Genomic DNA, 72,089 nt, shown 5'->3' with positions numbered 1-72,089 from the left:
TTTGAAACCTCAAGGTCTTTCTAAGAGCTGTTAGAACACAAAAGGCTCATATTCTTAGCTGGGAAGTCCATCTGGAATCTTCTTCTCCATCCAGTGCCAAATTCTTCAAATAGCTTATTCTCTTTAGAGTAAGAAATTAATACCATCAAGCAATCCTGTTTTAGTGTTTATAGAGCTCAAGAAATTGCCTTGCTTTCTGACCTTAGTTTAATTTTTTTAAAGCTAAAAATGGAAAATATAGGTGTAAGTTTCATTAGAATATGACTGAATAATGGACATGTACAGGAATGACCCTGATATTTAAAAAAGCTAATGGCATTATCCGCTGGACAGAAAGAAAAATAGAATTATGAAAGGGGTTGCATAAGAATATTACCTGTGTTTAAGAAATCTTCTACGAGGTTAGGATTTAATTGTACTATCATCAATGTAGATGACAAATGATGATATAGCTGATGTATATTTAATGAGTGGTTTTTGTAAGCAATAAAAATTAGAAATACTAAATTTACCTAAATCTGAGTTAAGACTGCTTATGAAAAAAAAAAATGAGTGTCTAAAGCAAATAAGATAGAACAAAAAGGTAAACTTAAGAGAGTCTTTATTTGGAATATTCTTAATTTTTGTTACCAGCACTAGGCTGGCTACTTTATTCTTCTTGGTAGTAATAGAAGCAGAAACAAACTTTTAAGTATAAACACATATAACAAGCTCTAGCAGGCCTTGTCTCCCAGGATGCTTTCATGAAACATTTCCATAATAAATAATGGTAACAGTAAGCTAATGTCAGTGGCTGCTTTTAAATTTTTTAATCAAATGTTTAGTGAATATCCTAGAAAAAGTAATTAGTTTTAGTTGCTAGTAACTAGTTAGATGCTGGTGCATGATTTGTCAGGCAGCAGCATTCATCAGAGCTATGCAATAGATAAGATGAAGGCACCAGAAACTACAAGCTCTGTCGGACTCCTTGCTGTTACCATCTCAACTGTACTTTCCACACACCATATCCTGACTCCAGGCATTACTGACAGCCTCTCACTCCTCAGATTTTTGACTTTCTTTTTGGCACAAAAGAAAATCCTTCAAGCAAAACCCTTGACTGTTTGCTTCCTAGCCTAGGAGATGAAAGGTGTCATAGTTTCCAGCCAAGCATTCCCAGAAGGGTTATTAGCTAATGTCCATCTCTATTATAACCTCCAGCGCTCCAAACCCTCCAAGAGGGAGGAAACCTCTTTCTGACTGATATCATGCAGCCTCTCGAGTCCTCATAAGAATACCCCTGTTATTGATATTTTCTATAGAAAGGTGTTTTCAGCCATACTTTTTCTAAGTAGCTGAACAGGCCAGGCTTCTGGTGTGGGTATTTTTTCTTGAGGGAAATGTTACTGTCTATGCTCCTGTGAGGATCCCCCTGCATTCTCCAAGTGGGGATGCAGAGAGAAACAGAAAAGAGGCTAGAAAGGTATCAGCCAAGAACTGAAGTGTTCTGAGATGTGTTACCATCCTGCACATCCTACTCTCTTTTTCTTTTTGATTGGGACTTAAAGGCATAGTAGTCATTTTGTAGAGCCTCTGCATGGCGACTGGCAAAATGTTTCTTGGATGAGGATGTCCTTTTTCTTTGATGCAGGTATTCTCAGAGGTAAGCAAAGCTGCAGTGTGAAGCAGTATAGCCATGTGTGTAGGAGCTCTTGGAGTGGGGTTTAGGATGAGGTTGGGCCTTCAAACAGAATTACAGCAAAAGGCAGGCACACACTCCTAATTTTCCTAGTTTTGGGAGACACAGAACTTTACAAGTACTGATGGGTATATTGGCTAGGGACTAAACAGATACAAATGCAATGGTCTTAAATGGCATTGTATCATATTGTACACATAAGAGTGACTAAGGACTTCTTAGAACATCTTAGCAACAATTTTTGTAGTGGAGCAGAAACGAAGAAAAAAATTACTGAGCTGGTGACAAAAAGAGATTTCAACCTGTAGATACGATCTCCTTTCCTTACCGCCCCCTCCCCCCCCCGCCTTTACTTTGATCTACTTGATATTTCACAAATATGGAGGGTTGTTTTGTAAGTGGAGAGGTAATGGAAGAATCTTTCTCTGTCAGCACCAGTTCTCCCTGTGTTTTTGTTCAGGAAAGAGCACCAGGCTTTGACTCCCAGTGGGGGGATATGATTCTCTGTGGCTGTAAGCAAGGGTTTTGTGTCAAGAGCTGATTCTCTCCCTTGTGTACTGGAGTCTACTGAAGAGGATCCAGACACATAAATCCTTTTATGGATTTGACCTTAACCTTGTCAAGATCTGCATCTTAGTTTTTGTCAGCTCCCAGACAGAGGACATGTTCAGATGTGTTTATTCTCTTAATATCTGTTTTCTATGTAAGGTTTCTGTTCTAAATCAGACAATTTTGGAGATGATTACTTTATGCTGACTGACATTTCCTGGCTAGGTTCTTGCTTACCTGATCCTGGACTTGCTGAGTTGTCAAACTGAATAGAAAGATCCAAAGTACTTAGCAATTTTTGTCATTAGTCCGCAGAGAGGAGACCAGAGCTGTCCAGGGCAAGAATGCTGGTCCCCAGAAGCTTGATGGCCAGGTGTCTGAGACTGATTGGAAAAACCTTACTGCAATCAAAAACAAGGCCAAAGGTGCAATTAACTCAGAAACTGCTGTAATTTGTATTTCATTATAAGTTGTAAATCAATACAAATAGTCTTGCCAGACACAGTCAATTGCATTTTTAATAAAATAAAATTAGTAATGAAAGAGAATGCAGAATGTGTGACAAATATATGTTAGGGAAATTTTTCATAGTATCTCATGAAACCTTAGCCTGACAGGATTTAGAGAAAAATAAAATGAAAGTCTTTCCTTACCTTTTCTATACTTAGATAAAGTGGAGCTTCCATACCAATAACTGATGCGTATAGTGACAAGTATAGTTTAATTTTAACAAGGTATTCCTAGTGTGCATTGGACTTTGTGAACATCTGGAGTAGAAAAGAGTCTGTACTGAGAACAGTAATTAATGAAAGATCCCAGTAGAGTCACATCAATGCAGGGATCTCCCAAACTCATGAACTACACACTGAGTAAGAAGAAAGAAAAGGTAAGCAGCTGGAGGGACCATCCATTTAGACTCTGTTGGATTTCTTGGATCAGAAGCTCAATGCACAGGAATGAGAGGGAACTTTTTCTTATGCGTTGTAAGCAATCATTTTAGCCAAAAATCTGCTGGTATTCAACCAAAAAAATACTCATAACATTAGATTTTAAATTTCCTTTATACGAAGTAGTCTTAGATAAAGTATTTCTTCTCATAAATTGTCCTGTAATTTTATGTTTTTAAAATAGCCTTTTAAAAATTAAATAAAATAGCTAAACATTTCAATCACTTTTAAAGTCTTTTTAATATCAATCTCTATCACTACAGTAGAGCATTACTTCAGGAGGCTGCTATAGCTGTAACATAGCCCAAGGCAGGATGGAGGTAAGAGTGTCCCTCTGATGAAGCATCTGCAGCTGGGATTTGTGACACAGAGGGAGAACAGTCCCATTGACTGGAAGGAGCCTTGATGTCTGCCCTGTGTAAGCTGTCCAATATAAGTACTAGAAACACCCAGGACAAGGAACATATACATACTGTGGATGACAAAAACAAGTTAAGAGATGAAATAGTAGAAGAGCCTGAGCAATGAAGCAGCTGTGGATGTTCTGGAAGGAGCCCAGACAGTGTTAAAGCAATTCAGAAGCACCCCTTAGTGTTCCAAAATTACAGAAGATATTTTGTTCTTCTATCCCTCGAGGTCTGCATGCATAAAAGTAATTAAAAATCACATTTACCTTTCTTTATCCTTCTCTACCTTAGTCATTCCAAGAGATTTTTTCCCCTTTTTTAGTATAGAAGTGTAAATTTCTGCAGGGTTGAAATAAGTTTATGAATACAGTGCTAATGTTCATAAACATTGAAAAACCACCCAGAGTTTGTTACTGCCATTGTGAAAGATGTCTCACTCTACTATTATCTTAGCTTTATGATATCATGTTTTGTGTGGGATGAGACTTTGCGCATATATTAAAGAAACAAAGACAATAATTATTGAATCGGCACACCAAGAGCAAGAGTGGTTCTTTAATCACACTCTATTCCATGAATACTGAGTGGAATACTACAGTAAAAAACCTTGATATTTTGACTGAGACATAGCAGAGCTTTAGTGCTCATAATACTCTACTTTTATGGGGTCATATTTCTGTCTCAGATATATTAGTAGATTGTGCCAAGATTTAGGCTGTGCAGCTGCAGGAACTTGAAAAGTTGCCTCTAGTGTATCAGATACAAAACACGCAACATTAAATTTTGTGAACTATAGCAGTTAGCTAAGTGTATGATGTCTCTTTAAGGAAAGAGATTCAAATCAGGTTTCATCTAGAGCGCACTGAAACAAATGTGGATTTTGGTTGGTGTCCTGGGGTGACTTGTACATTTTAAAATGAACAGAATTTCAGGTCTGTACCAGAAGAATGAGAAGAAAGAGAGAAATAATTTGATATTAATTTCCAGTTGTTCCATGGAAGAAGACATTACCATGGAAAAGATGACCTCTGTCCAAAGAGATTTAACGAGATAGAAGCCTATTAAGATTTTAGATATCGGCTGTTGATATAAATTCTGTGCCATATAGTAAGAGGGATTATTAAGGAAAGAAAAAAAAGGATTATTTGGTGTTTTAATGGGATATTCTTAAAAGCTGATTTAACTCAACTTCATATTTGTAGTTTTATTCTGATATCTGTTGATAGCTAATAGGATACCCAACTGGCAGAGATAGGCTATAATTCAGAATTTAAAATGCCCATGTACACAGTGTGCTTGTTTTCTTATAAATTGAGGTCAAAGAGTTTAGAAATTATCTGGAGATGCTGTAGGCAGTCATACAAGAATAGAATCATTTGGGTTGAGAAAAGACTTCACAGATCATCATGTCCAGCTGTAAACCTAATATTGCCAAATCCACCAGAGCTGTGTCCCTACACACATCATCTACACATCTTTTAAATACCTGCAAGGATGGTCTCTCAGCCACTTCCCTGGGCAGCTTGTTCCAATGCTTGACAACTCTTTTAATTAAGAAATTTTTCCTAATATCCAGTCTAAACGTCCCCTGCTGAAGCTTGAGTCTATTCCCTCTCAAGCTATCACTCACTACATGGGAAAAGAGTAATTCCACTAATTTAAGGTTTTACTAATAGCATGCATTACTGCTTTTTGTGAATATGACAGCTGCATATTTGAAAGAAATAAAGAAAGAAATTTTCAGTTGCAAAAAAAGTGTACGGAAGGTAAGTAACCATGTTCCAGTGATATTTTAAGACCACATCTCCTTAAGCTGTTTTTAAAGTAGGCACCTAGAATCTTGTACAAATTGTTAAACATGTTACAAATAACATGTTCCAATACCCAGGGCCAAATATTTTCAGTCCATTTTGCTTGTGGAGTTTGTTAATTCCTTTTGCCTAGATCACTTAGAGGAAGCCTTCCTCTTGCATCCATAGTTTGCAGTGGATATGAGCACATAACATTTCATTATCCATGGTTTTACTGAGTGTGATACCCAGGAAATTACAGAAGCCAAAAAATCCTGAGGAGTGGAGTAAAAACCTAAGAAACAGGACAAGATACAAAATGTTTGATCAGTTAATAGGATGTTATGTGGGGGAATAATAAGTCATTTGGTCTAAATGCAACTGGGTTTTCTGGAAAGAGATACTAAAATACTCAATGAAAAGTGGAGATATGGAGATATATGGAGATAAGGAGAACAGATCATAGGTGAAGATTGCCTTTTTGTGCTGTTTTTGGGTAGATTCTAACAACTTCTACAGATTCTTTCCAACTTTACAGTGTAGAAGATGCTAATTGCACAGAATAAATTCAAAGAGCTGTCAATATCATTTAGAAAGAGGCAAACGTCCAACATCAGGTGGAATATATATTGGTTGTAAATAACAGGATCAATATTTTAAAGTCCTGATTCTTCAGCTCAGTTTCATTTCTTATACAACAAACAGTTCACATACCTTCACATTTGGCTAACTCTTCTTGTCATAAGCAGATAAAATGGTTGAGAACATACTAACACAATCATAGTATGCTCCAGAGAACAGTGGTATCTCTGAATGTGGTAAATAATGCAGAAAGGGTGCAAGATGCAGAGAGGAGATAAATATTTAGTTTGAGATTGTCAAAGCATGAGGGAATTAGAACCCTAAATCCTAATAAAATTTAACAGAAGTTGGAGACCTTAATTCCCTTAGGTGCCTTTGAAAATCTTATTTGTATTTTCATTTAAGGCTAGAACACTGATTCTACGTAATATCAGTTTCACTAAGAAGACACCAGCCTATTTTCCACACATTTAATTTCAAAAAGTATGATTTTCAGCATTGTAAACATACCAAATCCAGCTGGTCATTGAGTCAAAATTTGACTCGAAGGGTCGGTATATTTCCTGTACTGATCCTGTGAATAGCCACACTGTTTTTTACTTTGCTTTTGTTACCTAGCTGTATTTAGACTATTCCCCTGATGTTTCCTACTCAGTCACTTTAATTATGAGATAAGGACTTACTATTTCCTGCTTTGATAGGAATTGCTCACCTCTGAACTAAGTTAGAGTTAACGATGTTTTTCTCTATTTTTACATTAATAGTCTTCCTTTATTAATTCCTTGGTTTAGTGCATTTCAGTGCATTGAGAAAAAATAAAATCAAGTTAGGTAAAAAGAGCTATACTGTACTGTACCAAAACCAAAAATCCTCACTGTTATGTAGCAAGTCCATAATTATTTCTATCCCTGAAACTTATTTACTTATTTAGTATAGTGTAGTGTACTTATTTTTCTGTTCAAATCTTTTACTTTTCTGATTTATAATGTAGAAATCATTGCATTAGTTAAAAATTTTAATACCAGTTCATGTAAAAAGGAGAATTAGGTCTTTTCTGTTCCCCCTCCCACGTTTGCTTTGCAGTTTCCTGGGTTGTTTCACTCAACAGTGTGTTGGCTTTTCCCCCAAACTGGGAAACCAGTAGTTTAAACTTAGTTGGCCTTGGTGGATAATCCATCCCTCTGGCTCTTAGCTTCTTTCTGTATGTTTTCACACATGGCTACAGGAAAAACCCAATTCTATTAGACAATACTTTTGGGGATGCAGCTGTGTACTAATTACCTTTCCAGCTTACCAGCATTAAAATGAAAGCAAAATAGTGTAGTTGATTAATTTTACAAACATTGGGGCAGATCTTCAACTGATGTAAGTGGACGTATCTGATGGATTTACTCCTGCTGAGGATAATGCTTCCTTTATTGACTTTTCAAGGCATTTCCAGATTTCAGGCCAAGCAGTGCAGTACAGTTTGATTAATTTCTCTTAGCCTGTGTAGATCTTGCCCATCTTGTCTGTTGTGGAGATTATACTCATCCTGTATCTGAAGTGCAAAGTTCCTATTGTGTTTTATTTGCTGTGTTCTGTAAAGCTCCTCACTGATTTTTAATCCATGGATCATTCTTATTTAGCATTACAAGTAGATTTGCAGGATCTTAACACAATAACTCCAAAAATAATGAACTGCTGTCAGCTGCAAGCTTTTCAGTTTAATAGTAAAATAATTCTGTATTATTTTTATTTCAAACAACACTGGATAGCCTTAGATTTTGTTATGATGGAAAGCATGCTATTCTTTTTAATGTCATTTTGGTGACTGCTGAGAATATTGAACAGTTCTTGGACACATTCAAACCTTTTCTTTTTCCTATTCTCTTTCCCTTGGCTGTAATGAGCTAATCTCTGTACACTAAGGGCTGAATGCAAAGTATGAGAAGGAAGGTTTGCAGAAAGAAAAGGAATATTATTCATTGTTGATGTTTGCTAATTTGTAGCTGCATGAAATCTGTAGCTTGGAAGTACTTTTTAAATAGTGTTAAATTGAGTATGTTTCTCAGAAAGAAAGTGAAATTAAAAGGAACCCAGACCAGCAGGGATACTGCCTTGTGAAAAAGTATTTGATAACCCCATCCTGAAAAAGCTCTGTAGTGAAATCCAAGGGCAACGTTTCTCATCCACATGGTGCCACAAAATCACCAGAATCCAACCTGAGTTCAGAAAAGAGGAATGAGGCATTTTGTTTCAAGCCACATGCAGGATAATCTAGAAGAGGCAGTGGCAAGCTGAAGCACCATGGCAGCTGCTACCCGTGACTGTCCACAACACTTTCTGCTCTGAAATGAAGATGATCCATAAAGAGGATTCACGTGAAAGAGTGCCAGAAAAATCATATGAATCCTTCCAAAACTGGCCCCAAAGGCATGTCCTTAATTGAGCAGCATAGGCAACTATCTCACCTGGCCTAAAGAGCAGCCTGGAAAAAAGGTGGTAGAAACACTTTGATGAAGGAAGCTAGGAGGCAGCAAAAGAAGCATAAAATAGGTACTTCATTATTAAAAAAAAAAAAATCTCCTATTTCATGTCCCAAGAATGGAAGAATAGGAGAATTTTTTGTACCTGTAAATTTAATAGAAATGGCAAAACTTATTTCTTAGATTGTTCTTTAAAAATAAGAAAAAAAAAAGAGGAGATTCATTCAAACAGATAATGTATATTAAATACTCATGGAAATCCAAAACAAATGCACTGCCTAACCAAGATAAAAGACCAAGAATACTTCTGATGTTTTAATCTGAAAAATAAACAGTTCAGTATATTGATAGGGCTTAATTATGTCCTTTCTTACTTAAATGACTTTCTGTATTAAAACTGTAGATATTAAATTATGCTAAAGTAAAATATTCTTTATCATAATTTAAATTTATTTTATACTTGTGAAACTTTTGTGAGGTTAGTTCATAAATCTACATCAAGCATTTTAATACAAAGAATGTTGACTTAAACTCATCATCTGCTTAATCAACAGTTTTAGTTTATTATCAGAAAGCATCAGTAACCTTGATGCACTTTATCTTAATTTATGCTTTCATCAAATAGAGAGAGAACTAAATAATAAGTGATCACATTAGAAATGCATTGGAAAATGTACACCAGGAAAAGAATTCAAGAACATTTGGCATCAATTACTATCTTCATGCAACTAAACACTGGCAATATAGTAACACATTCCTTATCAGAGCCTTCTTCTGTGCAGGTCTTGAAACATATATTCCATCTCAAGTTATGACTATAATTCATACATACTGGCAATACCACTAGGTTATATTTGACTACCAAAGTCAGTACTATCATTCTGAGGCATCTTTTCTTGAAGATACCCTTCCCAGATTCTTCTCTGAGTCCTTGTATATAATGACTATGAGGCAGTTTTTGAAGCGCTCTACAGCACATCAATCAGATGACCTTGAAGGCAAATTCAAATTTATATTGGCTTGGCTCAAGAAAACACCCTTGTGCTAGCAGTGGGCAAGTGCTGAAGGCAAAATATGAGGTCTACCCTACTAGCATGCTCTCATGGAAAAAAGAATTATTAAGTGGGGTTTGTTTGTGGTATTTCTTTTTTATTTGCACTCTTTCCAAACACTTCTGGAAGGTTTAGAAGGGAAAACTGAAGCAGGCATTTGCATAATGTCTTCTTAAAGATGCCTCCTTTACAGTTAAAAACATCCAAAGCACTGAATTAACTGTGAGAAGCGTGGGCTTCTTTTACCCACATAACTACACACAACAGAAACACAGGGGACCATTAGCTTACATGGTAACTTGTTTGTCTACTTTAAACCCACTATTCATCCTTATAAAATATTCAACGTACCAAAACCCAGGGGATGTTATAACAAGCACCGCACTGGTTTTCTGTTCTCTCTCAGACACAGTTGTAACAGGAGAAAATCCTGGGGGCATGGGTTGTATTTGAGGAGTCTCAGCCACCTTGCATGTTTTGAAAGCCAGTTCTCATAAATGTGGTTCAAAAACTCATGTATTTCAAAGAAAACATTAAAAATGTACATAGTCATTGCATCCCCCGTTGTCAAGAATGCATCATGGAATGAGATGGCAATTATTTCCAAGGAAAAATATATGAAGAAAAGGTGTATTTTTCCAGAAGCATCAGACATTAACCAATTCTTCCAAGGCTGGACATTTTCTAGAACTCACAACTTTTTTTCTGGCATTCTTTAGTTGGCTAGAATTCTGCATCACTATCAGTGGATAATGTCATTAGTTTTGTCATTCTGCTTTCATTTTCCCTACTCTGTTGGTATTTTCCTTTATCAGTTTCCCTGATGAAAAAAGAGTCATTTACTACAAATAAAGTTTGAAAAATCATTAAAATTATTACAGAAAATAAAAGGTATAAATTCATGGAAGGTTTAAACTAGATTTAGTTGTACCAAAACTCAAAATAGATAGAAAAGTCAGGTGACATTCTGGACTCAAGGAAGATAGAGACTCAAATCTGATGTTTACTTTGAGTAAAACCAATTTCCAGGCACAGAAATGTCAAACAGCCCAATTGTTTTCAGCCAGAATTGGGTTTCTCGAGACTCATTTGGTAAAACTGCTCATTGGGGACCTTCACTTATTCATGTAAGTGAAAATTGTTTGTATGTAATGTTAATTCATACTATCATTACATGGAGATAAATAATTAGATGTTTTCATGATCCTTCCACAAAGGCTGCTTATGCTTTTTATAGAATAAAAGCCAAATGAAGAATTCAGCCAAAAAAATGCAGTAGATTGCAATTTACCCATGTTCAAGCCTTACAAAACCCCAGCCAAAGGCTGGAAGAAACAAATGGAAACAAACATATAGGCTGAACATTGGATGTCCAGCTCTTTTAGAAGTCAGATGCTTCTGTTTTGAATTAAACTCAAGCCAAAAAGCTGATTATCTTCTGCTGTGAAGTCAATTGTATGGTCTCTTCATGCCTGTGATATTTGCTTAGTGTAGTCTTTGCCTTTACAATACCTTTTACACTCTTGGATAGTGAGCTCTGTGGCTTTGAACAGATTATTAACTTTTTTGTGCCATTCCCAAAAGAATAAAGTATTGGTCTTGGGTTTTGTGTGTTGTACTTGATGAATGTGTTTTTCTCCATGTTATTATCTTTTGCACTGAGAACATTTTCAGTAAAAATCTTGTTTAGGAACCACATGAAACTGACACAAAGCATATGCATCCACAGATTTATTTGTCTTTTTGCAAAGTGAGTTTCTATTACCATGTGTACCCTTTTAAAAGCTGCTGGAGTATAAAAGCTTTTACCATTTGGTGAGCAGTTATTTTGCATTACTACTATATGGAGTCACATCATAATCCATCAAACTCCCCTTTATAATTATTAGTGAATTCTAAATGACAGAGTTCATTCCTCAACACCTTGTATGACAGTGAAAAATAAGGTTTTTCATGTAAGTTCCTTGCAATATAGACTAATTGGCATACTAATTGACTTTTACTATAATTTAAGTTTATTGTTTATTGCTTTTAGATTGTTAGCTGACATTCATTTTCCTACTAGAACACAGTAGATATTGTTTTTGTAAAGGCAAATATGCTTTAATTGTACTATACCAGAGAGATGTTTGGCTTTTCATTTTGAACTACCTGTGTACCTAGGACAATTTTCTTCCATGGGTTTTGTCTCCAGTAAAGAACAAATTGTATTTTTGTCTGGTATGTGGCCAACAGAGTCTACTGTCATTATACAGGTAAAGAAATTAGTATAGACCAGATTTTGCCTTCCTGTTGAATATCCGTTCTAACTTGAGCTAGCATTATTCAACTGCCAGGAGCTTTTACATTCCAAGTATTAGAAGTCATCATCATTAGCATGTGTGCTAATGTGTGTGTATGGTTACAGTCCTTCAGATCATGTTGATCACTCTGATTAGATTTGGTAAATACAAACGTGAGTTTAAGTAACGTTAAGGATCTGTTCTAGGCCAAGAAACAGGAAAAGAAGTATGAATCAAGCTTGGAGCAGTCCTTTGTAGACATATGCAGATGAGAAAAAGACTTGATAGCATGACATAGAAACAGTCTTAGGTTTACGTCTATGTTTCTAGATTTTAAAATGCTGACATAGATCACTGGCTGCATTTTATTAAAAGCTACTTAATAGTTATAATTTATACATATACAGTGCCAAGGGACCTAGTTGATGCATTCAAATTCCTATAAAAAGTACACAGATTTCTGTATGACATACTAAATTTCAGGATGTACTTGCTGACCATTGCCTGGGTTCTATTTAGATTTTTCATCAAGAAAGAAAGTCTTACATTTCTTTGACACCATCAGTAAAATTAGCCTATTTCATTTAAAGCATGTTTTATTCTGTGGTTTACACAAATATTACATCATCTTTATTTTTAAAGATCTATTTTACAATAATGTTGTTACCCGTAATAAGTTTCATGCTGATAGCACTGACAGCACTGAAAATTGTCCTTTCCCCATGTACACAGACAAGCAAAGTTAATTTTCTCAAAATTCAGTCTAATTTTAGTGTCATGCAGATAGCAACCACGATCTGAACCACATTTATACATGTATGTCTAGGTGTCCAACACAGTAAATTACAGTGATTACAGATATAGTAATAGGGAGATGTTTCTTGATTGTTCCAGGAACAAAAATTTCATCATTTTAGGTGAACAACATGTAGTTTTCACAAATGTTTCAACAACTTGCAGAGGATTTAAGTGTGATGAAAAAAATGTAAATTTAACTTCAGAACATGACAAATAAGAAAAAGGGTAAGTTCCCTGTTTAGATTTTGAATATTTAAGCAAGAAACATTCATTCCAACTTGGGAACATATATCTTGCTATTCATTTTTTTAAGCACTAACATTCAAAATTTTTAAAATGGAAAAAGAGTCAAAGCATAGATGGACAGAGTACTTTTAGAAATGTTAAATGGAACCTCACTTAAGAAATGATGGACATTGAAATAGAAATTTGATGCCCAGAACTAGACATTTTATCTTCTAGTTAAACCTGGGAAAGACAGAGTTGCCAAGGAAATGCTGAAAACTAGTTATAAGACTTCCTGTAAAATTCCCCAAAGTTTCAGTAAAAGAAGGAACCAGAAGAAAACTCAGAAAAAAATGTAAGTCTTACGACATGGCTGCTGAAGTACTACATGACTTTAGAGGACAAAGTCCTGTGTATTGTCACATTAAGCAGGATAAAATCTGTGACTGGAGAAACTATGAGAGAATAAAGATATGAACAGTTAATTTAATAAAACAAATCCTTAACAAAGCGAAGTCTGAGCAAAACAGAAGACAGAAATATGTCTGGCAAGTGTCAAGTATCTGCCACAGCAAGCATGCCATCGTGCCTAAGCAGCTGGTAAAACAGGGAGCAGCTTACTAAAAGAGGTGAACCATCTGAACTGTTTTGAGAGGGAATTTCAGTTTCATAAGTACTCCAGTTGGAAAAAGATATACACCAAAATAATTGCTGTAACAGGGCTGGAGGCCTCCCACTGTGGCTGGGTTCAGTGGACTGTCTTTCAAAAAGACATTTTATATTACAGTGAAGTTACTCAGATAAGTCAACCTTTTAATTTAACTGATTAGTCAATGAATTGGGGTCACTTTTGAAACTGCACAGAGCAGAAACAAATCTTTTGGTCTATGCTACTACAAATTAGAAAAATTGTTCTGTCTTGTAATCAAAGATATGTGGACCTTCAAATATTCTAAAGACACGGAGGCATTATAATCAACAACTTTTCTGTTCCTTCAAAACATACAGTATCAGAGAAAGAATAGTTTAGTAAAACATATATTTTTTACTATCTGCATATCTGAGTCACTCTTTTACCCTCTAAAGTTTGATATTTTACTGTGAAATCCTTAATTCTCACCCCAGGATAAATAGTTTTCCCACCACAGTGTAGAATAGGAGCAGCCTGGCCTAGGAGGTAGGGTATGGAGTTGCTGAGCTACAGAAGGTTGCCAGCAGGCAGAAACAGCTCTTAGTTCTCTGTGACACATCAGCTCCTGGGAGCCCCAGTGAGTAGGAGAGGCAGCGATAAACTGCACAGGTGAAGTACCTGCTGGCAGTGAGGAAACTATAGAAAGCAGAGGGGCAGCTGCTGCACCTTGTCAGATGTCAGTGAGGCAGATCTGATGTGGAGGACAACTCCAGGCAGGAGGTTACAGGCAAGGAAGTCCCACTGAGGGAGAAGCAGTGGGACCAGAAAGCATGAAGACAGAGAAAGACTTTCCAAAGAGGAGAGGAGAAGAGCTCCAGAGTCCTGGCAGACAAAGTTATGGAAGTGGGTGGATGGTGATCCAGTGGAAGGGCACAGGAAGAGATGAGAGTCAGCTCCACAGGACTTCAGGGACATGGCACACAGAGGCTTCAGAATGATTAAAATGAAAGCCAGAAGTGCTGAACAGCAGGAAGGGAGTATAATATGAGTGAAGCTGGGATTCATGATGACTTTTTAGGACCAAGAAAAATATTTGGGAAGAAAAGATTGTCTCCCTTTCAGGAGGAAGGATGAGTTAAAAGGCTTGGGGGTCAGAGGGGACACGAGCAGATAGAGAATTCTAAGGAAGGAAAGAATGTTGAATGTACAAAAAGTGATGCATGAGGGACTTCTGAGAGCGGAATTCTTCAGGGCAAACGGGTAAGGTATAAGTGAGTGAAGAAATATGTTGATGGGGAAGATATATCTTGTCTCCCTTCACATATCACAGACTACATAAATATCTCTCTTCTGTTCAAATAAATAGAAAATTACCCATTGGCTTCAGCAAGGAAATAGGTTCAGCTGTAAGGATGTGGATTCTGAGTAAAATATCGACCTAGGGAAAATGAAGAGTGCTAGGTATTTTTCAAACAATTATGTTCTATTTGGACATACTCTAAGTTTATGAAGGTAACTTGCTTAGGGAGAGTGGGATGTGTGTGTGTGACTGATTATTCCTTACAATCCGAATTTGCCCCATTACAGAAGTCTGTGTCAGGATTTAAGATTCACCTCTTAAAAATTCATTTTGGTCTAACAAAATATATCTTGTTAATGTTAATTGAAGCTTGCTATCTGAATCCTTGGAAAACCAGTTTAGATTTTGTTCTCAGTGTTCAGTCCTGACTTACCATTAAACTCACAGTTAAAGATACCTCTGGTTGTCAAGCAAATACTCTTTCTAATTAATTAAACCTTAAAACTTCTTTTTTCTTATATAACCAGAGGCATACTTATTTAGCAAAGTGTCCCACTTTGTCTATAGGATATATGAATCATTGAGTATCAGCTACAGAGTAGTTCCACTCTTAAGATACCATTCATGAGTGGTCTATGTGTCTACTTGCCTTTATTAAACTTTTATTAACCTTTTACCATTCATCTTCAAATTTCCAGTATCACATCAGTTTTCTGGACTAATTAATAGTTCCTCCTGCCCTGGGACACAAATAAAAAACAAGTTTCCTTCTGTTTAGATCACATGTATTTGCTTATGATGACAACAGAAATCCTTTGAGAACTTCTGTGTATCTTTGAAATTAATTCTTCCTCCAAACATAACACTTGAATACTTTATTGAGGTTTTTGGTGTGAATTCTAGTTCCCTCAAGCACAGGCTCAGTGTCTATAACTTCTATGCACTTGCAGTGTGGAATATTTAAAAATTCTTCTGACTTTGGATAATTTTTTTGCTATAATTTTTCATCTAGCTTGTACAATTCCACTCATATTAATGTCTTTAATCCTACTTTTGCTATCTCTAATTTTAGATTTTTCAGTCCTTTTTACCCTCAACACCCTTGGCATTGAATGAAGTTCTTCCAGGCTTTAGGGAAGACTCTATTGTCAGCTGAAAGACTTCTCTGAATTGCCAGGTACCGACAATTTCAAAAATTGGTTTTAAATTTATTTTTGCTGCCTTTATGTTTGCCCTCATTAGTCATAGCTCAGGATTTTCATGTTCTCTCTTTTGAGCTGCAATCTCCTCTCTGACATCCTCTCTGTCTGATTTCTGAATCATCTCCATTGTTCTTAAATTTTTTTGCTCTTTTGTCCTAACCATGCTTCTTAAAAAACCAATTACTTAGCTGGGACAAGTTCTGCTGTAGAGGTAACACACTTTTATAATATACTAAATTGATCACCTTTTGGATGTCATGTTTTAGTACCACACTCGGAGTGGTTTACATTGACTGTATAAATGGTGTGCTTGCTCTCAAAAATTTCACTTGACTGCCAGGTTAGTGATGGCAGCATTTTATTTATACCAGAATGTTCTAACAGAGGCTCTAATTTTACTAAAAATACTTACAAAATTGAATCAGTACAAATTTCTTCAGATTTTCACTGACTAGAAGGGGTGAGCCATATGTCACAAATGTCTATCCAGGCATTCTGTAATCTGCTCACATAACGTGGTGTGTAAAACAAGCATTTCAAATACCTGGCATACGTAGTCCAAAAGCATAAGGCTAAAAAGGTAATAATACTATATCTAATATAAAATTACTTTCTCATTGGTTCTGTTATGTTATTAATCCTTCCTAGCTGCTATTAATAGTGTATTTTCTTCTTTATTTGCTTCTATGCATTTCTTTATAGTCTACCTCAATGATATCCAGCTTTTATAACAAAAGTCTTGAATATGCCAGATTCAAAATGTCTGCTCTTAATTTTCAGGGTACTGCCAACAAAATAATTTAACCTACACATTCATTTCACACTGCTGAGTCCTAGGTTTGCAGCTTCATTTGCAGTCACTCTTCTGTCTGAATACATCTCCTCAGTTCCACCATTTCATCATTTTCTTCTCCCTGTCCCACTTCATTTGTGCTCATTTCATGAGGCATAGCATATCCTGTAATGCAGTATATATCCTCTGCCTTGACTTGTTTTGTGGTAAGCATGCAAATGCACTGGATTTGGTAAGGTTTCATGATATCTTTTCTGAAGCTATCATTGCAGTTGTAATCCAGTCAATTTATATATTCAGAAATTAAAATGTTAAGGAATACAAAACTTCTGGGTGTTTTGTAATTTAATTGAAACCAGTAATTTTACAGAAACAGACAAGTTATATGTTTCCACATAAACTCCTTTTATTTCCTTAACACAGGCAGGAATTTCTTACTAGAACATATTTTGCAGCCATGATTATTTTGGTATATGAAGACTTCTATGTCACAGACAGTATTTGTAGTAACCTTTCTGTAAACATCTATCAAATTGTATGTACTTAAGTACATTTGGATAATATTGCCTATTTTATTTTTTGTTGGTGGTAGGAAGAGGTGTGTGCATTTTCTTAGTCTTGAGGATGAGTCCTTTGAAACCATGCTGGTGAGATTTAGGCGTATGGTGGGGCAATTATTACCACTGTGTTGCCATTTGACCTAGGTGTGAGGTTATTTACAGAGAAAAAAAAAATTATTCTCTCTTCCTTCAGTTTATCTATTAATTCTTCCATGTTATTTTCCCTTTTGTTTTAATAGCATCTTTTTTGTACTTTTTTTCCTAGACTGTTGCAATATACAAACCAGCTTTCTTTCTGCCCAGATTCTGTTTCATTTCCTTGTCCCTTCTAAGTTACAAACTTCCAAACCCAGTCTTTAACAAACCTGTACAAATTTTTCTAAAGGTTTACTTGTCCCACAGGTATTTAGCTTTCATTTTGCTTTCTCTAATACACATTTCATACCTTGTCACTTCAGTTCCATTAGGGCCTGTCATTTATATTATAATAAGTCATTCCTGAGTTAATCAACATTCCTACTTACAATGCTTATTAATGTGACACATTGTGGTGTTCCTTCTTCTGTGACCACTAAATTTTAAACTCCTCTCATACCTCTCCCTCTTTGAAAGTGATTTTTTTGTATTGTACTCTTAATTTTTTCTTTTCCCCACCCTCAGAGAAATTTTAATTTTCTTTACCTTGCATATCCTTGTCAAATAAGCTTAATATCATGCTACTTGTTTTCTATTTTCTTTCTTTCTTTGGAAATAATTTTTTTTAGATGCCTGAAAGTTCATTTATCCTAATGGTACCAACAATTATTTGTATGAAAGCAAAGCCTGTGGGACCAAATCAGGTGAACTCCTATTATACTGAGTGCTGTGCAAATAAGTCTTTGCCAGAGGTCAACAGGACACAAAGTTATGATTTCAGTTGCACATTTAATTTAAGAAAATATGCAACAAAGAATAACAACAAAGGGCAGGATAAGGAGAGTGAAGGACACGCCACACCAGGGCAGCAGATACACTTTGGCCTGAACTCATTAATTTTCCACTCCTATCTGGATATTCAGTTGATCCCAGTTACCCCAAGTGCCTGCAGTCTGTAGAGAAACCAGCTGGAATGGAGCACTTGGGAGCTGTCAGCCTCCTCAGTACGCTCCTGTTGCCAATATGACTTGACTTACTTCAAGCCCTCAGATGACCCAGAAATCCTGGAAATTTGCACTCAGACTTGACATAACTTGGTGTCTCAGCATAGGCAAATATGTGTGCCAAACCCATACTAAAATTACTTTCCTGTGGCTAGTAACCATTGCCATTTGTAAAGCCTCTTTATCAGTATAGATTGAACAAATCTGGCATGAAGGTAGGAAACATCAGTTACTCAGTGCTCCCATGTTCTTGACTGAGATATGTGATGGGAAAAGTGGTGTTTGTCATGTTTTCCTTATCCTTACAACACACAATTGTGTTCAAGTCTCACTTTAGGCTTAGTTTTAAAGGCAAATTGCGGAGTTTTTTATAATTTCTTGTGGAGGGTCATTGTCAGGATTATTGCCTAATACTGAGATGAAACATTAGCCTGAATTATCTTGTGAACATGCACAATATGGAGTCTACTACCTAAAATAAATCTTCTATGCTTTTCTTCTACCAGTGTTCTTCAAACATTGGCAGAGTATCAAGACATCTTTTCTACACTTTGCTTCTGTATCTCAGTATACAAAAGATACTTACTTTGTGGTTATAATACCGCATGCCTTTTTACCTTCTTCCTGGAGAAGTAACAACAAGAAATTCCTGTTTTAATTCCCACTCAACCTACGTCCTTAAACTACACCAGTACACCAACTTGCAAACCCTTTTAGCTAGGGAATAAAATACCATGACCACAGTTCTTTCTTCACAAGTCAGTCCATCCACCTTGATGGTATCTTGTTACTTGTCTCTTAAATGCCAGCAACTTATTGACAAAATTTTTACAATGCAGTGCTTATGTATTTTGAGAGTTTAAAAAATTCACAAAAGAAACAGTGCATTTGACTTTTTAGTGACATATACTCTAGATTTGTCTACTTGACTTGTTATACAGGTTAAGTCTGTACTTGAAAATTATATTGCTACGGTTTGGATGATCTTGTGATTTAAAAATAGCATGCACTACATTCACTAATATATTCACTAATAATGTGAAGAAAAAAGCATAGATGCACTTTACCTAGAGATTTCTTAACTCCAATATGTGTGGGATATTTATACATTATATAGCACTTCTGTATCTGTGTGATAATGAGTGCTCAAAGAAGACTGAACAACTTTAAATACATATCTTATAGTTATTGTGGGAGAACTTGCTGTTTAAGATGAGCTTCTTTGGTTCTTCTAGTCACTCAGACCTTTTGCAACCCTAAAATCATCCAAGTTTTCCCTTCTAGCTAAATATTTGTGCTGCAGATAATTTTTTTTCTCTGAGGTATATTAGCTTGCATTTTTTCCATGTTAAATCTTGTGGGTAATTAGCCAGCTTCTTTATTACTCCTCCTATAACCCTTTAACCCTATCTTCATTACCTGCATTCTGAACTCATCTTGCTAGAAACAAAGCAAAGTCTGGAACATAAATACACAAAGCTATGTACACTTTAAATTCCTAAATGTGCTTTTTTCCCCCCCTGAAAGCTGGGAATACATTTGCTTTCTTCATAGCTTTACCCTGATGTAATATTTCTATAAAATTGCTTAATGGGGATGAAGAGTCAGGCAACAAGGTCCTGATTTGAAGTCTATTGTTGAAGAGGCCCTTATTGACTTCAGTAGGCTTGAGATTCAGCCATAAATCTGTAAGACCAAGTGATAGGGTCAATGGTTTAGTACTCTATAAAATTTCACTTAATAAATGAATGCAAAATTCCATCCAAAATGTCCCCATAAATTTATACCTCTCATTTCTCATTCTTTAAATCAATATAGATGCAACACAAGGAATGTATCAGTGTCAAGATATCAATAGCTCTGCCACTGTTGTCTGTTGGTTTATATGCTTTTCCCTTGTAAGCTAGGAATACAAATATCTCTATACTGTTCATTTTTGTAGCTATATAAATTCAAATTCAGAATTTTTTTCTGGTTTCATTTCAAATATAACTTAAAAAAAATAAAACCAACAAAAAAAGGAAAAAAAAAAAGGGAAAGGGAAAGAAAAACCAACCCAAATTCAAAATCCCTCACTGAGAGGAAAAGAATTTGTCTGCTAAATTTTAACCCAATGTGATGTGACTTAACAAAATAACTATGTTAGAAACCCAGAGGAAAGGAAGCTCTGTAGCAGCAGCAATGACTGTGTTAATAGTGCTACTCTGTCATGTAGAGTCTGCAGAGGGCATACAGACCTTCTTCAGAAAGATACAGAAAGATGTTGATGGATCTCATAAAGCTGACAGGTCATTGCTATCCATTGTCTTGCAGAACAGATTAATAGATTCATTGGTTCTTACTAGACAAAACTGCTCACAGAAGATAGAATTTATCCTGAAAAGTTGCTGCATTCTGCTTGCTGGTACAAAATGCTCTTTGGCTTTCCATCTTTCAGTTGTTGGCAGGTACTTAAATAAGAAACACAGAGAACCCATTTACAGTTTTGGGTCTCTGTCCTCACTCATAATTATAGTTATTAAATAGATTTTAAAAGCTCATTTTGTCAAGAATAGAATTCTACATAGACCCTGGTGGTACAATTAATCACCCTCTAGATATGTCAGCGGCGTGATACAAGAGTTGGTAAATTTAATACTATTTTTTTGTGTTGGATGGAAATCAAAAAGGAACTATTTGGCAATATGCCTCAAATCATTAAAAAGTTGTCACAGTGGCACTCCAACCTTGACAGCCACAGATCAGATCTGGAGGGAATTAGCAGAGCCAAAGGGAGCCTGTAAAACCAAACTGATCTGCATTCTGAATATTTTTACCTGATGCACTCTGATGCATTTGCTATAAAAAAGAAAGGGAAAAAGGGGGAAAAAAATCTAATGTCTTTTACATCAGTGAAGCAAATACAGCAGTAATTTGGTGCTTACAGATATTGGTGAAAAGTTAGCATTTGTGTGAGTATTCCCTTTGATGGGAGTGAGAGATGGCTCACCAAGGGCATGTATGGGGTGACAGTCTGGCTCTACATGAAGTTGGAGCTGGTCTAACAACTGTTTCATCATAATCTATGTGTCCACTACCTTTCAAACTGCAAGCAAAGAAAGTGGAAAGTCCAAAATGATGATTACAAACATTCCTAGTTCATACCCTACTGTTGTAAAACAAATGTCAGAAGAATACATATGGGCTCAAAACTTAATGCTTTTTACAACTGTGATTTTATATGTGACTCATTCCAGAATACTGGGAAATGGTCTGTGCTAACTCTCACACAGTATGACCAGTCTTGCAGTGTTATTTGAGATAATGCCTGAAGTTGGCTTTATGGATGCTAAATCTGAACCAGAGTGCCTGTAGAAATTACAGGCTGCATAGCTCCTCAGTCTTGCCTGAGCAAGTAGTCTGGGAAAAACATGAGAAAGAATTAAAACAATCCTCAGGGACAGAAAACAGCCTTGCAGGTGTTGTTTTCTATCCCTTGTTTTCTTTGCAGGAGAAAGTCAGGGGGGTGGTGAGCCCCACTGACCAATGATGGTGATGTAGTGGTTTACTAACCAATAAGAGTTTCCTTTCTGTACTTTCCACGTATCAGTCTATAAAACGGAGCTGAAGCAATAAACTATGAGAAATTCTCCTGTTCTGACTCCATGAGAGTCTGTCGTCTCTCCTCGCCGTTCCTAATAGAGCGACATGGCTTGATTACTATGACTGCTTCTCATTCTTATTTGAGCTGTAACTCTATCTTCTTTCATTTAACAGAAGTGTTTGCAAGCTAGAGTCTGAAACTGACCATATAGTTTTTTTTGATCCTTGACTAGCAGGGACACTACTGTGTGGTTAAACCTCTTCTTTTCAAGTCCTACTGAGTCAAGAAAATAGATGCTCTTTGGTTAAAGAGAAGCTAAAACAGTGCCAGCCATGTTTCATTGTCTTTCCCATACTAAAAGAGAAACAAGCACATATTTGCAAAACCAAAATAGTAATCTGATTGCTGAACTTCATTGCCTACACAAATGACATCCATGGACATCATATGGGAAAGCTAGATCTTGTATTGATTACAGCAAATGGAAAGGTTTTGTGACAAAACTACTACATCAAAAACTGTTGAGTCTATGGATTTTCTGGGAAAAAAAAGAATATTCATCTTAAATTCTCCTAAGGCTATTGGCAGGTGACTAGCTAAGTGGTTGTAAACCAGGGTGAAAAATTGATTCTGTGGAGGCAGAAGGTACTTTTGATGTACTTTGTCTCTCTTGAACAGTTCCGTTTTGATGTGTTTTGATTGCTTTGAGCAATTTTTAAATTCTGTTTCTTTTTTGGTGAGAGATCATGGTCAAACTATGGCCATGCATCAATGAATTGGAATACAGTGTACAAAATTTATGAAGATGGAAGATTCTTACACTGCCTTTTGCTATTTTTCTTATAGGTGGTGGGTGTGAAGAAAATAAGACATCATCATTCGTGAGGGGTTGGGATAGAGCTATGAGTGTCACGGCTGTGCACCTCCATGTCTTCTATATTAAGACATATTAAGACATACCCAGTACAAGAATTGGAATGGGAATATTCCTCTGATGCATAGGTGTATTGCAATACTAAATTATGATAGTCTGCACTGAAGTGCCATAGATAGGGACAAATTAGAATTAATAAGGTATGAGGATGGGGTAGAAATTCTAACTGGGGTATGTGATGCCAATATAAGTTTTAGGTCAAGCAGGCTCCAGTATATACATACTCACTCTCCAATCTGCCAGTTCTGACCAATGTGCATTCACCTCATCAAAACACACAGCACCATGGCTAGTCAGAGTTCTAGAATTACTGTAGGCTAACCTTGGACTTTAGTGCTGTTGCCCTGAAAATCAAACCTTCTGATGTTTTCATAGTTTTAGTTACTTTACCGTGAAAGTCCTATAAACATGAGTTGTTGATGACATTCCTTTTAAGAAATGTCTTTTGATGGACGTTTCTCATGACCAGTGTCCTTGGGAAGGTGGTAACTTAATTATCCAATCCCTGGTCATTGTCGAGAATCTATAAATACTGGAGTCAGAAAATAAAGAGACTGGATTTTCTGTTCTGATACTGAGAGGTGTTCGTGTGAATCATTTCGTGTCCTCTAGTGACATAGTGCTATTTTTATTTTTTTTTACTCCCTGTACTGCATCTTGCACTTTGCCTTTAGAAAATGTGAATATATGATATTCAGTTTGCTGTTTCAGAGTCAGGGGGAAAAAAGGGAAAGGGTGACTATCTTTTGGGGCTTCTCTAGTTTCTTTTCCTACCCAGAAACACTGATCTTTTAAACAAATACAAAAAACTGAGTTTCTAATACTGGAGGTTAGCACCTCTCAGAAAGTCTTACACTGTCCAAAAAATATTCTTAGTCCAAATGTTTAAATTTTAAAAAGAAATGTAAAATCTTCCTGCACTCTAGCCTTCAAATTACTGTACAATAGCTCAATTTCATATAAGTGTTTCAGGCAGTTATAGGGATCTAAGTGCTCTTTGGCATAGCTTGTACATCAGCAGGCTGCATACTTCAGCCTCTCTAATTCAGGTTCAGGGAATCCAAATAGCTCATTCTTCCCATTTGTTCTGTTTGTTGCTTTTCAGTCTGTACCTGATATCTCTAGAAGGTGTCAGCAGAGCTGTACTTTGTTAAGTATATTTTAGGGAAAGGCTTTTAGTGATCCCAGCTTGTCCATTATAACTCTTCTACCAGAAAAAATTCCCCTTGGACCAACTTTTATGGCATTCTCCCTCACCCATTTTAGTTACAGCAAGTCGGATAAGCGAGCCTTGCTATTTGAATAGTGTGAACCAATCTGGCTCATCTTCACAAAACACGTTAGGGAGTGATTAAATGAGCAACAGAGTCAGGTGACGGGGGGCTGAGGCAAGGCGGGGAGAGGAGGAGGAATAATCTCTAGGTCAGTACTGAGCTCCTGTGGACACAGTGCACTGGCACAGCTGGGGCTGAACAGCCATAGCCACCCCATCCTCAGAGGCCACTGTGCTGAGGGCTGAGACAAAAGATGTGGAATAGGTTCAGGGGGATACCAAGACGATTAACAGCACCCCTAGTTTTGATGCCAGGTAATTCAGGAAAGGTCCTGTAGTATGCTTCAACTCAGCTGGCAAGAACATGCTGTGAGGGCCAGTGGTGCCTGCTGTGGAGCCAGGAGGGGAGGCTTTAGGCTTGTTGCCTGCACCTAGCCTCAGCTGCCTTCTCCTGGTGCTCAGCAGAGAGGCTGCTGCTCACAGCACACCAGAGGGAAGTTACTGATGCACTTTGCAAGAAAAGAACATTTAAGCCCAGCTGGTTGACTTTGCACTGAAAAGAGATTCTGCTGTTGCTGCTAGGAAGCTTGTATTCTTCTCTAGATATAAAAGAACAGGAGGTGACTTTTTAAATGTCCCACTGGTTTTTGTTGGGATTTTTTTCAGTGAACAGCTGACTAAAGCTTGACCCATTTATTTCTAAACTGCTTCCCTGCCACCAGTGCAGTGGTGCAGCTCTTTGGTGTGGACACAACCCAAACTGGTCTTTACAGCATTTAATGCTGCACTTTAGAGAAGGCTCTTTCTAGAAAGAACTGGATGGCAACTGGGATGCTGACAGATTTGCCGATGTCATGCAAAATATGCTTTTGCAGAGGACGGTGTGAAATGAAAACACTTGCTCAGAGAAGTTGTATTGTAGTCCTGTGTTTCCTAGTGCCAAAAGGTGAGCAAACATATTGCAGGCCTTTGCCTGGGTCTAATCCCAGGCAGGTGGAGACTCAGATGATTCTCTGGATGAGCCACAACATTCTTGCATCACAAACAAGGTGTTGCAATGCCAGGAGTCTGGCTACAGTATGCCAGTGTTTGAGATTTCTGTTTCTTTAAAGAGTGAATAAAAGGAAATGTAAGCTCTTTCATTCTCCCCATGTCTCTCCCCTTTCCAATATTTTTAAGAATAGGAAAAAAAATCAAAACTTTACAATGTCATTTCAATGTATTAAAATATGTGACATTGAAAATAAGTGACATTGAAGATGTGAATTTTTGTCTCATTTTCTTCAAGCTTTCCTTTTGCCATATCTGTGTCCTTTTATTAGTGTCCCCTTTGCTTCCCAATTTCTTCATAAGTCCATTTTTCTATTTTCTCCCCTGCTTCTTTCCTTGTCTTTGAAACATAACCTTTCTATCTTCCTTTTCCTTGTAATGTATGAAATTCTAGTTTTCTGCAAAATTTCTCATATTACAGGAGTGCTGTCTAAATGCAAATATATAAGAATATATAATATATAAGAAAATTTTTTTCTTACCAAAGTCTATATTCATCTGACTCCTACATTAAGACAGTAGCAGCTAGCAAAACACCTAATATTAAATCTTACTATAATTTTTTTAATTACTGAATTTTGATCAAAAAGAAAGTTTTTCTTTGTATATCCCTCATGAATTGTATTCTTCCTATTGCTTAAGGGATTATATTTTAATATTATTTATTTTCAAAAAGTGTCCAATGAGACCACAGTAAAATACAGATCATGCATGTGTGAAGCCTCATTCGATCAGTGTGCTTGGAGTGCCAAAGCTCCCATTGTCTACTCCTCTACAGAGCCCTCTGTTCAGGAATTTATTTATATCACCTGCTTATGAAATGCATTCAAAACAAAAACATCATAATTAGGCCTTTATGCTAGAATTTCAAAATAATTAAAATTCAACTCTTCTCTATAATTTTAATCTGGCTAAAATCAGAGGTAATTGCAGAGCTGAAAGACGTGGGGTTTTTTTGCTCCTAGGATCTGCTTTTGTTGAGCCCTTTGGTAATATCATGTGAGATGAGTTGATATAAAGAGATTTACAATACAGGACTGGTAGTGACAGTGATGGGCACCTGGAATTATCTATGACAGATGGACAGAGAGGTAGGATAAGCATTTCTAAATCAGTTTTTTCTAGGAAATGAAATCCTTCACTCCTACGATCTCCAGAATAGTTTAATTTAGTTTCCACTGGGCAACTCATCTATAACAGCACCCTTTATTTCATGGGCTGAGACTTAGGCAGCAAGCATTTTCATGGAAAGGAGTGACACCCTTACCACTTGCATTTGCAGAACTCCTCTGACACGCCAGTCTGGCTGCCCTTAGCTCTCACTGCATGCCCAGCTCAGGCAATCACAACCCCAGGGTTCAGAAGAGCACTTCTGTGGCACCCTCCTGCCTTGCTGCCCTAGGCACCTTGTCCCTAACTGTATGCCATTCCTCTTTGGGCAGGTGCTCCTGAACAGCGTCAGCAGTTCCACAGACTGCAGCAGTGCCATGGAAGCATCTGTGCCAGCACAAATATCACACTGTGCTAGGAAACTCACAACCTGACCCAAGGGCCTTCTGCACCCTAACAATATATCCAGCCTCCAAAAGTTCAATGGGTAAATTGGAGATGATTATCTCTAAAGGGACAAATCTTTCATTTTTCACTCCACCTTTGACTAGTTGACTTACTTGCTTTGACAAGAGTATTTCACAGTGTTTCCATTTTTACATTCCTGTGAGTTTGGAAAGCGTGATGGTCCCTTTTCAAAGATAATGATCCAAGGCAAAGTTGCACCATCTCAAAAACTGCACCTACCTTGGTAAAGTCATCTGTCTTGGCCAATGGTCCCTTAGCCACAGGCTAAGTGACAGACTGTACATTTCATATTGCTCTGATGTAGCTCCGTCTAGAACAGGGACACTGATTAGTCAATGATTCCTTATACTCTTTTAGTTGCAAATGGTGGCCTTAATGCATACATCCTTTTTTGTCTCTGTTTTTCACTTAAAAGTACCTAAACCTGAGAACTGTGACAGCTCACTAGAGCGGTGTTTCTGGCATGTCCCTGGTGTCTCTGTTCTCAGGCATTAGATTTATTGCCTTTGATATTCTACATGGCTAAATTTGCAAGATTTTATAAAAAGGTGTGAGGTAAACCCAGTACTTGTCTACATGGCCTGCAGTAAACTGCCAATTGAGGGAAGTTCTCTTATGTTTCACCCAAAATAGATCTTGAGGAAAAAATACTGAATTAGTCCCAAGGAGTAATGCAAGGGCAAAATAACACACACAAGCAGTGTTTGTTGATCATCACTGGCCCAGGACCTGTGAGTGAACTGGAAAGCCAAGTAATTTGAAAGTGTAGCTGCAATGTCGGTATGAAAACACTTTATTTTTATGATTCTCCATGGGAACCTTAATCCACATAAGGATATTGGTCTGACTTGGCTAACCTACTCTTCATGTGCAAAATGTGACTTAGTGTCACTACCTAGCTGAAAATGTGGGGTTTACGCTAGTATTCTATTTCATTGGAAATACTAGGTCAAAGATCAGAGTCTGGGTGTGATGATTTGCAATACTTTGTGTGATGATTTGCAATACTAAAGCTAACAAAAACTTGAGGGCTGTGCCAAAATATCATCTGAGAATACTGCATTCACATGAAATACTGAAAATATCAGTCTCACTTGCATTTCTGATGGGCAACAAGTATTGTTTCCTCTTTTTCTCTTCTCATTATATCTATTTGAAATGGAGGCAGACCAGGGCATAGAAAGCAGCATAATGCTGGACTACTGCCTGGCATCTTCCCAGACTGACATACTATGACTACCATCATCTTGGACTGTCAACTTGTGATGTTTAGACCCTCACAGAGGTTGAACTTTGAGACCTTTTCTGAAAGAAATATTCTCATAAAAAAGAAATTTTCCTCAGTTGGAACAGGGAGACTGTGGAGTTAAACAAATACCTAGGGCAGTGGAAGGGAGAACAAACTAAGTCTCATCCTACTTTGCCAGTTAGTCACTCTAAGAATATTTCATCAACACATCTTGAATTATGGTCACAAAGTGCTGCAGCATTTTACCCACTTATGGGCAGGGTACAAACTAACAAATCTGTATTTTAAATATATCCTAAATCAATAAAAAGTGGCTGAAAAAGTACATGCACAAGTGAAAAAACAGACATAAGTGGGTTTGCCTCAGGATATCATTATTTATTGTAACATATTTTTCTTTTCCTTATGGTTTTAAAAACAAATGGCAGGTGCAAACAAAGAATAAAATTAGTCATCCTTAGTTCTGCAGAGTATTTTAAATCATGAAACTGAGATCTGGATAAATAATTAAGATTTTACTCCGTAAATCTAAACCCAAAATTCTATTTATAAACTGAGAATTCTTATTAATCTGTAGCTCTCAGGTTAACAGTTTGTGTCAATTACCCAAATCTTGCATAGCTGGTAAGCACAATTCATGTTTCAGTTCCTTGGTACAAGAGCAGAGGTAGAAATATATAATTTGTCTGTTTCATGCCAATCAACTTCTTTATTAGAATATTTGTGAAAATGACAAGCTGGGAGCTGAGTTGAGACAACTTTCCTTTTAAGATCAGCAAATTTTCAGAATTTGATATGTCTTTCCTGGTACCTGGGCAGCTGTTGAGGCTGATCAACACTTTTCCAAATGGTGCCTCACAATTCAGAACCCAGTTTTTGACTTCTATTTTAATTTCTGGCAAGTTCTCAGATTTTAGATCCACATAACACTTAAAAGTGTGGGGATTGAAGTGTGCTGTACCGTCTCAGCTGAGTCAACATGAAAGTCCTTGGAGACCTCTGTCAGTGCCTGATTCAGGTATTCCTGACTGGGGAGGCATACCTTATTAATGGTAATATGCCATATTAGGGGTGAGACACATTGTGCTGAGCTCAGCAGCTCTTTCCTCCTCTTTGTGATTTATTTGTCCTTCAGAGGTGATGAGGGGATGGCATGGGGATATCACAGGTCAGGTAGAACAGACAAAGGTAGGGGATACACAGCCACACCCAGAGCTACCCCTGATCCTCTCCCCTTAGGTTTGGTGAAGACCACACCTTCAGAGCATCAGGCTTGGTCCCACTACCTCCTCTCAGCACGTGAAAGCCTCTCCTCTTTCCAGCTGCGTGCACAGGACCTTCCTGTAAGTCCTGATGCCTTAACGTAGATCAAGTTAAGCCTCAGGGACAGGCTCCATTTGCTGATTTTCTGAGCTATTTAAAGGAACCAAAATGAGTTGCTGAGCTGCTAAGAAAAAGCAAGCCAGTGAGAATGTAGCCCACTGACAGAACCAATCAGCTGTGCCGTATACAATCAGTAGTAACTAATAATAATTGTGATAACAAATAGATTTACATGTAAACAATTCTTCTTGGTAAGTAACCTTTAACTTCTTTCTCAGCACATCTTTTACCAGGAAATTTGCTTTTGGCTTTAATATTTCAAGTGAGTGAAATGTCACCAATTGGCAAAGTATTTCACAGCCCAATAAGTCTTGTGGTTAGAAAAGCATACATTAACTCTTCTTTATATCCCTTTTGCTGCCAGTCATAATCAGCACCTTTGCATGACAATTTGTGCTCCATTTCCAAAGATCAGAAATAACACTTCCTCTTTTACATATTTGTTGAACACAGTTAAGTCACATGGTCTTCTGAATATAGAAGAAGGGCTAAGTTTCCTTAATGCCCTGCTAAATATTGTGTTTCAGCTCTTTGAGTCCTTTTTGCTTCAAACCTTATTTAATGTATGAGTCTCTGTCTCAGCCTCTTTGTTCTCTCTGAAGTTTGGACACAGGTACCGAAGAACTCACAGTAACAAGATGAGGAAGGAATTATATATTCATTGGAAATAGCACTTCCTATTAAAAAACTGCTTTTATTCTGCTTGTCCACCCAAAAGCCACATTCTTAGGTGCTTACAGCTTGCCTCGTCAGTTTGAATTTTACCATCAAACCATTACTTGGTAATTGCACCATTAAAGATACAGTGCTACCCGCAGGTAATGGATAAATACACAGAACACCAGAACGAATAAGGAAATAGTCTTTAAATATGTGAGTCTTTAAATACATAGATATTAAAAGGGTTTTGTGTGTTTTGGGGAATGATAGGCCAGGAAGCCTTATGGGTGAACACTATGAATTAGTTGAAATAATAATTTAAAACAAAGTAGCAAAACACTTGGGAGACAGTGACCAAATAGGGGCCAATCAGCGCAGTTCCTGCAGAGGGAAACATTGTTGTGCTAATCTCCTAGAACTCCTTGAATATATTAATAAAGAAGAGCAGCTGGCATAATTTATTCTAACCTCTCTGGGCCACTGACAAAATTCTTTGCAAGAAGCTATGAAGGAAGCTAAGCAGTGATGGATCAAGAAGTGGTGGAGGAAAAGGAGGTGAAGGGCAGGATTAAATGGTCAATTTCATCATGTCAAAGGATAACAGCAGTGGGCCCCAAGGTTCCTGCTCATCCACTTATTTATTAATCATCTAGGAAGTGGGAATTGCTGTGAGGCAGCAAAATTTGAAAGGGATAAAAAATAGTTCAACGTAAGTTCAGAGATGTTTGTGTGCAAGTTCTGAAACAAACAGAAACTGTGTGACCTACTCACTCTGACAAATGAATTATCAACGAAAGCAAAGTAAGGTACACCAGGTGGAAAAAATATGAATTACTCAACACCTCACAGAGCTCTAAATTAGCGTACCAACTTTAGAAAGGGACCTAGTTATCCTTGTAAATTACTTCAGTAAAGACTTCTGCTTAATGTGCAGCTGTACAAGATAAGCAAACATATTAAGATGCATAAAGAATGAGAACTAATAGAGAAAGGATTAAACTGCCAATGCTATAGTCTGATCTGAAATACTGTGTGCAGTACCAGTGACTCCATCTTATAAACAATAATGCTGATTTAGAGAGGGTTCAGTGAAGGACAATGAAAATGATCAAGAGCATTAAAAAGTGCTCTTATGAAAAAAGGTGGAAGTCACTGGGGCTGTTGACCATGAAAAAATGGATGTCAAATTTACAAGCTGTAATGAAGGCTAAAGTGAATGTATGTCTTATAAAACACACACACAAAGGGAGAGGCAAAACAATTAGAAAGAGGAAAATGGAAAAAAGAGACAGTTTCATGTAATTTGCAGTAAAAATCTGAAAATGAGGAAATATTTGGGGCCAAGAATTGAAGAGGATTCATAAAGAGAGTGCTAGACAGGCATAGAGGTACGCAGAATTTTCAGGGTAACAACTGATAGAAACAGCCTTTTTTTCAGCCGGACTCAGTTAGGGAGGGCTAATGTGTCACAGATTTTCAGACATCCCCACCTTTAAGTTTCTCTGAGTACCTCCCTCATAATTATCCTAGAGTCCTGGAAAATACAAAATATCACATAAGACTAATTCCAGATGATTCCTAAAGTTCTGTGCAATAGTTACAAATACCTTCATTTTATATTTGATCTCACTTGCAATGCCTAACTGTGCCTTATGCATTAGGAGATTTTTAACCTATTTCATTATTTTCTTACACTGAGTCTATACAGTGCTATTTTTAAAATTTTTAATGTAACATAAATGTGGTGAAGTTAATCACAGAAATCTAAGTATACTATGTCAAGACTTTATCACCCAGACTTAGCAGATCTTATGAAAAAATGTTAGCACATTTTTTTGAAAAGATCTATTTTCCATAAACCCATCACAACTAGCATTATTTATGTTAAAATCTGAACTTTTTTACTGATTGTGTCCCATACAAGACCTTCCATGGTTTTAAGAGAAGCTGATATCAGACTGCATTTCCTTTAGCTCCTCACATCATCTCATTTCACTCTTTTTAAAACAGCAGCTCTCTTTACTAGTCCTGCAGAACATTTTCCCCAGAAATCAAGATTTGTTCAAAATCAACATTAATATTCAGAGAGCTCCTAAACCAATTCTTTAATACTACTGGGTGCAAGTTATTGGGCACAGTAGATTCTAAAATGCTTAATGTTTTTTGTTTCACATCCTTCCCAGTTACTAATAGAATAGAAAGTACTTAATTAATCACTTTAAGAGATGAATACATTAATGATCTAATGATGAATACTTCTGTTTTTCCTGCATAGCAATTGACAATTTTGCAATCCTGGTCAAGTTCTGGATCTGTTCCATTAGAAGGATTTCATTTGTTTCTGATTTAGTTAAAATATTCCTTCTCCATCCCATCAGTAATAAATTCTTTTTATATGCCTTTTAACTTTCCTTGTTAATTGCCTGCTTTTTCTGACTGCTAACTTGGGCTCATGGTGAGGAGCTTCCCTGTGTTCTCCATCTCCTGCATGTGCTACTGGTCTTGTGGCAGCTGCTTTCACCTTCCACAAAGACTTCTATATTCTTCTGGCTACGTAAGGGAAATAAGTAGAGTGAAAGAACTAGAGCAGACCTATGAGAAGAAGCAGCAGACACTGAGTACCTTGCATTCATATTGCATTTCTCAGGTGTCCTTCCTTAGGACAGTTCCAGCCAGGATTCTGGACAGAACAGGACCCAGGTAGGTTTGGTGAATGGGAATGATCAAAAGGTTCATTTCAGGAGCATGTTACTGACATGGCTTGAAATACTAATGCAGATAACCTGATAAGAAATAAAATCCATACTGATTTTTACAGGATCTGCCTGACTCTCTGCACTAGGTCTGGCTGAGATGGAGCTTATTTTCCCATGGCAGCCCTCACAGTGCTGTGCTTTTCATTGGTAGTTGGAAAGGTGTTGATAACACACCAGTGGTTTGGGTACTGCTGAGCAGGCACAGCATCAGTACTGTCTGTCAGCATTCCCCCCATCAGCAGGAAGGCAAGATCCTGGGAGGGGACACAACCCAGCCAGCTGACCCAAATTAACCAAAGGGATATTTCATAGCATATAACATCACCTCAGATATAAAAGCTAAGGGAGGGAGGAGGAAAAGGGGGCATTCATTATTGACAGTGTTTGCCTTCCAGAGCAACTGCTACACGCCCTGAAGCCCTGCTTCCCAGGAAGTGGCTCGGCATCGCTCGCTGATGGGAAGGAGAAAAACATTGTTTTTTTTCTGATTGTCGGCACTCAATTTTTGCTTTTGCTTTAGTAAACTGCCTTATCTCAACCTAGGAGTCATTTTCCATCTTGTTTTCTCTCCCCTGTCCAGCTGGGAAGGGGTAGGGGATAAGGCAGCTTGGGGGCATGTGGCATCCAGTGAAAGGCAGCCCACCACACTCTCCTTTTTCAAATAATGATAAAAAAATAGACAATTTATCTTTTTTTTCCTGGTTGCACATATGATGAAGATATCTTACTATTTCTTCTCAAGAAACATATTTGTTCTTGCAGAATGAACCAACACTTACTTTCCTTTGGATTTTTTGAACCCAATCTGCTGAAATAAAGGCACAAGAGTATGGCCAAAGGTAATCTGCAGGAAAAATATACTACACTCTCAAAATTGCAGTTTGGGGGTTTTATTTTTAATTAATAAGCCTGAGAGTTATCAAAAGGATCTAAGTGCAGGAAAAGTTTCAAGAGGTTATAATAAGCAGCTTTTGAGTTAGAGGTAGCAAAATATTAAATAAGTAAGTTTTCAATCAGGGTAATTTTTAATTGACCTCTAAATTAAAAATAGTTTGATTATACACTGTTTGAAGAAAATTAATTATCCTTCTTTTCCTTCAAAGTATGGAAATTTTAAGGCCAACCAATTTCTAAGCCAAAGTTAAAGAAGGGCAAATATAGGACTTTAAAAGCTAGGTGCAACCTTAACAATTGGGAGAATACTGCTGTTCCATAATAAAGAGAAGGTAGACGTGACAGAACTTCCTGAGACAGCTACAGATTTGACAATGAGAGGGGCAAACTAAAACTTCATAAATCCAGCACTTACAGAATTTAGCTGAAACTCCCTTGATGTGTGGTGTTCAGTAGTCTGAAATGGGACTATTACAGGGAGCTGCTCGTGGGATATGCTGCACCACCAGGGGAAACTGCAATGTGCTGCTGTTACCTAGGAAAACATATCCTCCAAAATGGGGCACTGCAATTCCTTCTCTGAGACACTGCTCTGTAAGTAGAACAGAAAACGGAATGTTTTATTATAAATTCACCAATGCAAAGCTTGTTTCACACATGGAACCACTGCTTCTCAGTCCAGCATCTCAACTTTTTCTGTCATTTGGTGGGGGACCTGTTAGATACAGATAAGATGATGAAGATTCAGCCAAGGTGAAATAGCATGTTCCAGCTTAACTCAGACTTCCCTGATACCATCAGGGCTGAACTTAACTGTTGGTTGCACTTTACTTTCTGGATGTAGTGGTGAAATACAGCCACTGAATTACCTTGAGTCACCCAGTTGCTGGGCAGTTCAGGTTTCTATAAAATGTGATTATATAGCTGAAATACTAGAGAAAGTCATATATCAGCAACAGAACTGGGTACACAATAATTGTGATGAGGGGCCTTTTGCTTCGTTTCCTATTTGTAATTTTCACATACAATCAACTGATTTTTTGTTAAATAATTTCTATAAATATTTTTCATATGCAGGTTATTGGATGGCAGTTTAATCAAAGTATCTGATATTAGAAATTCAGAAGGGATTTTTGCTATTGGACATATCAGTCATGTGGTTTTTTCCTAATTGGTTGAGAATATCTCTCAGAATCTGCCTGCTAGTAAAAATAATAATAATTACAAATGCAAAGTCATCACTGCATTGATCATTCATGCCAATAAACCAATATGCTGGAATATTTGTGGAAAGCAAACACAAAAAGGATGTGAATAGTTAATTACAGCTCATTCATTTGAGCAACTATTTACAAAAAAATGCTTGGGAATGTTCCACAAACAGTAGTCGCTGTTATCTTCTTCCCTCTCCTGTCTTTGAGCCTCTTTGTCTGTTGAAGGGCAGATGCTGGCATTCAGTTGTCTTTTCAGAACTCATCAAAAAGCCATACACAATGTGAAAGCTCAGGTAATAAACATAAATATAAAATAATTGAATAGAAATACAGTGTAGAGTAGAGAATGATGGTTTGCACTGCCCAGTATGTACTATCTGCTTGTAAAATTTTTTTTTTTAATTAATGTAATATATATATTAGCTAATTTTACAAGACAGAGATACTCAACTCTGGATAGATTTTCCCCAAATCCCTGGTGACTCCTTATATGAATCACAAAAATTAAACTGTGATTTATAGCAACTGTCTCATAGTTAGAATTCCTAGTAGAAGACATATATCCCTTTATTTCAATGCATAGATACATGGCTTCTCTGATCCTTTTTACAGATGATTTCCAGTTAGCACATGGCCTAATTCAGAGAGTTATCCACTCTGCTTCAGTCATTAAAGTAGAATTGGAAGAAAAACTACTTGATCTCCATCCATACCCAAATGCTTCTGCCTCACCAGCAAGAATTCACTGATTCCTCTGGATAACTATATTATAGACCTGACTACACTGGGCATCAAAAAAGCTGAAGATACAATCTGCATGGCATTTACATACATTTGCATACATTTGCCTGGCCAGAATATATAGCTATTCCAATTTTCACATTATAAGAGAGCTAATGGAAGTATTCTCTGTACCTTTGCTGTGCCTTTAGGTTTTTTTAGTTTTTTTTTTCCAGGCACCAGTTTTATGCACAAACTTTCTAAGTTGGTCCTGGGTCCCAGATCTGCTTTTGTTCAGCTTCAGAGATTACATTTTTTCAGTTTTTGTCCTTACCTTGACTTTACCCACTGTACACAACTCTTTCATCCCAGCAGGATTCTTTAAAAACATCCCACTTCACCATTATTAATCCATATGGAGCATTTGCACTGTTAACTTGTGTTGGACTCACTCAACTTTGTCCTTCACAATCTCCTCTCCAGTTCTTCCTCCACAGCTTCTGATGTGTTTTGCCACCACTGTGAAGGCAAAACAGAGCAGCAGACTAGAACAGGACAAGGTTGGTGCTGCACTCCCTGGACTTAGGTTGGTTCCATTTAGATAATTTCAGTAGCTTTTCCCTTTTCTGTCAGGCCAACAAAGCCATCACAAAAGGTGTGTTCAGTGACATTCATTTTTCTAGTTTTCTTGTTCTGAGCACAAAAGCTACAGAACTCAGCAGAGAGTTGCTGGAGAATGGAGATAGTTTCCAAGTCTATCTATGCAGTCAAATTCATTCCGTGCAGTTTTCCCCTCTTAAATTTCCTAGTTACAGTCTAGTCAGATAAAGAGATTGCTACAAGAGAACAAACCATAAGAACTAGCATATTAGAGAGGAAAAAAACAGGGAAAGGTTTCTTCTTAGAAACTAGGAAATCCCCCCTCAGGATTTGGATACTTGAAGTCTATGCTAAAATAAGGAGAAAGTTGTTAATAAGTAACTGATTATTGTGACCCTCATAGGAACAGAAAGGCAAAAATCAACCTCTGAGCCCTTTTCCTTGTACTCAAAATCACACTGGATGAGATTCATAATTTCTGTAGGGACATCCATACCACACTTTGAGGTGTGCTTTGAGTTAGGCCAAGAGCAGCAATATTCTTTAAGGGAATCTGTTTTCTTAGTCAGACTTTCAGCTGAGTCTAACTGCCAAAGCTAATCATGTTGTTTTTCCCCTAGAGCCCTGATTCAGTCAATTCAGGGGCAAAGATTTTGTATAGAATTTCTTCCCCAATTAGAGATTTCCAGAGACTGGTTTCAAGTGGCTAATGAGAATGTACAGGGATTATAAACACACTTTCTTCTGGGTATTTTGGGTATGATTAATCCTGTTTCCTGACTTCAGAGCACTAATATGTATATAATGAATTCTTCCTGCTGTTGTCCTCATTTTCTTTAGATTTCAGGTATGAAAAAGGGGGTAAAAAATGAAGTTGATTTGTTGCAGCCTGCAACCTCAGGATCTCGTTCAGGGAAGCAGCAGGGTTCTGGGGACCAGCATGAAACACCAACGAGACGGGCTCCCGTTCATGAAACCATTTATTCAGCATGAGAACAAACTCAGGTCCAGAACAGAGAGCCCCGAACAGAGGCACAGCAGGGGTTTTTGAGGGACAGAACCGAGGGTTTCCACCTTTGAGGGTGGAGTTCAGGGTCAGGGACCATTAGAAACACACCAAGGGAGAACCCCCCAGGGACTCAAACCCAATCAGAACTCCTGGGCCGCCCTTCACAAGGGGTTTGGGGTGGGACAATGTAACTCTTTGTCTCCCTGAGGCCGCTGCAACATCTGCTCCTTTTTTTTTTTTTTTTTTTTTTCAAATTTTAATTAGGAGCTTAAAACGTTTCCAAACATACACCTTAAAATCTCACCTCTTCCACAGAGCACCCACTTTGCTTTGTGGGACACCAATAGCTCAATAACAAAACACATTAAGCAAACAGAAAAAACAAAATTGAAAACAAACACTTAAATCTCGGACTACGCCGGGCAAATTAAACGGTGATGGTACTTAATACAAACATAATGGTTTTTTAGTTCAGTCTCTTCCACTTTAGGATTCTCTGTTAGGAAGGGTGCAGCTCTTAGATCTCCTCTCACGAGGGGCAGAATTCTTCGATCTCCAGCTTCGGCTCCGGCTCCCATGTGGGCGTCGCCCTTTAGATGATCTCAGTGTGACACTGGCTTTGGGAGCTCGGTTACAGTTTCGATTTCCCCGGAGGAGGTGTTGCCCACCATGGAACAGGCACAGCCCCCAGGGGTGGAGCACCGAACAAAGGGATGGGGCCAAGCAGGAGTTACTGGGAGGTTCGGGAAGGGAAGGTTTGGGGCCGGAAAAGAAGGAGCAAGGCGGGAAACAAGGGATCCCAGACCGCGTGGCCGGCGCCATCTTGGGATGGGGAGGGGGGTCCGGGACAGACTTTCCCGGACAGGGAACGGGGAATATGGAGAGACAGGGGGTAAAGGAGGACACGGAACGGCGGGCAGACGGCAGCAACCCCGAGCCATCTTGGCTTTTTTCACCCTTTGTCCTGCCCTTAGGAACAGAGGAAAGGGGAAGGTACAGGGAGGTATACACCAAAAAAAAAAAAAAGGAACTTCACAGAAGACAGAAACAGTCCACCGGAAGATCCATACCGTCCATAATCGTCCATAATGTTAATCGTCCATAATGTTGATATCGTCCATAGTGTTGATATCGTCCATAATCGTCCATAATACGTCTCGTTGGGTGATGTTAGGTGCTTGTCCCAGCGTCTGGTCTCGGCTCCCACACCTCCGTAATCCCTTTACTTCCCCCATGCCCGAGGCACTCTCAACCCAGTCTCCCTGCCAGGTACTCTTGAGTCCTCCTTTCCAAGGCGGGGGTCTCGCCGGCTCTCAAGCCATCAGCCGGGGACTTACGAGGTGTCCATGGAGCCGCTCCTGCTGTTCTCCTGGATGCCACGCATTCTCTCACCATTTGTTGCAGCCTGCAACCTCAGGATCTCGTCCAGGGAAGCAGCAGGGTTCTGGGGACCAGCATGAAACACCAACGAGACGGGCTCCCGTTCATGAAACCATTTATTCAGCATGAGAACAAACTCAGGTCCAGAACAGAGAGCCCCGAACAGAGGCACAGCAGGGGTTTTTGAGGGACAGAACCGAGGGTTTCCACCTTTGAGGGTGGAGTTCAGGGTCAGGGACCATTAGAAACACACCAAGGGAGAACCCCCCAGGGACTCAAACCCAATCAGAACTCCTGGGCCGCCCTTCACAAGGGGTTTGGGGTGGGACAATGTAACTCTTTGTCTCCCTGAGGCCGCTGCAACATTGATTAGAACTACATTTGGCATTAAACAATTGGGTAAGAGTCAGGAAAATGGCTTTGAAAGAATTTTTCTGTTCACAAGCTACTTGAACTTACAAAATAGCCAATGAAGGCTTAAGAACCTCATGGCAAATTCTCTGCTGAAAGCAGGTTTATATATTCAATTTCTCATACTGTCACCAAAAGTGAATGTATGTATTCCTGCATTAACAGTTTAAAGGCAGACTGAAGCACAGCTGCAGGAGAAGCAGTTATCAAAGTTATGGTTAAGTAGCTCATTGCTGCTAGCTCTGCAAAAAGATTGTGCCTAGTGTTCTGTTTTAATTATAAAAGTATTTCTTAATGAATTTAGGTGAAATATAACCAAAGAATCCATATAACCCTTATCTAAAGAAATCACCCTGTAAGCTTTCTATTATTGGTAGACCAGAACCTCTGAGGGAAAAAAAATTATTGTGAAATAACTGAACAGTGTATAATGATGGGTTAGCCAGGTCAACAGAAGTACTGGAGGAGTGCCATAAATTCTGCTACTTGTGAATGTATCACTTAAGCATATATGTGTTAAAGTGCCTATATACAGACACTTCCTCCTTTTGGATGATAGGCTTTCTTAAGGATAATTTAGGAAGAAGCCTGTAGGATTTTAAAAAGATGTTTTGCTTTCCAGAAATGCCTTGGAATTCTTTCTTCTATTATTTTTGCTTTGGGGAAAAAAAACCAAAACAACAAAACCAAACAAACAAACAAACAAAAAAATCAACATTTTTGTTTGTATGAATATGCTCTGTACTGAGACAAAATGAGAGAAGATTTTCTGCTATTTATTCTACCTGATCTTTTCTTCCACTGAGCTGTAACATCAGTTGGTATCTTCTCCCTGTCTCTAGTCAGGACTAAGTGAAGGACAAAGGGGTTGTAAAATGCCTTACTAGCTATAGCTGTTAACTTTTGTTCAAGGTAACTGCTTTAGCAGATCTAAGACTTCAAGAACAACTGTTCTGTTTGTGTGCACATATGCTTCTATTTTTCTCTCCATACTCAATACTACAATTATGAACCTCAATTACTGTTACTTTAAAAACTTAAACTGAATCCATGGATCTGCTCCAATTTTTCTAAGTCTAAAACTGTCAGTCAGTGCTTAAATTGCAAACTCTTCCTGACAAATGCCCATTTATGAGATACATTACAGCACGGTTCACATCCACCTTCAGAGAAACTGAGTGAGAGAATCTAACTGATTGCAGAGGTTAATTTGGTCCATATACTTTGTCAATAGCAGGTCTGAGGAAAATTAGCACCAATAATTACAATACTGGTGTAAGTCATGAATCTTATTAGAGTGATTTTGAGCAATTTAAGGACTGATGGATGTCCAGGATGATGGATGTATGTCAGGACTTCAGTAATATCCTTGGCTCTTAATAAATGTCAAAAGTAGAATTTAGAATGTTTTTGCTTGTGAGCTTAATCTCTATCCAAGAACGTAGAATACACTGATAATTTTCAAGACACTGTTACAAAATTCAGATTCAAGCCAAGTGGGATGTGGATACTATTAGACTGTATTTTTTATAAAAGGCAACAGTGGTCTGATTTTCTCTATTACATCAGAAGTAATTTTCCTTTCTTTTCCTTTTGAATGCCTGTATATGTGTACTAGCTCTGTCTGAGATGGAGTTAATTTTCTCCATGGCACCCTCACATCTCTGTGCCGTGCATTGGAGGGGATGTAGCCAGGACAGCTGATCCACAGGGACCGATCAACAGAGAACTGAGATAAGCATTACCGTGGAATGGTAGAGTTTAAAATGTTTGGGATGGGATAGCACAAATAAAACCAATAGATTTCAAAAAAGACACTAGTGTGGTACTAGTGATACAGAGAAAGATGGTCAAGGAGAACCAGCAGATGCTTCAGACATAATATCACAGCACAAGCACAGAGGGAAGCTAGCAAGAGCACTAGAACATAAATTTGACTGGAATGTAAATTTGAACAGGAGATTTCAAATCAAGTATACAGAAGGAGAATTTACTTAGAAAGTAAATACAAGTATAGAAGTGCAGCAAAAATTTTGGGCCAAAAATGGGAAAAGTTTGGAATCAAACTGAAATGCACATTATAAGGAACACTCCCAAGCAGCAAGAAATAGGATAAGAGGAAATGGCCTCAACTTGAACCATGGGAAGTTTAGATTGGATATTAGGAAAAACTTCTTCACTAAAAGGGCTCTCAAGCACTGGAACAGGCTTCCCAGGAAAGTGGTAGAGTGACTGTCCCTAGAGGTATTTAAAAGATGTGTAGATGTAGCACTTAGAGACATGCTATGGTGGTGGACTTGGCAGTTCTGGGTTAATGGTTTGACTGGATGACCTTAGAGGTCTTTTCCAACCTGAACAATACTATGATTCTATGGTGTAAGAAGATAGAATTCATTAAAGATGTGAGTATTCAAAGGCAAACCAGGTTAAAAAAAAAAAAAAGTAGTCTCCTAATGAGTGTAATAGAAAAGTTACTTATTGGACATACCAAGAAAACTGACCACAGTTTTTCATCTTCTTAGGTCATCCTTCTACTTATCTCCAGGGATAAGGATATTCACAGGATCTAGATAAGATGGGAATTTTTGAGGAAATGTCAATTGCTTATTGCCATATTAGTGTTATACTTCCTATAAGATTGGTTCTCAGTACATCACTCAACATTTCTATTACTAGTGTCTAGAAGTATAGAAAAAATATTCTATTGGTGTGGTACCAAGTGGGGAAGGACTTCTAGCAAAATGATGTCTTGTTTAGGATCCAAGATAGATTAGACCTGAGTTGAATAGTAGATAAATGTTCTAAAATAAATTGTTTTAATAAATGAAATGTTCTAGGTAACCATGAAACCTTTTATGAACCCAGATTTCATAAAATTAGTGTGTTGCAGCTGCCAGCACTGTAAGCTGTCATGGACAGATTAAACAGACACAGACAGGTACCACTGATCCTCCCATCCAGTTGCAAAAAAATGCTCATGAAGTCTTTTTCAGGTATGTAATTTGTTTTAGTCTCAACAGTGGATTTATGAAGACATGAATGGAATAAAGATGCTGAGATCCTCTACTCGGTGTCAGCAGAATCCTTACAGGCTCTATAGAATTCTGCTAAATATAATAAAAAACTTTTCCAAAATCTGTCCTTCAGGCACAAATGGTTCATTAGTATACTAGCATTTACCTTCATCAGATATCTATGGAGCCTGCCTCATGCTCACAGCAGGACCCCTGTCTTTCTTCTACCCTTCCAGAATTTCTATCTGTTAGAGGATAAGAAAACTTATTTATTCTTATTCTGAGTTTCAGACTTCTATCTTACTGGCTTCTCTAGTTTACTGTTCCAATTTATAGCTGAATTTGCTGTTTCTAAACACAAAAAAAACCACCATTGTAGACATATAGGACTAAAATTTACACGTATACCTGCGATGATACATGTGATGTCTAGCACTGGCTTTGATTTCTCTACAAAATACAGATTTCCTAGTTTCATTTTCACATACAAGATTCACAATAGGACTTTGCCCTACCCATCACTTCTATATTCCTACAATGGTAAATTTGATTCAGTTGTATACTTGAATTTCTTCTTGCTTTTGTTTTTTAAATATATCAACTCTTTGACTAAACACCGAAGTCAAATCTTCCCAACTAATGCTGTCTCACATGTGGTTATGATATATAATATGATACTTTTCTGGTATACAAGCCCTAAATTTTGGCCCTTGACTTTGAATATCTCTTGCATTCTCTTAGTCTTACAAGATTTGGGCTTATCCAATTTACACCTGCCCTTCAAAGATTTTTATTTCTTTTATTTCCAGATGCAGATATGATGTTATCTCTAATTTGATCTTGGACTGATGTTGGATCTTTTCTCTACAGCAGTAGAGTATATCTACAGTCGCTTCAGTTCAGAGCGATCTCTTATAGATAAGATGTTGAATTCTTTTGCTCTGTGATTTAACTGGACTCAGAAGTGTTTCAGTAACTACTAATATTAAGCTTTAGTGTGATTTCTTGAAACAAAAAGGATTCCTTAGAGAGACAATCCCTTTTATGTGTATAAAACCAGAATGAAGTGGTTTTGAGATATTTGGTGCAGTTGTGGGAATTACAGAAGCAAAAATGGAGACAATGAATCATCTGGCTGGAATCCACGATGTAACCAGTGTTTGACAAACATATTTTAAACCTGCTTTTTTCTATTTATTTCTATTTTTCTACCAAATAATACAGTTTACCTCAGACTTACAGATCTTCATTTAAACGGTTCCCTATCAGAGAGATGCACCTGTACTGTGAAGTCACTCTGCACTAAAATTCTGTGGGAGTATTAATGCTCAGGTTTGGAAGGTGCTATTGCAGGAACTGCAGGAAGGAAGGAAGGAACTGCAGGAAGGAACTGCAGGGAAGGAAGGAAAAGAAGGAAAGGAAGGGAAGGAAGGGAAGGAAGGGAAGGAAGGGAAGGAAGGGAAGGAAGGGAAGGAAGGGAAGGAAGGGAGGGAAGGGAAGGAAGGGAAGGAAGGGAAGGAAGGGAGGAAGGGAGGAAGGGAGGAAGGGAGGAAGGAAGGAAGGAAGGAAGGAAGGAAGGAAGGAAGGAAGGAAGGAAGGAAGGAAGGAAGGAAGGAAGGAAGGAAGGAAGGAAGGAAGGAAGGAAGGAAGGAAGGAAGGAAGGAAGGAAGGAAGGAAGGAAGGAAGGAAGGAAGGAAGGAAGGAAGGAAGGAAGGAAGGAAGGAAGGAAGGAAGGAAGGAAGGAAGGAAGGAAGGAAGGATCCATCCTCTGACAGTACAGGGTTGCTGTTATGAAGTATCTTGCCAGTGACACTGCCATTTAGATTTGCCAAGATACTTGTTAACATATCATACCATGACATCTTAAAAAGCATCATTACAGTTTCTCATAACGTGATTTGTAAAAAAAAGAGTATGTGACAGTCATTTCAGGGGAGACCATCATGACCTTAGTGTCAATGGGAAAATCGCAGACCATTCATGTGTACATTCTCTGGCATAAATAAAACTTAAGGACAAAATCAAATGGGGAAATATAAATGGTTAAGTGGACTAATACATAAACCTGTATTCAGATTTGAAATTTTTTGTAACACCCCTCTTCTTAGAAAACACTTTTACATGTTTGTGTGTGTGTATGTCCCCTCAAACATTTGGGACAGACACAGCAAAATAGATCACTGAAGTCTGGGTTGAATCAGATCTATTAGATCACTAAATTTATGCCGTTCCCCATTTGGATATGTACTCATCTGTTTGTCAAACCACATCCCTTTCTGTATTCATGTCTCTTGGGAATTCTCATTATTTTTTCTTCATATTCATTGTCTTGCAACCCCAAATATTTCTCTGGCTAATTTGACAAATAACTGGCTTTAGTATTTCATTCTTCCAGTTTTTCCTTCTTCAGAAGGCCCCTGTGTATAGAACGAGCTATGACACATGCTGTTGCTCCTGAAGAGGTGCTCCAGTAACAGGCATCTACTGGATGCATTTGGGAATAAGTGCATTATTAACAGATCATTTTGAGTTTACAAAAGTCTATAAAAATTAGGCATTCTACAGGCTTCAGATGCCTCCAGTTTCCCTGTGTCCTGCTCTGAGTTGAATGAAGGGGAAAGAAAATTTTGTTCACAAACTGCGTATTACAAGGCTGAAGCAGACACTTTAATGAACATTGAATGCCTTTATTTTGTGTTTTCTGGAAGCCTAAGCTGGCTTTAGTACCAGCTCGTATGCTCGTAGGGGATAATTTGTTACGCATAAGTTTTGTCATAAGAGTAGATTCACTGCCTTTTGTCATTGCATTTCATAATCTTTGTAAAATGTTATCCTTAAATAGCCACAATAGGACCAAAAACCCATAAGTGTCTGATTGAGATATGCTCTTGAGCCAGCCAACAAAACTGATGTGAAAACCTATGGGCTATTTTGCTGGTCAGCTAAAACAAGGCTTTTTATTTTGGAGAAATTTGTGTGTAGTACTTGTTTTGATGCAAGTTTCTTTGGTATGAGCAAGGTTATTTCTTATTTTTTTAGCTTTTTAGCTAGTGATGTTAGTGTCTTTAGCTTTACCTAATGCCAAGGAAAATGTTGCAGGAGCACTGAATGAAAAGCATGTGTTTAAATGCTGAAGGATGTGGGCAAAGCCAGTGGTGACAAATTAAAAAAAGGAGGAGTTCCAGGAAGGAACAGAATGAAAGAGCTTTTTGAAAAAAAAGGCAAGGATTGTGTTAATTCTGTGCATGATTTTCACTTCCTCAGTTTATTCATTTCTGTATTTTCCATTTCTTCTATAGAAAAGTACCCTGAACCCATTTTCTCAGACAATAACCTTTATAAAAACTTTCATGCAAAATTATCCTTTATTGTTGCTGAATTCCATTAAATACTTTTCTATTATTTCCCAGTCATTAACTATCTGAATCCAAACAATCTATGTAGTGAAATGTAAATAGGGATTTTCAGCCCATAGACTGCTTCTGAGGGGCCCCAGAAAACTAAGAGTAGGCAAGCTTGTTGCCAAAGGGTTCAAATTTGTCACCCAGTATCCTTTACCTGAAAATATGCAGAATAACATAAAGAAATATGTAGAATAATAAAAAAATAGAGAGAGAGAGAGAGAGAGAGAGAGAGAGATTGAAATCATTGATGTATATTGTACCAGAAGCAGCAATTGTCTTTTTGCATGGCTAGGGGCATATTCCTTTTATTATTCCAGGTTCTTTGTGAAGTGCCAATAGCCGTACTTGGAACTGTACAATACTCATACAGCCTCTAGAGAAAAGAGCAGGCATTGACAAGGAGGAAGGGGTAAAATAGACGCTGTGCCTTGAGAAGCACAAAGGGAGTTAAAAGTAGGAGGGTTGACTCTTTTTATTTTATCTTTTCTGTCGATCATCACAAAGGACGGCGCTCGTTTTGCAGGCGTACAGCAAGGGAAGGTTTTGGGGGCTGCAGCGGCCGGTTCGGTCCCGGTGCGGGGCTCCGCCGGCTGCAGCGCTCCCGCATCCCGCTAGAGGGGCCAGTTGTTCCTTCTACCTGCCTGCCTGCCTGTCTGCCTGTCTGTCTGTCTGTCTGCCTGCCTTCCTGCCTGTCTGTCTGTCTGCCTGCCTTCCTGCCTGTCTGCCTGTCTGTCTGCCTGCCTGCCTGCCTGTCTGCCTGTCTGTCTGCCTGCCTTCCTGCCTGTCTGCCTGTCTGTCTGCCTGTCTGCCTGCCTGCCTGTCTGCCTGCCTATCTGCCTGCCTGCCTGTCTGTCTGCCTGCCTTCCTGCCTGTCTGCCTGTCTGTCTGCCTGCCTTCCTGCCTGTCTGCCTGCCTTCCTGCCTGTCTGTCTGCCTGCCTGTCTGTCTGCCTGTCTGCCTGCCTTCCTGCCTGTCTGTCTGCCTGCCTGTCTGTCTGCCTGCCTGCCTTCCTGCCTGTCTGTCTGCCTGCCTTCCTGCCTGTCTGCCTGCCTGTCTGCCTGCCTGTCTGTCTGCCTGCCTTCCTGCCTGTCTGCCTGTCTGTCTGCCTGCCTTCCTGCCTGTCTGCCTGTCTGCCTGCCTTCCTGCCTGTCTGCCTGCCTGTGTCTGCCTGCATGTCTCTGTCTGCCTTCCTGCCTGTCTGCCTGCCTGCCTGTCTGCCTGCCTGTCTGCCTGCCTGCCTGTCTGCCTGCCTGTCTGTCTGTCTGCCTGCCTTCCTGCCTGTCTGCCTTCCTGTCTGTCTGCCTGTCTGTCTGTCTGCCTTCCTGCCTGTCTGCCTGCCTTCCTGCCTGCCTGTCTGCCTTCCTGCCTGCCTGCCTTCCTGCCTGTCTGTCTGCCTTCCTGCCTGTCTGCCTTCCTGCCTGTCTGCCTTCCTGCCTGTCTGTCTGCCTGCCTGTCTGCCTGCCTGTCTGCCTGCCTTCCTGCCTGTCTGTCTGCCTTCCTGTCTGTCTGCCTGTCTGCCTGCCTGTCTGCCTTCCTGCCTGTCTGTCTGCCTGCCTGTCTGCCTGCCTGTCTGCCTGCCTTCCTGCCTGTCTGCCTGCCTTCCTGCCTGTCTGTCTGTCTGCCTTCCTGCCTGCCTGCCTTCCTGCCCGCCTGCCCGCCCGCCTGCCCGTTTGCCTCCTGGGGACCGCATCGCCTCCTCGCCCCGCCGCCCCGAGCCTTCCTCCGCAAGCAAACCACTCGTTCACCTCTCCACCAAAGGAACACTGCCACCGCACTTAGGTGCGCTGCCCGCTTTACAAAGCCCGCAGGAAGGCGCCAAGGCTGGTGGCTTGTGCTGCCATTCCATGGTGCTAAATGCAGCTTGACTTCAGGATGTGCTCAAAGCTTACAGTCGCTTCCACCTTTGGAGCTGGATTGCTCATTAAGGGATAATTTGGAAGATCTGCTGCAAGAATTGTGATATTAAAGGCAGGATTTTGAGGATGACACTTAAAGGGACTTTACCTGGCGCTGGAAGCATCCCTGCAGAAACCAAGGTGATTGAAGTGGGCACAGCCTGCCTGAACATCTGCACGTGCAATAGCTACCCGGGATACCACAGTCAGAAAACACTTCTGATCACTTTTAACTTACAGGATTTTAAACGGTGCTATTTGCCTTTAAAAAGCTGTCAAACAACCCTGAGTTGATAATTATAGCTTTGCTTTGAGAAGCAGTCAGTTATAAAGCAGCCTGATAGACTGAGACATACTAACACTCTCTTTGTATTTGGGGGAGACATGGAATATTGGCCCAGACTTCTATTTATTATTCCCTTTGCTTTTCCTAATCTATTCTTAACGGGGCACCTGCTGCAGCAAATGAGAAAGCGTCAGAGGAGAAGGAAATGGAAATGTTGCAGTGCAAAGTATGGTTAATATTTCTTAATGCATGCAGAGAAATAGTAAATTAAAAAAAATTAATGGAGGTCAAAAGCCAGCTTCTAATTCTCTTCAGGCAAAAGAAAGAATTTATTAAAAAGCAGAACAGATATCCACAGAGAAAATTTCCCCATTCACTTGATGTACATGAAATATAGACATCATCTTGACATTCATCTGATGAAAGAGAAGACACTGAAATTACCACTCAGTTAACAGTAGCCATATTTTGGGAGGGGGGACAAAGTCTCAGCACACTGTGTTTGACACAGGATGTTCTAGAGATCTGTTAAAGTTTGCAGAGTGCCTTTCCTAAGAAATATTTTTACAGAACCAGCTTTCATCATACAATATCTTCAGTACAGATAATCTTGGCATGGCATTATTTTACACACTGCAGTTAGCTGAAAATCTGAAGAAAGGATATCCAGATCTTCTGACTGTATGGATTTGACACAGAAAATTGGAACATAGAGGAAAAGAAGCACACATCAAATGTACCTTTTGTTACTGGAGGCATCTTCTCTGCTGACAAAAATATTTGTTTAAGTTTTTGCATCAAGACAAGATCCAGGTGTAGCTGATCAAATAACCTAAAGCTGCCTGGTGACTAAAAAAAATTCCCTGAAAGCACCCTAAGTATATTTTAATTTTCTGTGTGCTGAAAACATGATTTTCAGCATGGTTCCCTTGCAGGACCTGTGAGAGGACAGAATAAAGAAGATGATTTGAACCAGTTGCTACATTTTATAGAGAGAGTTTGCAGGGGAAAACGTAATACGTGTTTTTAAAATGTCACAGTTCTGCTGCCACTAAAGGCAATTGCAAACCTCCGTAATTTTCTCCCAGAGACATGCACAAAGGCTGGGCACTGCTTGGATGTTGCATAAGCTTTGGAAATAAGAGATTTTGTAGAGGCTTTGGACAGGTGCCTCTGCACTTGGGTGAATGTCAGGCAACAAATCAGGAAACTTGTCTCAAACACAGGATTTTAGGTTTTGTTGGTTGTTTTGTTTTGTTTGCTCTGTTGATTTTGGTGGGGTTTTTTTACATATAGCCTTCCTGTATTAAATTCCTTGTGCTTCACCAGTCTTGTTAAAATCTGACATTATTTCCCCTGGTATTAACCCCCAATTTATCATTTACTCAAGACTGCACAAGGTTTCATCTTGGGAGTAGGTTTTTTCCTTTATCCATTTCCTTAAAAATATAATTATCTTTTTGTAGGAGTTTTCTGTGATCAGAGGTGTTCCTGGCTTCATGAACACACAGGAAGATGAGGATAATTATAATTACAAACAATTAAATCTGAGACCTGAGACTAGAAGCAGACCTTTAAGAGTCAAGAAGCAACTGCCAAGAAATAGAAGGAATTGCAAATAGTGCTCCAAGTTCAGTCACGTATAAAATTTACAACACGACTGAAGGGCAAGTCTATCATTTTCACTTTCTTCTTTGGCTTGTATTATTTTAAAAGTTATGTTTTAAATCTAAAAGGATAAGGTCTGCATTCATTACCTTACAACATCTTTAGCAGGACCTTTCGTCTCGAGCTCAGTACCGCACCAGCACAGTTACACAGCTCCTGCCCTGGAGCTGGCTTCTGCTTTGGCACTTCAGAGTGCAGAGGGAATATTCCACTGTGGAGTCACCTCATGTAGGTGTATACATTCTCCACCACCTTTTCAGTCTCTGGAAAACCTCACACCAAAATACTGAACTGAAGGCTGTTACCTAGCTAATCAGCAAACAAAAGTTTTTCGACAAAAATTATCTGAAGAGGTATTCATAGCAGGCTCCCTGGAAATATTCTAATCCAATCTGTTGTGTAAATATTACAGCTGGGGCTGAGGGGGAATGCGTGTGCATTGTAAGCAATGATAAAGCTAGAGCAACAGCCTGGATGTGGGCAGCTGTACATGCAATGGAAGCCTTGGACAAGGGCAGTGGGAAGCTGTGAGTGTCACCAGTGATGTTATGGGCATTTTAGGGCACAAGGAAATGGTCTGAAATCATGCTCTATGGCATATGCCAGAAAAACAGTAACTCTTGCAGGTTTTTTGCTTCTGCAGCATTGTACATCACAAAAAATCTAGATTATACCTGATCTTTCTGTACTGAGTGCTTTTTCACAAACAAGGCATTTTTGCACTCTCATGGTTTATCAGTATCTGAAGGTGTAACATCAGATTAATGACCACAAACAAGCTGATTTTATTTTATTTCTATTTGCCAGCATCTGTGGAAATCTGTCAGACAATGAGATGAATACCATGTATGCCAACAATACAATTCATTAATATTTTGCTTGGCTTTTGTGTAGTTTCAGGAAACAATGGCAAAGTCCTGCAACCTGCTTTCTGTTTAGACCCTTTGTCAAGCAACTGTAGGCTGCAGAGTAAAATGGTCCTGGAATAAAAAGTCAGGCAGCAAAAACAATATAGTAGAGAACTGTACTTTGTACAGGGGCTACTTTTGTCCTATGTCCCACTTAAGAGATACTCTTCCTGGCTCCAGTCCAGAGACAGAATGCTCCTGCTCCAAGAGCCAATATTTAGTGTATCTAACTTCTTGCACATGGCACTGAGAGCAAGAGGGACAGTTGTGTTCTACTTCCAGTGATATAGAAAAATATCCAGAGAAAGGAAATGTACAATGATACAGAAAAATATCCAGAGAAAGGACAGAGCAAATGGGTCACCCCAGGGCCTGACGGTGCTGTTGACCTCAGGAGTCATTGTTTCAATGGGCCCTGTGCACAGAGGTAGTGCCAGAAGCAAAATGCATGTTCCAGCTTTGGAAATTATAAGAATATGAAACCTGAGTTTCACTTCTGAAAGAGGCAAGGATGTCCTTGGTCTGAGAAATGTACAAAAAAAAGAAAGATAGAGTAAATCATAGTTACAAACTAATTGTGTCTGCATGCACATTGATTTTGTATGTGTATGAGTGTGTGTACAAGGTTTCCTCCTCAGCTGTAGGCTATGAAACTGTCCCATTTCATTACCCTGGGATATTATTTTAAAATGCTGTCTTGCCCCAGTTTTGAATTGTATAACTCTTATCAATCAAATAAATTCCTGTACAAGGAATTCCAGCATTTTTTCATTATTTCCAAGTTAAGTATCCTTTTGTGGCTTTCTTTGGTATAGACATTTATGAGGCCTTCTAAGCCACACTCACTTTTTGACTGTCTTCCTTCATAATTAACCCCCTCTCCCTGAACACGCTGCCCACACACATGCACACATGTGCATCCAGTCCTCTCTTCATGTCTTGAGTTCATGGGTTGTTTTACTTTGGGGATTTTCCCCCCATCAGCTACCAGTAAATGAATGTTATTAATGTCAGGTCAAATACTTTCCTCTCTCTTTCTAAATTGGAAACTCATGGAAAATTTATCTGTTTCATTCCTTTTTCATGGTAGAGTCCTTTATCACATTAGCACATATATACATACAGCGAAGGAGTTACAGGTTAATTAGGTGTTTTTGTTGTGACAGTTTACTTGTCTGCATTAGGATTTTGGCATTGCCTAGTGAATTGTATGAATTTCCTTCTTTTCCTCTCCAAGACAGACTTCTAAGTTTTTCACATGTGTCAATTCTTCTTTTATGATCTCAGCAGGTAAGCAACACCAGAGAAGGGAAATTAAGTGATTTGGGTATATTCTTTATACTACTTTGCAAAAATGGCTGCCTAGCATTAATTACCATTTCTGCAACCTACTACTTACATAAATGGCCTAATTTTAAAATAGTAATTATTATTGTTGAATATCTAGCATCTTCCACTAAGTGGAATGATCTTAAATTCTCAGATCAAACAGAATTACATAAAAACTCCAAGGTAAATGGTGGAATGTGTAACTGAATCTAAGCAGAAACCTCAGATATACATATAAATTAGCATCACTATATTGAGTTCTCTGACTTCATGTAAAATCCTATTTAGTGAATAGATTTAAATACTTACACCTCCAACAGTGGTGTGTTAATGTAAACCATTTCTAAATAAGAGTCACCAAAATATCCATATCCATCCCAAGTAAATTATAAGACGATCTAGCTTCAAGCTTTGTCTGCATCCTTTTGCAATGACTTGTAATTGTATTTGACACATTAAGATTTGTTAAACAAAGTTGAGTGTTTTCCATTTATAAGAAATAGCAAGAGTGTTTCAATTTGACTAATTTTTATTTATTAAGACTATCTTTAAAGGGTAGCTTTTCTGTTATATCCACAGTTCTGCTTCAGATTTGAAAAAAATACTCCTGGTCAGGAATATAATTTGCCCGATGCAGCATAGCAAAAGAGAGATACAATATGAGTTTACAAGTGAGGGCAAAAAGTAAACTATAGGATGTTTTCCCTATATACCTGTTTGATGAAACATTTGTTGAATTATGTTTATTTAGTCTGTTGGATTTGTTTATACTTTGTCATTTGGGTTGGTTTTTTTTTTGGTTTTTTTTTAAAGAAACTGGCTAAAATTTCAACAGGAAAAATAAGAACAGGGATTTTAATAAATTGCATTGTTCATATGTAATCTTACAGGCAAAGTCCTCTAAGGTATTTAATAAAGTAGGCCAGAGAACTCTCCTTTGTGGATAAAACTGTGTTGCAAGTTCCAAGATGTTGGTGAGATAGATCTATTACATTATTAGCTCTGGGGTAAGGTTTCCCAGTGCTGCTAAAATATGCTCAATTTAAATTCTATATTATATCACCCCATCTGAATAATTTTATATCTATATTTTACTTTTAAATGCTTAGCTGACTCATGTATTTTAAAGAATTATAAACATATTTTTTTAAAAAAAATATACATCTTTGTGTTACCTTTGTTGTTTATTACATTTAACTAGAATAAAAGTGGATCAAGGCCAAGGTTAAAACCAGAGGTTGCACTATATTTACATTTTGTTCAATACCAGCACTTAAGAATAGCAGCCAAGCATTTAAAAATAGGCTGAAGGGGATGAAGAGATTTAGAGGGGAATGCCTAGCTGTCTCAGAAACTACCAGGTGAGTCATGGTTCTGCTGCTGCGATGAGCTCTGGGCAGAGAAATTGGTACAATTTAGCTCAGGGAAGGGAGACAGCAAAATACAGAGGCAGAGGCAGACTATATTTCGATTGTGTTAAGAAATCCTTCCCACTCTGAGCTGCGTCTGCAGAGCCTCCCAGGACCTCTGCTGATCGATACAGGACTCTGGCACAAGCCTGCAGATTTCCCTGGCAGCACTAGGACTGTCAAGGTCAGAACTGGTCAGCAGCTCAGACAGTGCCTCCAAATCATTCATCTGCACCTCTCCTGTCCCAGAGGGTGGGGGCAAGGCAAACTCTTCTGTATGGACATGTTCCAATACTCTTGCAGACCACTGAACGTAGCAGTACTCAGGGAAACCACGCAGTCAGCAATTTATGTTACTTGTCCCCGGAAGGGCAGAGGGGGAAAACATACTCTAGTTGTGCCAAACAGCCCTGAAATGAAGGCAGTCTCATAAATTCATTGGGTTGGATTTAGGAAATATTAAGTGAAATATTTTTCTGTTTTTCAATACAGATGGATTTGGTGCTTATAGAAGTAGCATTGGTTCTGACAGTGGAAGCTTTTTTCCTTCAATACTTTCAATGTGAGTTATTCCCACAGAGACTATTTTCTTCAGGTAAAACTCCAATCTCTGTACAGTAAACTGAGTAAACTGGTATTTCTGGTAAGAGAAGAGTATATATATAAATTTAGCATCTTAGCTAAACTTGAGCTCAGGTAAGAATACTGCTTTCTTACCCAAACTAATTCTCACTTTCAAATAATACACTCAGTCTCTTTTTCTGTACTAAATTATTTCAGATTACTGCCCAAAGATAGTTATGCTTTTGCTGAAAAGAAACAAACAAGCAGAAGACTAACAGCTAAAATACATGTTCACACTGGTCCAGATAAAATGGCATCTGCAAGAAAATCCCAACCAAAAACAACCCCCCAAACTTCCACCTAAACCTCAGAAGAGTGCTGTAAATCCAGCTGCCTACATCCAGGGTCATGAATAATGATAAATGTGAGTTCCTTCACACACTAACTTTCAAGTCCAAAATGACCCCTGCTTTCTAAGTCTATATCAAGTGGAATAAAGGGCATCTTATACTTGAGAAGAAATTTATATAAGTTCTCTCTTGCCTTATATTTCATGTTGTTATCACATAATAATTTTCACTTCCTGGGGCTGCTAGTGGCTAATTCAATTTTTTTTTTTTCTATCTTTGTCTTTTTTCCCCTTTGTTCCAAGGGGCTCATTCCCCACAGGCAATGCCACTATTGAGTCAAAGCATCATTCAAGCTCACAAAGTCACACATTTTCAGCTGGGAGGTGGGTGTGATTGTCCAATTACCTTTTGACATTTCCATCATCTCCTTTGGCACCTAGGTACAATAAGTTGGGCATTTCAATATCTGTCCATCCTCAATTTAAACCTGTTTTGAAAATACAAAAGAACCTTAAGTGATCTGTCCACAGCATTGAAATACCAACTTTAGTGGATACTTTGAAAACTCAAAGGCTTTATAAGATGAATAGCAAACTGGGGATGACAGCTCCTGTGGAGCCATTATTGAATTGCAGCAGTGATGACTGCATTGCTTTGGATTTAGATAAAAGACTCCATGCAAGACAAATGGTAGGAGGACATCAAACAAGACTGTGTCCATGCAGTGACAGAAGCAATCCAATTGAAGAAGCTGTTGATTTCCACAAGGTAACTTACTATTTCTTCTTAAGTAATCTACATTAAGGAACAAAAAATTGTTTAAAAATTATATTTACACTTTTCTCTAAAAATACTGATTCAAGTTGTAAAATATAAGTTTTCTGGAACTGTTTGCCAGAAGGGAAATACCAGTATCAGACTTTGTTAATTATTTTTGCATCTGTGTTTTATTTAACCATAATGTCACTGTGCCTAAAGGTTATGGATTGAGAGTTACAATCAATACTGATCAGGTGAAGAGATTAGTCAGCAAATGAAAAACAACAGATACCAGCAGGAAGCACTGTGCACTCAAGAAAACAATGAATACAAAGGGTACAGATAAACATCATCACCTTCATTTAGATGAAAGCTGATTCTAGAGCATTTCCACTATCTCATTAATAATACACAAACCTTTTGGAACCTATGCTACACAAGCATAATGTAGGTCTTGAATAAGTGTCAAGATGTGACATGAAGTAGCTTTGTACAAAACCGCAGAATTTGGGGTTAGCTGACAGCTATACAAGCTGTACCCTGGAAAGGATACAGATGTTCATTTAACTTCTTGTAGAAAGTCTACATTGGCATGTGAGTCTTGCCACTACCGCTTACTGTGCCTCACTGGTTTACAACATTCAGCGGGTCTGGATCACTCAAGCCAGCTTTATTCATAAGACACTAAAGAGGGAGATACACCCTGTAAGAGCACACTGTGCACTCCAACTGGGAATGGCCATCCAGGGCTGGACTACAACTTTTCAGGGCAGATCTGACTGAAATGTGTATAATGCTGTCAATGGATCTTTAATGCACACTGGCTCATTCCACAGATCCACTATTATTTGTCTGTCATAACAAGTAACAGAGACAAAGAATTATTCTCTTAGAGCACAACCACAAATGAAGGTTAGCATTTAGTGTACCACAGCTTCTTAAAAGTGTATTTTTGCAAAATGTGGGCATTTTATGGATGTGAAGAGATTAAACACAGTTACACACATAGAATGGCATAGAAGCATATAACATGTAATTCTAGTAATTCAGATTTTTTTCTATCTGCCTTTCTTGTATCCTATTTTGTATCACTTTGCAATTTTCTATGCTTGCTTTATATTTTGGATCAGGTCTAGTTGTCATCTTCATATTTTCCACAGTTTTCCAACATGTCTCAGCATATTTTTCTCTCTGCCTGTCTTTCTCTTCTCCCTTTCTAATACCTTTTATTTCCCAAGCTCTTCTTATTAAACCTAGAGTAGATTAAACAGAAATTAAAACAAATAACCTTCAAAGAATACGTTCCTCTTTTCCTGATCCTTCTTCTTCTTCTCCCTCCCACACAAAATGCCTGACAGACCATGGCCAACTGTCATGAGAAATTTTACCTGGGTTGCCACCTTGCCAGGAGGCATGGTCCAAAATCCCTCCTCACACTGATACAGCATTTTCTGGATGAAACTTTAATCTAAATGCCCAGGCATGTAATTTCCTAAAACCATACCCAGATTCAAATGACATTAGAGCAAAAGGAGTCTTTAGCCTGTCATCCCAGCACAATGAGAAAAGGACTCCCAAATCCAAAGAGTTTTGGGAAAAAACCCTGAGCAGCATATTTTTTGCATAATCAAGAAATAGATCCCCTCCACCCCACCTTCAAATTCCTAATTTAATGTGTGCATGTGAGTCTCTGAACTCTTTGCAATGAGCTTGGTCCCGAGAGGAATTATCCACATCTGCTCCTTTCCTTTCAGGATAGTGTGAGCAATATAGCAGAGAATCTAAAAGCTAAGTTTTTTCTGAGCAAATTCATTGAAAAGAACAGGTTTCAATAAACTAAACTTAAAAATAGCTTCAATACTGTCTAATCTGTGATTCCTGCTTGGCACTGATAATTAGGACAAAAAAAAAAAGACAGAAGCTAACATGATTGATCTCGGTGAAAACAGTTTTGTTTTGTTCTCTTGAAGCTACCCTCAGAATTCTACTTTGCGTGATTACTTGCAGTATTTTTCCATCTTTGTTTTTACTCCCCAGAACTGGCTAGTTTGTCGGAGACCCAAATAACTACGGAATTCAATTGCCAGCCTAGGGATAAGCTTCAAATTAAATTTTTCTCACTTACTCTTTTTCACCCATGCTCTGATTGGAGCAAAGCTGCCATTCTCATTATAGAGTTGTTGCGTTTAATTATCCTCTTCCTCTGTCTGATGCAGGCAGCACTTTAGCCCTGGTTGGGAGGGTGGAACACTTGGCACCTCTGTGTCACTTCTCTTGGTGAACCAGTTGGAGAACAAAGAACCAAACCAGCTCTGTCTCTGCTAACACAGGCTTGGTATGTATGGCTCCCCTGGCTTCACCTGAATTTATGGCTGCTCAGCATCTCAAGAAATCCAACCACAACAGCTACCTTTATGTCTGATTGCTAAAAACTAGAGACCTACAGGCTAAAGTTGTTTTCTCCCCTGTAGGAAATTATATGTGCAGAATATCATCTGTGTGGTACCACATGGTTTTCCTGAATGTCCATATGTGCACTGCTCCTTGAACATGAGGAACTGTAAGGAGAATAGTCAGGTACCTTCTGAATCCTTTTTCAAATAATCATTTGGAAAGCAGAATTCTTTTTTTTTAATTTCCTGCTGGAGAGAAATCCACCTCTTTGGCCTCACCCTTTTATTACTCATTTTATTGGCAACATTCCTTTTCCTCCTAATATAAACTTCTGATGTGGATTGATTATTTTGGATTCATCCTTCCTGCTGACTCTTACCTGACTGGGTTGTTCTGATCCAAAGAACTGAAGGGAAACTCCCTGAAATATCTCTGCAGTTTGGTGTGTGGGAAACAAAAAGAAAGAAAGAAGGAAAGAAGGAAAGAAGGAAAGAAGGAAAGAAAGAAAGAAAGAAAGAAAGAAAGAAAGAAAGAAAGAAAGAAAGAAAGAAAGAAAGAAAGAAAGAAAGAAAGAAAGAAAGAAAGAAAGAAAGAAAGAAAGAAAGAAAGAAAGAAAGAATCAAACCAACATCACTTCACTGTCTCCAACTCCAAAAATAGAATAAAAAATAAAATAAAATAAAATAAAATAAAATAAATAAAATAAAATAAAATAAAATAAAATAAAATAAAATAAAATAAAATAAAATAAAATAAAATAAAATAAATAAAACGAACCACCTCAAAACCAGTGTCAAATGCAGGTCTCAAAAGCATGTGTTGATTCCACAGTACAAAGTCACTTTAAATCTCCTAGTCCCTCATTTTCACTCCCCAAGAGGAATCAAACCAAACAGAGAACAGCTTACATTTCCAAGACCTGGGAGCATGTTGTAAGAATAACTGGTTCTTGACATTTGAAATTACTCTGGTTCAAACATTTTTTGATCTTTCTTATTAGCCCTGTGTCTTGAGAAATAAAAATATGATAATCAGAAAGTACATAATTGAGTTCAGGGTATTCTGTGGTCACCCTTTCTGGCTCTGGAGATAAAGGCACTTTGAAAGATTATGCGTGGATATCTGGAATTTATTCTGCAGTCTGTGAAATGACAGATCTTTTTTCTTAATTACACCAGCTATCAGTCTAACACCTGTAGTTAACCATTCAGTCCTAGGAATCTCTTCTGATACCTTTATACCTTTATTCTTCCACCAGGAACACGGCAGCAAAATGGCAGGTGGATGCTGAGGCGTTTATTGGCACAGACATGGAGGCTGCCCCGCATCCCCATGCTGGTTTTCCACTTCTGCCTTCCCGGCGCTCCCCAGCTCCGAGGGCAGGGCTGCAGAAGGTGCCACCACTCCTCAGAAGCACCATGGACTGAAAGCTGCAGTGATACAAAGTGTTTGGAGAGAAGTAAGTGTGCCATAGCCAGCCCTCACTGTGCTGATGAGCTGTTTTTGGGAGCTTGGTGCCGGAGCAGCCCTGTGCACCCCAGAGCTGCCATGCCATGGGGTGCCAAGTGCCCGTCCCTGCGGCCCAGCCCGGCGCTGCTCCTCCTCAAACCTCCACCCAAACCCTGCTGCAGCGATGAATCACATGCACAGGGTTTTCCACAAGCTGGGTTTATTGAGCTGTGTTACAGGAAAATACAGCTCAGACAGCCCCACTGCAGCCAAAACAATCTGTCATTTTTAATTCTTCCTGTCACCTCATTAGGTATATAGCTAGAGTGACAGTAAAAAACCTAAACAACAAAAAAAAACACCAAGAGCAAAACCCAGAGTACAGTGTTTCCACAACTCCTGCTCAGAGTTTTACATAAATATCAAGGCAGCAGAAGATTCATTGACCAAACATATGTGACTTGGTGCTATATATAACAAAGTGACATGCAGAATGGTCTCAATAGGCATATAAAGCAATTAAAATAACTGTGCTTCAAAGCATTGTACTATAACATAAAAGGTCATCCCTATAAACATGAAAAATATGTCTGTGGTTTTTTCCTACATACATACGCACTAATACCTAGCTAGAGGTTCTCTTCTAAAAGGTAATCTTTAAAAATCTCTGAAAACAAGCCATGTCCTGTATCATTCTCCCTCAGACAGTGTCTTTTCATCAATGGTTAGTATTTTAAGTGAACTCAATAAGAAACATTATTGAGGCCAACTATATGTCAGGAGAAAATACTGTACTAAGTACAAAATATTTACCCTGTGCATACACATGATAGTGACGGAAACCCTGGCTAACCTTCTGTGAAAATGAAAAGCCTTTCTTTTTTTTCCTCCTAGAGCTTGCTTGTTCTCACATTAACTCATTAAAGTTGTATTCTGATGGAGACTGCAGAGAGTACATTTTGAGGACTCTGATAATTTTTGCAGTAACACTCTGAGTTTGTGATAATAATGTTTATGCACAGATGTAAAGAATGTGCTGACAGATTAAAAAGGAGTCAGCTGGTGTTTGCACAGTATTCATTTTTATTTAAGGGGAGGGAAAAAAAAAAGAAAGGGAAAAAAAACCTACTACACCTGGCTGTGAACAAACAGCTTTTACAGAAGTAGAAGTAGTTTGGTGTATTGCAACTCCCTAAACCCTTCCTGCATTAATTCAAGAATTCAAGTTATGGGCACATCAGAGAATCACAAGGTTTTATTTTTACTGCAATTAGAGAATTTACTTTGACTGATTTTCCTACCAATATTAAAAAGAATCTTAGCTCAGATAGCAGTATTAAGTAAGGAAATGTTAAAAAAAAATAAATTCATTTGTTGCAGACACAATCCTCACTATGGAGACCCTTCTTCCTTACATATTTAGGCTATACACACATTCCAACTGTACTTGTAATGCTGTAATGCCCCCAGAGGTGTCTTGAAGGGTAGTGAAAGTACAAATGTAGCATATGGCAATAGGTATCTGCTATTTCTTAATATACAGTTATAGTATTTTGAAGCTAATTGATGTACTGAAACCATGTACAGAATTTTACAATTCTGTAGCATGGGAAAAGATGACAGGTAATGTCATTTTCTCTCCAGCCGATCAGAGAGACTGCCCTGATCAATACCTGCAGAAGTATGCAGCAGCTACCTCTGGAACAAGCATACTGATTCAGGTAGAAAAAAAGAAAACATAAAGAGAAAAGGAGAAGCAGCAAAAAAATATTCAGTTGGAAGAAATATTCATTTGGAAAGCTGAATCATGCAGAAACCGACAACTTCACAACAGACTCCACAATTGCAATGGGTAACCTCGAGCCATACTTCCCTTTTCTGAAGGATTTGCCTTTCAACCTAATTAGAGCAGGAGCTGAGCGATCAGATGTCCCTTGCTCCTTTTGAAAAATGACTTGGAAAACTCCATGTAATCAGAAGGTATTTAGGATTTCCATTGACTTTCAATTTTCTTGGTTCATCTGTTCCCTTTCAGAACGTTTGATGCTAGTCTGTTCTAAACTGTATGTTGAATTTGCTTTAATCAGATGTCTTTGTAGCAGGCATTAGGTCATTTACTGTTTGATTTTTTTCTGTGAAAATACAGGTTTTCTTAGTTTCAAAAGTGTCCTTTGAAGAAACCTGTCATATTCCAGATAGAGGAAAATAAAAAAGAAAAGAAAAAAAAAAAGAGAAAGAGAAGAGGACAAGGAAGGGAAGTGGAGAGCAGTCCTGTACTTCTGTTCTTGCCCCATAGCTGTGGTGGGGAATTCTGGAATTGTGCAGTTGTGCCCACCCTTTTGCACCCAAACTTCCCCCCCAAGCACCTTTCTCTGGTGATCTGGGCTCATGCACTGAAGCTGATTAGCATAAGCAAAGCTTAATATTCAAGTAGACAATTATATACACTGAGTGCTAGCTCAAACAAATGCTCTTTCTAGTTGTACACCTTCTGACTGAGGAGACTCCTGCAGCTTTGCTGCCCTGGAGCTCTCAAGCCCCCTTCTTCCAGTTCCATACCTGTTCCTGTGTTTAGAGACCCAATCTTAATGCCACCTTACTCCCATCCCCAAATTTTAGCTCCTCATCCAACCCCACCTTTCTACTGGCCATTGCAGCCACCTGAAGCTCCAGCCTCTTGAACTGTCTCTAAAACCAAAAGTCCTGCTTCTCACAAGGATATTCTAAGTGACACATTCAATGAAAAACCACTTAACTAAGTCTCTGGTGAGGAACAGAGTCTCACACAAGTCAGTGAGTACAGTTTGGCTCAGGTAAGCTGAATTTCTATTCAGAATGGCAAGTCTGTCTCCAATGCCTGCAGAAAAAGCCCAGGGTAAATATGCTCCTTAGTTCATAGGCTAGCAAGCCTCAATGAGGTGACTGAAGTCAAGTGTCTATTTATTTACCTTTAAAGTTTCTCTTGAAAGAGTATGTTAAACTAGAAAAGTTTGCTGCTATACTTGGCAGGGAGAACCTCTATGGAAAGTCTCTGTCAAATAAAACTATAGTTCCCTCTAAAAGACGTATGTCTGCTCTTGAGAGGGAGCTCTCCCTTATATTTAAAATTCAAAAATAGTAGTAGGTGCTGAACACCATCAGAAAACAAGCCATAAACCATCTTGAAAATCTATTTTAATTGTTCTAATACATATTTCTAAGATTAATATCTCCTTACTTGGATTGTGAAGCAGTAGGAGCTGTGGTACTGTTTGGGACATGGAAAGAATAAATTGTGTAATGCCAACAGAAAAGGTGCTGAGGTAGCTGGTAATTGACGGAGTTAATGAAGTATGTTAAGCAGGTACAATATAGATGAACTTGTCCCCTGCAGGGTGATTGGCCACTGGGGAAATAATGTGGCAGTTGTCTTTGTGTTAAAATAATGTGGTACTCCTTCTTTGCCAGATCCTATCTGCAATGAGAGATGAAAGAGGTCTTGCAAGGATACCCAGGTCCTCCTATAGCACATGCTGTGCTTGAATCTGGCAAGCAAAGAACAAGATAAAGAGGGGGTAAGGAGTGTAATGGCTGTCTGTAAAGCCATTAGGCTATTTCCTACAAGCCACACATGAATTATCCACTATTGAACAGTAATAATTTGACACTGTTTTCTATAATCCTCCCTCATACACTACAATGCACTGGTGTTGTCTGGGGATGAATGGGAACTGAATTTGGCCTGCCAATTTTTCTGGAAGTTGATTATTTTTAGATATTGTTTTAATAATTAGCTAACTAGCTCCCAAAGAGTACAATGGATTTAGACAGCAAAAGATAGTTTTGAGAGTAATATAGATTTTGTATTATTATCTCCTCCTATTGTATGTGAATATTAGCATTGAAACAGCAGGGAAAATATCAAATGGAAACAGAGCTTAGCCTTTTAATTATACTAAGCTGTGTGGTCAGCATTGGTTCCAAAAGAGGCGTGTAGAGCATAGAGTAATGAAAAATCATTGATAGCATCAGTTTGGTGTCTCAGTAATCTACTGTGCTATTCCGGCATTGTTCTTACTAAAACTATCTCAGAAGATGAGCTAGCCTTCCTTGGCCATCAGATCTCAAAATACCTGAAGCTTTCTTGATTTCCTTAGGTGCTGACAGCACACTCTCTCATGGTCACATGAAAATTATACAGTATTTTATTTCTTGAAGTTGTAGCTGTTGATATTTTCATAGTTGATATTTATCTGCTTATAGTGCAAGTGAGTTAGATGTTATTGGACCTTTGAGTTTTTTAGTGTGGTTTTATTCTCGTCAACATATTCTAAATCCAGGAGTCCTTCTCAGGGTTCCTAAAGAGAGCAATATTTGGAGAGAGAAGTGATTCTTAGCAAACCTCTGACTGAGAACTTAACATAAGAAAATATTTCTAAGCATCACATGGCAAACTATTTTCTAATTTCCAAAATACAGTAAAGAAAGGTTAAATGCAAGCACTTGTTCAATGTAGGAGTTAGGTTTACAATAATCATAATCTCTTTCCCTGACCTTTCTTATCGGTCTAAGATTTATATAGCCATTTGTTAGTATGTTATGCGGAACAACAACCTGGCCATTAGAATATTTTCAACAGCTTCCTAGTATGAGAATTTGAAAAGAACTTCCTGAAAATTTATCACAGGCCACAGTTTAAAATATTTTTGTGCCCAAAGAATCTCAGGTGATGCCATTAAGACAGCATAAAATACCACAAAATATCAGGAGAGAAAACCGGATAGCAATTATCTAAAGCATTTTCCTGGTATCCAGATCTGCCTTTTGGGAGTGCTAACTCAATAAATAATCACTATACATAAACAAAGTATGGGCTATAACTCTCAAAAAACACAGAATTGTCTTCAAGGTGTTTTGCTTTGTTTGACAAAATACTCTTTGGGGATGTACTAATGGACAAAGTTAAAGATCCAAAGAAGGGAAACTTGATCCATTTGAAAGAGAATAGAAGGCTGAAGCAAACAAATGAAAAAATATGCTGGTACTCCCTCAAAAAGTGCTGACTTCCTGCTGTAGGTCACCTCATCAGCCCACCTTGTACCACAAAGCAGGATAATTAAAAAGTGCTGATTCTCTGTGCTAGCAAGATCTTTCTCTTTTCAACCCTTGTTTAGGACTAAACAACTAGACAGAATACATTCATTATGTGTGGGGTAGAGAGTTTGTATCTTACAGACTGCCTTAAAAATGAGAGATACCACAAAACCTCACAAAATCAGATCAGCCAAAGCCCTCTTAATAAATAAGTAATAATTAACAAAGTCTGGAACTTATATTTTCTATCTGAAGGCTTTTTACATATATCCATCTGCACAATACCACTGTAATTAACATCAACTGACACATGCAAACTGTATGTGTCTGAATGAGATACTCAGATGCTCAGCCTGACAGTATCCTATGGAATGCAATGCATAAAATTATCAAGTATAATGACCATTCTACAAACACTTGCCAAAAAATCTCTCCCTCCCTTTCATCTCCTCACTAAATATACTACATTTTCTAAATCTCTGTGCAAGTATTTGAAGGGCAGCAAGTCTGAGCCGGTTGTGAGGGATTAATTGAATTTACAAGGGGATTGCACTGTGTGCAACATCTCAATTAACTTACTTGTTAAATAGGTAATGGCACTTGACTGTTAAGTTGTGAAAGAACTTGTTAAATGGATATTGCTACTTATTTAAAGGATATGGTCTATGGTCTGGCTGAATAATTAGGACTGCAAAGTGTGTAGGAACCTAAACAGGCAGGCAAGGCTAGATGACAAAACGAGCCCTGTCTCCTCATTCAGATACTTTCATCTATTTCACAGTAGTTGAATGAGACATTTTTTCTCAGATTTGAAGCACTCTTGACCAAAGATATGCAGAGAAGGAATGAAACACATACAGATGAAAATTTTCAACTGTGATGTCCTATGAAATCTGTGGAAATTTGCTTTTGGTTTGAGATTTGTTTGTTTAGTTTTGGGGTTTGGCTTTTGGGGTGAGTTTTTTGTAGGTTTGTTTTTGTTTTCTTTCTCCAGTTAATAACTTTTCAGATCTCTGTTGAACAAAGCAAGAGTAGAGATATCAAATATGTTTCTTGAAAAATCAACAGCTTCATGCTCCTCCTAAAAGGTAGTTTTTTTATTTGTGCTTTCATTCCAAAAGTTTCCCTTACATCAGTAGCTTCCTTAACAACAGAGATAACTGATCTTGAAAGGGTTTTACTCTGAAATGTCAATGTTGTTTACTTCCTCTGCTCTTCATTTCAGCATTTTGGCCTGAGTTTTCAGATCTTGGTCTGTGGGAATCATAAATCATGGGGAATAGATACATAGAAAATGAAACAGTGTGGTCCATCTACTTCGTTTTCAAGAAACTTTGAGTCTATAGCTCCCCTGTTGTCAGCACCAAGTTTTTGTGCAATCAATTCTTTTATTTTTAAAGGAAGCTAGGGGGAAAAAAAAATACTACTCCATGATCTGTTTTCCCCAAAGCTTGAAGAGTATGTTTTGATCTGGAGTTCTGCTTAGGAATATGTCTGACTTTAATTAAAGCAAACTGTTACAGAATATACAGGCTGCAAGTTTCAGTTTGATTCTCCCTTGGTACAGACCATCTTATAAATACAGTGGCATCTCTCTGAGAGTGAGACAGACTCTCTAACCTCTTGTAGAATGCATAAAATCCTGCACATATGTCATGTGGCTGCCACCTTACCTCCTCGTGGGACAGAAAATCCTGGCAGCCACTTCAGAACTTCAAAGAATGTGGGGGTTTTATGAAGGTTTATCAAATAAAAACAAAGCTTTACATTGTTTAAAGTATCATCCAAGATTCTTCTTAAAGGATAAGTCCTATCCTTAGTACTTAGCTTATGCTTCTCAGCTGGATACAGAGAAACTAAATGGAAGAAAAGGAAGTATTTTCCCTGTAGATTCTAAGAAAGAAAATACTTCGGTTTAAGAAATTACATTACTTTTATGGCTTCAACTTACTCACTTCACATGAAAAGATCAGGGAAGAGTTTGTTATTGGGACAGTTGCAAAATTTTCTGCATCTGGAACTGAAAAATATCTTTGCAGAAAATGGAGGCTGCTTTTTGAAAGTCCATTTTCAACAGGTGATAATTTGAGTAGCAGGAGCTTGGCATCCCCCAGCACGATTCTGTAAACAGGGATGGCCCATGACACTGCTTCTCTGAAGCCCACAAAGCTGCACCTGAGACCAGGAGCTCCCATAGATAGATTGCAGAACTGATGGTTATAGTTTGGCTGCTATTTTTGCAAGGGTCTGACATACTTGCCTGCGTGGGTTATGGTCATCTTTTACATTTCTGCATGTGCAATCAACACAAGTGGAAGAAGAAAATTTCACTCTCAAATGGAAACAGAGGCAAGCATTGAAAACACAGTGCATTTCAATAAGCTGTAATTACAAATACAAATTCATCAACTAAACTTGGGCATGCAATTAGTAGACTAATTATGCTGTAATTGTAACTGAATACCAAAACAGATGACCGTGTGCCAGCCTCCATCCCACACAGTTGTCTTTGTGTCATCGCTCCTACGCACAGTAGTGTCTATGCTCATGTGTATCTCCTGCTGAAAATAGGAATCCAGCAGATGGGTAAATGCTATCAGTTTCTCACTTAAGTCACCAATTCTTCCAATTCTATATTTACAATCAGCTTGCTTTCATATTAACTGTGACTGAGACCCTGTTGGGATGTGTTGTCTCAGCAGAAAATCAGAGATGGTCCCCAGCCCAAAAGCTTGGAGTCAAAGAAGACACACTTTGGAGAAGTGCTGCTGTCCTTGGTCTGTACATCTATGAATAGATAAAAGGTGTGCTTATCTCCATGGGTATCGAGGTGTCTAATTCTCTCTTGTGTCGACAAATTTTAAATATCAGCCACTAATGACAGATTTCACCAAACTTGAGCTACTTGGTTGAAATGGCCACATTGCTTGTGCACTCCGAGAATAATCGAGGTGCTGAGTCACCTGCACCAGGTGTCAGCACGTGGAGCATGGCTGAGCAGAGAGAAGTCTGGCTTACTGTGCTGGTATCAGCTGGAAAAGTCCAGGTCTAAATTGGTCCTCTAAGGGCTTCACCCAAGATCAGACAAATAGCTTGCAGCAAAGAGAAGGAATCAAGCCTGAGCCTTTTCTTTCTTCACTTACAGCAAATTAACTCCTTGTTTTATATAGCTTTGTGTAAGAGTGCCTGAAATTTTCTGAATGAAGTGATGCCATGAGCAGCATCTGAATGTCAGTACTTTTGATTACTGTTAGTATGCATAAGTTTCAATAAAACTAATTTAGCTAAGAATGAAAATACCTTTTATACAAGATCTCACAGGTTTTGGCAATGTATTGATTTAATGTACTTAGTTCAGTGAAAAAACTGTTGGTTTAAGCTATCTGCCGTTAGTTTCAATTAAAATATATTGATCTGGGTAAATGTTGGTTAGTAAGCTTTGCCTGACTGTGAAAAAATATTTGCTTAAGCAAAAATTGTATGAGTATTTAGACATATATTTTAGATTGGGGACTCTCCTAGCATCAGTAGAACTGTTCAAGTATCAATAAATTTCTCTAAATATAAATGAAAATATTTTTTCTGAAATTAAAAAAGCTGATTACAGTAATATTTGGACTAGTATGCAGATTAATTCAAGTAAAGTTTGTTTTGAAAGAGTAAGCATTCAGTCAGGAATACTGTAACATGAAAACACTGAAAACTCAAGCTCTCTGTGAGGAAAGCAATCTTTCACATGGAAAGCCAGGCTTTCTTCTTTAACCACAAAGCCAAATAACCACAAACCAATAATAAAAAAATTTTGGTAGCCATAGGTAATAGGAAAACATGGGTGCAAGCTAGGGAATGCAGCTGTTTTAAAGTATTGTATGCACATTATTGGTGGGAGTAATTTTAATCCAAAGCATCAAAAAAACATTCATAGAAATAAAAAGCATGCAGGCAATAAGGCTGATGCCCCAATCCTTTATCAGTTCTATAAAGATTGGAAGCCCTTGGGACTCTGGGCTGCCAGCAGAAGAGTACCCTCACTTTAGGATAAAAGATAGACATGCCTGCCTCACTGTCGCCCTGAAAGCTCAGCTTCTGAGCTTGCTGACATGGTTTTCTAAAGACTTTCCCAGGACAGTAACTGTAAACACAGATATGTGTACATTCCTTCTGTTACACGTCTTGTGATGGGCATCTCTCATGGCCAGTGCAGTGAGAAAGTGTTATCCTGACAATCCAATCCCTGGCCATGGTCAGAAGCCTATAAATCCTGGGAGGAAAAATAAACTCTCTCTTCATTTCACCACACCTCGACCTGTGTGCATGTGATCTATTCATCTTCAGTGGCAACACCTCACTGTCCTCAGCTACCTGCACTCACACCTAGGTGATAACTACCCAGCACTGCCAGCCAGAGAGCAGGTTAAATCTATCCCACAGTGGCTTGCTCAGAGCCATGCAGCAATTCAGCTCTAGAGTTCAGATAAAAAAACTCAGGAGATCAGGAATGGTAGTTGTATGTTACTCTTCAGAGAATATATACATGCTGCCCATTTGTTCGCTGCTTACACCAGAGCTGTTTATTTTAAAGCTTCTCTTTGTTGTAATTTTATCTATTCAAGTTTAAAAAAAAAAAAATTCCTGGATAGAAATTAGCAGTTTTTTATCTTTTTGGGTATGTCTGGGGGAACAGTACTTCCAAGTTTCCCTCTCTTTTCCATGTGTGGGTGTGTGAGTAATGTATTCATAGGTTTTTGTACCTGCCACCTGTCCTGTATTTCAATGGTACACTTTGTCTGGTAGGACTGCTTTGCCTGGGACAGTGTATCAGTGTATATACTCCTTTCACAAGCACCAGGAGACTGAAAAAATACCAGCACCATGCACTCTCTGGATGGCAAGGACAGCAGCCACTGCCACAACAGCACAAAGGTATGGTGCAGTGTATCACACTTCAGGGGTATCACACTTCAGGTAGGCACACACTCTCATTTCTTATTTTACCACTCTCACTTCTTCAGTCTTTGATTGTTAATTGGAGGCTTGAAAATAAAAATCTCTTTAGCTGTGTGGTCACAGTTGTTGGCCAGAGATTCCTGTAGTTTCAGCTAGCTGTTTCCATAAAGTTGTGGTTTTAAGTGAAGAACTCCTACTCATTGCCTTCTATAAGTTGTTCTCTTCTTTAAAATCCTGTAGTAACAATAGTTAAACCCCACTACTATATGCTTAAATAATAGAAATAGAAAGTCATACCTGCAAATGTGATGTATATATAACTTTCACTTTGGGATAGACCTCTCGGACTGTATGTCACATAGCAATTATAACAGCAATTACCCTCCAAAAGAAAAACTATGCAAGTGTGAAAATGAGAGATGAAATTCAGGTGCATTCCTACAATGGAATGTATGGATCAGTAAGCAAGTCTTGGGGCAACACAGGGCAGGAAAATCAGCCACAGCACTGAGCATTCGGCTCATACACATTACCAGCTGTTAAACAAAAGTATGTTGAGAGCTTCATAAACAAAGAAAAGCACAGATAAAAAGCTGAACTGAGGCACCCTATGGTCCAACATCTTTGCTGGGGCTGGGATGCTAACAAAAACTGTTGTTGATTTCCTTCCACTCTAATTTTAATTCATCATCACAGAATGGAAAAGAAGGAAGGGTCTTCTATTCCTTGATGTTCATGTTTGCTTTTATTTCTTAATGTTCTTAGACATTGCCAGTACTGCTGAACTGGCAGAGGGATTTGCATCAAAACAAGTCTCAGCTGGCTTTTTAACCCAATAATGTTAAGAGATTGCTTCTTTCCCATATAAGTGTGTATTTACCCAGAGCGAGTTAACACTGCAAAACCAGAAATCTTTCAAACAGGCATTTCCAATTTAAAATATTCAGGGACCTTCCCTCTCCCTCCCCCATTCACCTCAGTGGGAGTTTCTGACTGAATAATTAAAGACAAAGTTATCTTCAGAGGTTGAAGAATTAAGTCTGCTTTTGAAGCAATGAGATAATGGGTACCCAAGAAGCAAGAGAACAAAGTTGCTTACAGCATGATCCCAGTCACTTAGGGGGTAAGGCTCAGAGACACAGAAGCTCTCTCAACCAAAGCCAGCCCCAGTATCCAAAATCCCAGCAAAACACAGATGACAGAGCAGAATACAGAAAAGCAAGAATACTTACATTATGGGATTTACTTAAATCCATATCATAAAACTAGGTCAGATGACTATCTGAGCAGGTAAGAATGAAATGAAGAACAATAAGTGCAAAAAATAAGATAGAAGGGAAAGTTAAGGTGAAAGAACAAGGCAAAGAAAATACTGTAGAAGGCGTAAGCAGCAAAACGTGAACATTGCTGCTGGAAGTTTAATATACAGTACTCCATGTGTGAGAATAAAACTCAAGGAAGGTGTCCTGTAAGGTTGTAGAGGTGGGATTTATATGACAGACTTACTGTATTTATTTTTTCATGTCCCCACTAATAATACTTTGATGCCGTCTATACTAGTTTCAGACCAGGAATGCTAATTCCTATTACTATTCCAAGTAATTAATGGATTGTGTTCTGCCCAACAAGTTGAGGTGATGTAGAGTAGTCTAATGTCCTATTTACCAAGGCTTGGGCCCAGAAGTTCTGCAAGGTAAATCAGTTGTGGGATCATCCTGCCTGTGTCCGTGAAAGGTGTGTATTTTACGAGAATTCTAGACTTTATTCATTTGCACATATTATTATATTTTTCCTAAAGTTTCAAGTTCTAGGAAAGTTTTCCAAAAAATGGGGAGAGCAGAGAGTGGGCAAACATTCATGAGAAAGGAAAAAAATTATTTACAGCAAAGCTGAACTCCTTCAGATAATTGACTACTCTAATAAATGTTTGACTTTTCTCACCCACTTTCTGGAGAGAGATTCAGGCTTAAGAAATAAAGTCTCTAAATTAAGAAGCTTAATAATTTCTGCATTTAAGATGACTTGGTGGCTTGTGGGAGTGCTTAAGGTTTATGCTAGAAATTCCCTTGCATCCCAGGGATCAAGAGTAGAGGCTGATAAGATAACTCGAGGCATGGGAGCAGCATGTCTCACTCCACTGGCTCTGTCATCGGAGAACATTAGTAGCTGGCATGAGGATGAGTCTAGCTCTCTCTGAAAATCATAAAAAAGCAGACAGCTACACTATGCTGCCTCTAGTTACTACCACACTTCCCCTATGAACAGAAACTTATTTCCACTGCTCCAGTGGCTGTTTTCAGGTTTCTTCATCATGGTAGATCCATTGCCAGACAAAGGAAAAGGAAAAAAACCTTTGTCCTAGTTAGTATCGATCATCAAATAGCAACATACCTGAGATGAAATCACAGATGCTACACTGAGAGCTGGAAAAGCCCTGAAGGATTTCTAGAGGGGGTATAAGTGTATTTGATTTTCCTGGCCCTTATGCTCATTCCTGACAAGCAGTGACAAGTGACCAGGAGGCAGTAATTGGCTTCAAGGCAGCTTCACTGTGACTGAGCAAGGAAGTGGGATCATATTTTTGCTGTGCAAACCCAACCCAAGGACTAGCCCAACTGAAAAGACATTTCCTGCGGGCAAAATTCAGCTATTCTATGATGGCATCTTGGTATGATACTCTAATAATATAAATACACTGACTTGTATTATTCTTTTCATCAATTTTAACCCCTAAATCTTTTCTAAAAAGGCAAATAAACAAGAAACTCCCACACCATTATCCCTTCTGTTTTAGGAATTTTTTTTTCGAAGATGAGGAGAAGAGGCACAGGAGATTTCAAAGGCTTCTTGCACCTGTTAGCCCACCCTGCATTGCACCTGTGAAGCTGCTTTTCACACAGCCTCTCTGCTCACATGTGGAAGCAATATGCTAAGTGCAACACTGAAACGTGTATTATACAGCTCAGTTACTTAGATACTGCATTTAACTAGAGACACTTATTCCCATCAATTAATGGTTAGCCAGTGTGACTGAACACCGGAAAATACTCTCTGTGAACGTTTGTTTCAGTTCCTAGTGAAATTTGCCTGCAATCACATTCCTTCTGCCTACACTTCTCTCAAATGAGCTATTCATTAGTTTTATGCTAGGCCAGGAATATGCACTGAAAGTAGAGCTACTTGAAACAATTTCCAGTTCAACATTTAAAAAAAAAAAAAAGAGGAAAGGGTGGGTGGAAATTTAGTCCGTGTTCTCAGATATGAAAAGAAAAGGAGTGAGAAATAAAAATTGAAAGGGATTTTCAAATTGTAACTATGGCAATGACAAGTTTCTAAATGGCAGAGACTGTGAGCGAGTAGCACTGACTTTTGTGCTCCACAGAAGTGGGGGCATCGTTGCAGGTATTCAACAAACTGGCCCCAAAAGGTGTCTGAGGCCATCCAGGATGTTACAGGTTCAAGGCAAAGGCTTGAAGTTATAAGGTGAACCACAGGCACGCCAAAAAGGAAGTACAGAAGTTATGTTCCCTATTGTCTTCCATCC

The 72,089-nt window shown here is 38.4% G+C and overlaps 1 protein-coding gene across 7 annotated transcripts; it reads left to right on the top strand.

Moving 5' to 3' along the window:
• Positions 1–46,158: 46,158 nt before the first annotated feature.
• Positions 46,159–67,470, top strand: LOC131578577 (uncharacterized). Of its 7 annotated transcripts, XR_009277530.1 has the most exons (5): positions 53,519–53,571; positions 53,790–53,997; positions 54,588–54,691; positions 58,335–58,535; positions 60,170–67,470. XR_009277530.1 is itself a non-coding variant. In XM_058837446.1 (3 exons), the coding sequence occupies exons 1-3, from the start codon at positions 46,687–46,689 to the stop codon at positions 60,265–60,267; spliced, it is 906 nt and encodes a 301-aa protein (XP_058693429.1). In that variant the 5' UTR covers positions 46,159–46,686; the 3' UTR covers positions 60,268–67,470. The 7 variants fall into 7 exon arrangements, 2 of the variants coding, with proteins under 2 accessions (XP_058693429.1, XP_058693428.1); XR_009277528.1 differs by lacking the exons at positions 53,519–53,571; positions 53,790–53,997; positions 54,588–54,691 and adding an exon at positions 46,159–47,293 and having other exon boundaries at positions 60,170–60,505; positions 61,973–67,470; XR_009277526.1 differs by lacking the exons at positions 53,519–53,571; positions 53,790–53,997; positions 54,588–54,691 and adding an exon at positions 46,159–47,293 and having other exon boundaries at positions 60,170–60,505; positions 60,672–67,470.
• The last annotated feature ends 4,619 nt before the right edge of the window (positions 67,471–72,089 follow it).

Source organism: Poecile atricapillus, chromosome 4 (assembly GCF_030490865.1).
Source record: "Poecile atricapillus isolate bPoeAtr1 chromosome 4, bPoeAtr1.hap1, whole genome shotgun sequence".
Classification (NCBI taxonomy): domain Eukaryota; kingdom Metazoa; phylum Chordata; class Aves; order Passeriformes; family Paridae; genus Poecile; species Poecile atricapillus.
This window is presented reverse-complemented; position numbering and strand designations above follow the sequence as displayed.

Coding starts and splice junctions, on each gene's coding strand:
- LOC131578577 (XM_058837445.1), top strand. CDS start 46,687: ATGTCTCTGTCTGCCTTCCTGCCTGTCTGCCTGCCTGCCTGTCTGCCT. Junction 47,294..58,334: donor AACACTGCCACCGCACTTAG/GTGCGCTGCCCG, acceptor TTCTTCCACCAG/GAACACGGCAGCAAAATGGC.